We start from the raw sequence: 71,393 nt of genomic DNA on the forward strand, positions 1-71,393 counted from the left end.
TAAAAAGTATATCCTTCTATTTGTGTAGGGATAACATGATATGTCTTCAGAAAAGATGTTGCTTTTGAACAAACTTATTATCAATAAGACTATCACTCTTTCAGCTATTGTACTGTTTACCATTATAATCCAGGCTATTATTTGCAAATAACAATAATAGTTACCTAAACATTACATAAACAGACATAAATTTCATTGATTTATTTCATCTCAAGCTGAAATCTCTCTCTCTTTTTGTTTTAAAGACTTTACTTATTTGTCACAGAGAAATAGGGGGAGAGAGAGAGAGAGAGAGAGCACAAGCAGGGAGAGCAGCAGGCAGAGGGAGAAACAGGATCCCCGCTGAGCAAGGAGTCTGACGACTGGGCTTGATCCCAAGACCCTGGGGTCATGACCTGAGCTGAAGGCAGATGTTTGACCTACTGAGCCATCCAGGCATCCCACAAGCTGAATTCCTGATGATGACTTAAAATTCTAAATGTGGAATCTGCCATTTATCCAGAATGGTTAAGAGGTTCTGGTTAACTGAACATTATCTTATGTAGCAGATCACCACCTTTCAAAGAATCCAAGGACAAAGATGAAGGGCAAGTATTCTCTAAATCAGACAGTAGCATATGTTAGTACAAAAAGCAACTCTCACTGCATGGTGCCATTAAAACAGGAGGTATGAGATAACCTAATTTTTAAAAAAATTATCTTCTACATTAACTTATTTTCTTGTCATTTTCTTCTTTCCTAAAAGTAGCATGGACAAGAAAGAAATTTTAGATTAGATGGACCTTCTGGTGATTGGTATCTCGGATTTTAAAAATGTATTAATATTTCTGTTCAACTGGTTTTTTTTCTTTAGGGTACCAGTAATGAGAGTTTACCAATGGGACAGACAGCAAGCATCTGCATTTGTTCCCACAATCAAGACTCACTGTGAACTCAGTGTCTCAGAGCAGGCAACCAACCCCTCCTGGCTGGTGTTGTTTTATTTTTAAGTCATTTGTGTCCCCAGTGTTTGTCCCTGTGCCTGGTACAAAGTAGGCACAGGATAAATATTTGCTGACTAATCTACTGACCCAGTGACAACCAGACTTCATAGCCAGGGTGAGGGCCCAGCCTGGGCCTTCCTGAATTCCTGGGATTTTTTTTTCCTAATTCCAAAAAACAATACATGCTCATTATAGAAACTTGTAAAATAGAGAAATTCACACACACTCAAAAGAGAAAATAGAGCTCTTCCTTATCTTACCCGCCATAAAGCTGATTATGCCATAAAGATGAGCATTTTCCCATTTATTAAATATTCTTCAAAAACATGTTTTTAATGGCAGTGAAATGATCCATTGTGTGGATGTACCATATTTAATCATTTCCTTGTTGTGGGTCATATAATTTCTTTACAGTTTGCCACCATTGGAGATAACGTGGTCGTGTTAGACAATAAACTCTCCGACTAGTAAAGCTGATTATTAAGTTGCTTTCCAGAAAGGTTATGTCCGCTTAAACCCACTTGCTTGTGCCCCGTAGATTTTAAATGTTGACAGTTGAGAAACAAGGGTTTTGAAACGACTTCTTTCCTTTTAAACAGCTTCCAGTGTGATGAGAATAAGCTAGCTTTTCCCTGCAGACTTAATTCTGGACCCCTGTGAAGGATAGGGTAAATCACAGGGGAGTGGATAATTTGGAAAACATGCCTGGAAACCTCAACCTAAACTGAAGAGAGCATTAGCCCTTAAAAAAAAAAAAAAAAAAAAAAAGCTTTTAGGCTAAAACAAAGGAGCAATAATACCCAAACAGAGTAATTAATAACACAAAACAACTAATATCATTATGCACATTGTTGACACTTAATTTATGCCCCAAATTCGAAACTATTTTCTCTTTACAAAAGGTAAAATCATGCTAGTGAAAAAGAGGAAATATCTGGGCTAGAAACTAGCCAAAAGGAGAGAGTACTTTAAAAAAAAAAAAATTAAAATTCAATAAATAAAATTTAAAAAATTTAAAAAAAATGAACATTCACTTCTGAGGAATAGATATTTCATCCTGAAACAAAAACTTGACTTTCAAAAATAATATATAATAAAAGCTAAAAGATTACATAGGAAAATAACATATAATAAAAGTCAAAAATTATTTGCTATCATCATAAAAAAAGTCCCATTCTGGTGCTTATATTTTTCTTTTTTTTTTTTTTTAAGATTTTATTTATTTATTTGACAGAGATCACAAGTAGGCAGAGAGGCAGGCAGAGAGAGAGGGGGAAGCAGGCTCCCCACTGAGCAGAGAGCCCGATGCAGGGCTCAATCCCAGGACCCTGGGATCATGACCAGAGCCGAAGGCAGAGGCTTTAACCCACTGAGCCACCCAGGCGCCCCTGTGCTTGTGTTTGCTACAACCGCTTAGTCCACCTCAGACACTCAGAGATTGGCTGACCAGACTGGAAGCTTTGCTCAGTTCCTACTACAAGTCCTTTAGCTCCTAACTGTAACATGTATACATCTCTTTATTAAGTCAGCATTTAAAATGACTATGAGCCATTACAAACATGTAAAGTTTTATTATTGCAATAAAAGAGCTTAACTATTTAAAATTTAACCCTTGGAAGGACAATTTTATTTCCAGGCTTCCAGTCAAGCAAAGGCTGCAGTACTTGGAACCCCATGGAAAGCTCTAAAGATAGAGCTCTGGGCTCTGAGCCAGTTACGCAGTGGGAAACCACCGTTTTAGAAAGTGGGATTTTTGGAGTACGGTGGGAGTGGGACTGAAATCAATCTTTATGTGGGACAATTTTGCTGAGAAGCCTGAATAACTGACCCTTTCTTTATTTTGTGTTTTCACTGATTGTCATGAATCCCAGTCCAGCTTGTTTTCCAATCACAAGCCTATTTATTACATTTTACAGCTTCATGGTTCATGAATAAACACTGTAACCGCCACTAGTCAAAAAGAGGATACTCTGTAGAGTTGGGGTAATGTGCTTTTATTACTGTGAGGTAGTTGGGAAAGCAGTATTGACCCCACTTTCTTTGTACATTTCTTAGATAGTCTCATGGTTGCCCTTGTCATCTTAGTACCTGATGGGCTAAAGACAGATATGAAAAGTGGACTAAAGCCACCACAGTTTTGTCTCAAAGCATCCCAGGAAGTCATTGGATACCAAAGCTATTTTGTCAAGAGACAAAGATAAGTCATATTTCTAGGGCGATTATGTTTCCCTTCAACAAGGAAGTGGACTGGAGAGGAAGATGAAAGACACATAACTACTACTAAGCGATGCAAGATCTTTTAAAAAAAATATTTTATTTGAGAGAGAGAGCGAGAGCGAGAGAGCATGAGGATGGTGGATGGGCAGAGGGAGAGGGAGAAGCAGGCTCCCCGCTGAGCAGGGACCCTGACTCGGGGCTTGATCCCAGAACCCCGAGATCATGACCTGAGCCAAAGGCAGGTGCTTAACCGACTGAGCCACCCTGGTGCCCCAAGATATGCTTTTCTATTGACATTTTTCTTTCTCTTGGTGATGGTAGAATTGAAAGTTCTAAGCTGGAGTGAAGGTCTAAGTAGCTGGGATTTGGGACAGAAACTGGTGATCTTTGGTCTGGGGCTCCTAAAGGATGGAGATAAATTGTATTCTAGGATGAAATGAACAGAAGTGGAACATTTCCATTTCCATTTCCATCCTCTGATCCCCACATCTGTATGCCCGCCCCTGTTCATCTAGCTTTCTTAGCCGCCATGCCACACAATACCTCCCTTGGTGGCTGGGGCTGTGGTCAATGGGGAAGGATGGTTTAGAGGATATTGTTGGTGTTCTTCCCATTTCTCCTCTTTACCCAGCTCAATGGACCATGATTTCATTTCAGTTTACATCATCACCCATGTATTCTGAAATGAGATAATCTCAACCTCAACTCTTAGTTGACTTAATCTGATCAGCCCATTTCACTTCCAAGGTAAGCGCACTGGTCTAGGTGTGGGTGTATGGCTTATAGGATCACATCAAGGGAATCTCAGGACTAATGCTTAAAATGCTATGACTGGGGTGCTCTCTTTCTCCTTCTTGTTCCAGGAAGTATGGAATCATTGCAGTCCTTTTGCCACCTGACAGAAATGACCTAAGAATGAAGTCAACAGATGGGAGAGACACACATGAGGGAGTGGCTGAGAAATGGAGTGGGAGCTCCTGGGTTAAAATTACACTGAAGCTTGCCCCACTCTGAACTTCCAGTTACATAAACACATGAATGTCCTCATTGTTCAAATCAGTTAGAGAAGATTTTCTGTGTCTTGGATTCTAGCTCTTTACAGAGGGGTGCAGGTGTCTGGTATGTAGGCATCATAAGGGATATCTCTAGGGACATTGTCTCCCTTCCTTTTTTTTAAAGATTGTATTTTTAAGTAATCTCTGTGAGGCTTGAACTTACAACCCCAAGACCAAGAGTTGCATACTGTACCGACTAAGCCAGACAGGTGTCCCAGTTGTGTCTTTCTTCTGACATGATTATAAATGGTAGTCAATCACTCACATTAACCTAGAATGTAGATTAAACAGTATACATTTGCAGTGAACAATGCTAGAAAGTAATATTGTTCAGGTATATACAATATTGTATAACAAGAGGGAGAAGGACAGTATTTTTTCTTAAAGAATTTATTGATTTGACAGAGAGTGAGAGAAGGAGAGAGAGCACAAGCAGGGGGTGCAGCAGAGGGAGAGGGGGAAGCAGGCCCCCTGCCCAGCAGGGAACCCAATTCGGGACTCGATTCCAGGACCCTGAGATCATTACCTGAGCCGAAGGTAGAGGCTTAACCCACTGAGCCACCCAGGTGCCCCGGAAGTACAGTATTTAGGCTCTAATAATCACTTATCACATTATTTGTATGACAGAATTTGCTCCAAGTCCCAAATAAGTGATTACGAGTGAACTTTTAGGGATCCTCTGGAGATCAGGTTTCTCACCAGGATGTCACAGTAGATAAAGTTTAAGGTAACTTCTAGCTTTAACATTCTATGATTCTTTGTTACCAGTTTATTTTAAGTTAGTAAAAGAGAAACCCGGTAATAGGGCAGCATTCTTGACTAATATGGCATTTGAAGATTGTCAGCAAGCTGTATCTCGTTTGTTTTCACAGCAGTTTAAGATTTGCTATCATTATTTTAGCCATTTTTGAAATTCTAGCATACTGTTCACATCTTGCCCTTAAATATTTATGTGCAGAATACTCATCTTTTGATTTGTCAGTTTTTGGAAACCTGAGAGATCCAAACAGGCTCACATTTCTAAGAGCAAATAGTAATTTCCTCCTTCTCTACTCATGGATTTGTCAAAGCAGGGACTTTTTCTAAGAGTGAGGTATTTGCCATCTTTAGATGGTTTCAATCCAAAATTGCAATGGTTCAAAATACTTTTCCTTCAACACTTAAGTAATAATAGATTAAAAAATAAGTGACTAAGTAAGCCAGAGAGTACCCTGAAATAAACAGATCCAGGCCTGGAATTGTGATTAGATGAAAATGACCTTACCTCTAGGTATGGCAGGTAATGGACTTCCTTGTGGAAAATAAATGTTACTAAGAAACTCCTCCCCCAAATCTTCACAAGACCTCCAAGAATTTGGAAACTCATACAAGCCCACACTAAAACAACAGTATGTGACCTTTGATGAGCTGGTTATTAGTCCACTGACTTCTGGTACCACACCAGCTTAGATCAGCCCCATGGCCACCTGCCTGGGGGTGGGCTGGTGGGAGAGGGACGAAGACACAAAGACTGACTGTGGGGTAGCCTGATGACAGCCCCTATTGGTTACACAGTGCTAGTTAGGAGAGACCAAATATGATTTGACCCATTTCAAACTGTTGTCTTGGGCTTTCCCTAGGTACCTTCATTTTCGGGAAGTCAATAGATCTCATTATCCTTGAGTCTCAGAGGGTGTGGGCTGGAATAGCTCCTTTTCCCCATGTTATTCCCATTCTCCGCCCTTTGGTTCCCATCGTACGATCTCCTACAAACCCCTATTCTGTTGCCGGCAGGTGCTCTGTAGGTAAGAGAATGGCTGCTTTATACGCTGCTTCTCTCCCCTGAATGGTGTACTTAGGTTATGTCCAGAAATAATGCCTCTTCGGTGAGCCCCTGAGTTGGCGCATGGAGGGAGGAAGTGAGAGGTCTTCTTTTGCTTCGTCCTTATCTCTGGCCCACAGTCCCTGTATCAGTGGAGAAATGAAGCAAGTAAGAGAAAATGTGATACTGATGTTTGTTTTTGATGTTGTGGAACAAAAGCAGCACAGTTGAACTAATGTGGGTCTGGGACTGTGCAGGGAAGTAGGATATTTTATCGTGCAATTCCTTAAAAAATTATTCTGGAGGCAAGGACTTTTATCTATAGGATTCTTGTGAGATGCTCCACCTTTTGTGGTGGCATGTGAGAATGTATTGGACCTTAATTTCTTTAGCAGGTCTTGCCCTATTTCCCATGTACTTGGGGGCTTCTGCGAAGGGAGGGCCCTCAGTGTTGATGATGGCTGGTTTTCTTCAAATAGGGCACCGGGGATCATGCTAGGCACATCCCCTCCAATGAAGAGAAATTCTGACTACTCCAAACAGCACAGTGGTAAACATAGATGACAGTATTCTTAAATTGAGTTCAGCAAATATGAAAGGAACTTGACATTGTGAATGAGCCCTTCAGAAGTGACTCTTGTTACTCTTTTCCCCTCTTTGGTGTGAACTTACCCTATTTTATTTTTGGTGTGTGCCAGTCATAGGTCTGTTTCTTTATTTTATACTTAATGGCAAAAGGCATTGCTCTCAAGACTGAAATTTGTTCCTTTAATACTGGCGTGACAGAAACAAAAGATCTCTGCTTCATGTTCATGAAGACACTGGAGACGTTGCTGATATTTAATAAATTCTTCTTGATTGGAACAACTAGCCATGAATTCTTTTAAAGTGCTCATTCCAATTGGCTTAATAAATTAATGGCTAATACAGAATTCTGAGCACAGACAATATTCTCCATCTTTTTAAATATTTTATTTATTTATTTGACAGAGAGAAAGAGACATCTAGAGAGGAGATCAGGCAGAGGGAGTGGGAGGGGGAGAAGCAGGCATCTGGCAGAGCAGGGAGCCCATTTGGGGCTCAATCCCAGGATACTGGGATCGTGACCTGAGCCAAAGGCAGATGCTTAATGACTGAGCCACCAGGCCCCCTACAGACAATATTCTTAAGTGGCTGAATTGGGTGGGGGAAATGTGGAAAGTATTCTGAAGTTGGTTGGTAGTAGAATACTGTGGAATATCCAGTCCACAAAAACTGATGCAAATCTCAGCTTCTTTAAAGAGTAGCAAATTTCCACAAGCTAGTCATGATTTGTGTGTATTAGGATTATTGGATCAGAAAATGACTCATATAGGTATCATTTGATAATCAGCTCTACTCAATATAAAATTGCCTGTAAAAGGTGATGTTCAAACATTCTGGTTGAGGATTCTATTTAGGAGGAGAAGGAAAAAATGGAATTTTAGGAAGTCATATAAAGAGATCACTGTTTTTAGTGTGGGATGATGTGGTGTTGGTATTGCTGGATTTTATGCTTTGAGTTTGGAGCCTTGCACCTGAAATTTTCAGTATGAGCACACTCGTTTATTCAGTGAGTATTTAGCAAGTGCTTTGTGCTAGACTTTGTGTGGGTTAATGGGGAGACAAAAATGAACGAGACGTGATTTGTGCCCTTCCACTCTCACAGACTAGAGGAGCACAGGGATGTAGTAAAGATGAGCCACCTGTGATTTGCTACTGTGTCCCCATGATCACGATACTGCCTGGCCATAAAGGAGGCAGCAGTAATCATGGGAGTGTGACTGGGTGGGCAGCGGAGGACAAAGAGGGCCGGTGTGTGGTACAGACACATTGTGATGGTCTTTGCTTGTTTGGGGATAAGCTTTACAATCATTAGAATCATGCCAGTCAAGACTGCGGACACAGCCTAGGAAGCTCATGAGGACAAAACAGGTGCAGAAACCCGGGGCCAAGTGCTTCCCCAAGTGAGAAAGGCTACTGACTTGCCAGAAAGAAGAATCTTTTTACGTGTTAGACATTAAAATATTTGCACCCTGAAAGAGTTTCATTGTCTCTGCAACCTTCAGTTTTGCCTCTGATGTAAACATGCTATGGTGGGCAAAAGCTTAGGGCTCCAGGGGTGCCTGGGTGGCTCAGCTGGCTGAAGGTCCGACGGTTGATTTTAGCTCAGGTCATGATCTCAGGGTTGTGGGATTGAGCCCCACGTGGGGCTCCACACTCAGTACAGAGTTGGCTCGTCTCTCTCCCTCTGCCCCGATGTTCCTCCTGTGCCCCTGCATGCTCTCTCTCTCAAATATACATACATAAATCTTAAAAAAAAAAAAGAGAGAGAATCCTAGGACTCCATTCATAGAATTGTTGGCACATCTGTCACTGTGAAGACAGCATACTGGAAGGTACTATATACAGAAAGAGTGAGTTTATGATCTTAAATAATCCCCAGTAGGAAATGGCTTTCCCCCATATCTTTCGTTTTTTTATGCCTTTGATCACCTTCCTAACTTTTTGAGCCCTTGGTACCTCTACTCCTCCCCCTCTTCTCCCTTCCCTCTAAGAGGTGGCCTGGACTAGAATGTGCATTTTTACTTATTTATTAAACAACTCAAATCTGCGTGTTGAGCCAGGCACTCTTCTAAGCACTTCATAAAAATCAACTTACTGAGTCAACTCACATTTCTTTGGGGTGGCTACTGTTAGTACCACCCTTTAGAGAAAAATGAGCAGTAGAGATCTTAAAAACTCCCTTAAGAACACAACCTCAGAGAGCAAGCTGAAGAGCTGGGATTTGAACCCGGAGACCTATGCTCTCAATGTCCACCGGGGTGCTTAGTCCAGCCACAGCACTAAAGCGGGGATACGTCCTGCCTCGGGGACCCACCTGCTTAACCACTCCGTAGGCTCTTTGCTCCTTACGGAAGCCTTTTCACTTTGGCCCAGAGCATGGGGAGCTCTTTACAAAAGATGCCTTTGAAATGCAAAGGTTGACAGCTTCATTTGTGGATCCTCACTGTGGCTTTTGGCTGGAGTCTACTGGGCACTGGCTATGTGGTAGGCAGTCTTTAAAAATGGTGTAATATTCACACTGTTTTTGTTGGATAATTGCATGCTTTTAATTTGTGGTATTATAAACAGACCAGTAATCTGGTTTAGGAGTAGCAAGAGAAAGTTTATTTGATATCCGTTAAGTCAAGCTGCTATTTTTATTCACCTCTGTAGAGGTAAGTATTATTATGGCCCAGAAAAAGCAACATTGTAATATAGTCTAATGGATGCCTCCTGACTGGATAGGTTGGGGAACAAACAAACAAACAAACAAAAAAGAGCCTTCTGAAGAAGGTAGGGAACACTTCTGCTTGCTTTCCTAACAGGTAAGCCCAGTTTTCCCTTTAGATATTACAACAGTTTAGCTTTTTTTAGAAAATGAATTTTTAAAAGGGGGGGAAAATCACACCTTCTTTAGTTCATGGATTTGGAACAGTGATTTTTCTTAAAGACCTCCTTCAACCACAACTGCCTAAAATGTTTACCTTACTCAGAAAATTCTGAGAGTTCAAGAAAAGTGAAGTATTAAGTCACGTAAAACCAATTTAGTAAATGCGAAGTCCATATAGGAACCATATTATAAGAAAGAATATTCATCATCAGTGGTTGCTTTTCATCAATGTCCTGTGATTTAAGTTTATTATGTATTTATGGACAAATATAGGTTATTTAGATAGCATCTTCCATCTGAAGACATTTCAGTGGTTTGCAAACTTGAGCCTGAGTTAACTGTTCAGTCTTTGGAGATGAATCATTCCTTTTGTTTAGCCCATTGGTATAGTATTTAGATTAACTTGTAGGTTTGTATTTAACCTGACAAAATCCAAAGAGCCAGATCAGACATATGCTGGCAGACTTTTTCCTGGGGCCCCGACAGAGCTACATGCAGGGAAGAGGGCCTGAGTCATTAGTTTGTGATTAATGTTTGTAGAAAGTAATATTTCTACCATTTTATGGATGGAGCAACTGAGGCACTACGAGGTTAAGTGGCTTCCCCTCAATCACAAAGTTGTTTAGGAGATCCAGGAAAATCAGGCACGAATGCAAGCCAACCATGATTTTGTACTCAACTCTCACCAATTTTAAATCTTACAGTTTTGAAAGTTATAGTTCCTGTACCTGCCCATGGGCAAGTTACAAACCGGAAGTTGAAACTAAAATGAAAGGATGTTGCCAATCATTTTCTAGGGGAAGGGAGGGACCAAGGAAGGTTTGCTTTGGCTAACAGAGCTGCCTTGGGGGCTCTTATCCCCATGGATCCAGCCCTCTCGACCGGCTGGCTCTCTGCTGATCCCCAAAGGCATCTGTCCATGAGGATTCAATCAGGCTCAGGGCTGCTGGCCGGGGTGGGGGGCAGGGGGACTGTAAATCTGGGAAAGCTGCAAGTATTCAGGGTCTTGAACTTTATCAGGTTTGAATGTGTGATTGTGAAAGTAAAGAGCAGAGAAATGACAGCACTCAGTAAATCAAACGTAGAGAAGATCAGGACTGTCAGAGACAAGAGAAAAACAGGCTCTGGGCACAAGCCCCACTGAAAACCTGCAGGCAGGCAGAAGACTTTTATGTTCCCTCCAGACTGTGCCTTCTGAAAAACAAATCTCTTCCCCTGTCATTTTATCTAGAGAATGGTATTCTTTGTTTTGTCCCACAGATTTATGTTTTCATTACTGACGCTGAGATCCTGTTTTAGAAGATGGGGTGCTACACGGAAAAAACAAAAACCAAACAAATCAAACCCCCAACCAACAACCCAGAAAGAAAATCAGTTGAAAAACGGCTGGAATGACGTAGATTTTCCTCTATCAATAATGTGTTCCATAACTTCTAAGTGATCTTTATTTTTCTATTTCTTAACAAAATGGGACTAAAGTTAAAGTTTCCTGCATATACAGCAATACCAAACTGAAAGGTACAAAGCATGGGAAGAGTATAGAAGTATAATCAGATGACCAGGTCCATTTAATTAGCCCCCACCCTCCCTTTTATCTAATGCCAGCCCACAGGTTGCTCTCCTTCATGGTCCCATCTGTTAACTCACTGCTGTTGCCAGAAAGTTGTTCTCAGGGAGGGGTGCTGCTGAGGACTGGGATACTTTTCTCAGGGGATGAGCCTCAAGATTACTATCTTTGTCAAGATTACTATCTATATTGTAATAGACTGGCGTGTACTACAGCAGATTTCAATTTCTTGTGTGACCCAACTGTTCCCCAGAGCTAATTAATTTCCAGGAAAGAGGATGTTAGAGTCTGCTGCTGGCATTTGCAAAGGGGAACGACAAGGAATGTTTCTTCAAAGGAACCAAAAGCCAAGTAAAGGATCTACGTTTGTCTCACCCCACCCCTTTCTACTATAATGCAATAAATAAAATCCTCACTGCTGGTACACAGAGAATGCCTGAGACCTTTAATGAATGGCAGGACTTAAAGTTGAAAGGGTGCTCAAAGTAGTTCTTCCCAGGAAATTAACCAGCTCCGGGGAACAGTTGGGACACACAACAAATTGAAATCTGGTGTAGTACAGGAGTCTAATACAGTATAGATACTAGTAATCTTTTAATCCCCTAACAATATCCTGTAGGGCAGGTATTTTTATCATCCCCATGTTACAGATGGGAAAACTGAGGCACAGAGAAGTTAGGCAATTTGTCCTGGTCATACAGAATGTGGTGGAGTCAGGTTTGAAACCTATCTCAATTGCCTCAGTCTGTGTCAGAGTGACTCCCTTCTTTACACACTCACTGTGAAGCCTACAGAACATGAGGTTGGGTACTTTTTCAGAGAAAGGATCAAGCATCTTCCTCCATCTTTGAGGCTCTACAGAAGTGCCAAACTTCTAGACTGTAAACACTTCAAAACTGGTTGCTAACCCTTCTAGTTCTTCTTTGTGCAGTGTACATGCAGTGCTGTGGGGCAAGTGCAGGAAACTGGAGGGCTGCATATGGGTACATAACTCTTGGTCCTGATTCTCTGCATATTTGTAACATAACTGAGTGCAGAGGTAATAGTTCTGGGGGCAAACACAGTTATTTTTTATTTGGGGGCACTCCCCCTTTTAATTGACTTGAGGAGCATTACCTACTTAGCAAACGTCCAAAAACTTAAACAGGTCTCTGAGCTGAGACAGCTCTGGGGCAGTGGCATCTGGACTCTGGCCCTGGAATTGGCATTGTCCGCACATCTAGTGATACCAGCAAACTCCAAGGAAAGCCTGGGGCCTGTCTAGTGTGTTGGAAATTTCTGTATCTCGTTCCCCTTTTGGGGAGTAGAAATGGTCCTTTTCCTTCCGATGCTCTGAGTTTTCCTATCCCAGGAGTCTGGGGTGGTGGTGGTGGTGGTGGTGCTGCTGCTGCTGGTGGAAGGATTAGGTAAGACGGATGGTTTTGGAGTTCACCTTATTTGGAGCGGGGCAACGAGAAGAGAGAGGCAGATTTCACTTCCGGGGCCCAGAATGAGGTGACAGAAACTGAAGAAGTTGGTTTGCCTTTAGAATTCACACTCCTGTCTCCAGCTTCACCATAGAACACAAGGGGATGGCAGAAGATATGGGGAGAATCTCCTGGGCAGGGAAGTCAGTGCAGTCTCTGATCTACCACCCTGAGGTTCTTACCCACACATACTGCAAGGTGGTAGGAAAGGCTTCCATGTGTCTTTAGAGTATAGGGGAATGCTACCAAAGAGGAAAAGAAATGACTCAGTGCAAAAACTCCCAAAACATAGCCCCTGGCTCCCCAAGACCACTTCCCAATCCTGGGTCAGGAAGGTGGATATTCCCTGCTTCACTTTTAGTGAAAGGGAAGGGATCCCCGCAGGGGCAGGGCCTCAGCCAAGCTGGCAGCCCTTGGCTTTGTGTGGTGATGCCAGTAGTAATTAATAATGATAATAAATACCACACTTCATAACCAAACCCAACCTGGAGATGATTGAATGGCCGGACCTCTGCCTCCCACCTGCGTGCTCTTGCTCTGGGAATCCACACCCTCCCCATTAGCCTCAGTCTAATTTAGCTGCCCAGTTCCACCCACCAGGTTCTGACCGGGGTTCAAAGGGAGTTCTGCTCCCAACGCCCAGTCATGTGGAGTAACTCGGACCCTCGGCAAACCCGCAGGGAGTGAGGGTGGGAAGGCAGGGGTGGATTGCCTACAGTAGTATTCAGCATCAGAAAATAATCAAAAGGGATAGTAATTCAGATCCTAATGAGCAAGGTTTAGTTTTTCTGTCAAGTGCAGGGGGTCTGTTTTCGGAGCCCAGCCGAGTGAGACCTGAATTTCCACGGCTCCCGGGACCATGGGGCCTGGCACCCCCAAGCCCGGCCGCCTGGGGACCTCCGCATTCCCAGGGCGACGGACGCAGGTCTCGCCGGGCCCGTGGAGATCTGGCCAGCGAAGCGGAGATCTCAAGGCGTCAGGACGCAACCAGGCCGCGGGGAGGGAGGCCGGCGCCGTGTGGAATGTCTTTATCGGCATCAGAGAGCCACAAGTTTCTCCTTCGCTGCTTTAAGCGATCACGGATAGACACCTTTCGATCTTTTGTCAGACATCTTGGCCCTTAATAGCTAAATTTATTTGGTTTAAAGCGGCCGTGGGAGAAGCCGGGAGGGAAGATCTTTCGTCGGTCATGGGTGGCCTAGATAACAGGCTTTAAAAGAGGGAGGGAAGAAGAAAGTAAAAAGGTTAATGGATGAGGGGAGGGCTAGGAGGCGCCCAGCGTGGGGCTTTTACAGCGACCCTCCTCCCGCCGCCCCCTTATCGCGGCCCTAACTTACCCGCGGCGTATGAAATACATTAAATCACGTAAACAGCGCGCGGGGAGGAATGCCACCGCGATGACCTCTCGCGCGCCGCCGCAGCGAGCCCACCTCCGCGCCGTGCTAGCGGCCGCTGGCGGGGGGCGGCCCGGGACTGCGGGGCCGGGGGCGGCCGGGCCGGGCCTGCAGCCGCCGAGCGCCGGGACGCGATGCCGACCGCCCGGGCTCGCCGCTGGCCGGGAGAGTTCCTTACCCGAAGTGACCCGCGGCGGGAAAAGGGGGTGGGGAGCTGGGGGGGGGGCGACCCAATTTTCTAGGCTGCGCAGTTTCGTGCCCCCCCACCCCCGCCACCATCTGATTATTTCTAACGTGTATTTTTGGGCTTTCAAGAATTAAAACAAAACAAAACCAAACCACCCGCCCTCCCCCACCCCAAACATCGTCAGGACTCTCCGCAAGCGCCCGCACTGGACTGACAGCGGCTGAGTCCGAGAACAGGCCGCCCGACCCGACTATTGGGCTCCGAAGGATGGCTGGGGTGGGGGGACACCAGGGTGACCCCTGTCCTTCAGCAGAAGCGTCGCAGGGACGGTAAGAAATCCGGTATAGGCAAGAAGGTCCTAGAGATGTGGCTTTGTAAAAACTCAAGTTTAAAACTAAGTAAGTCACAAATTCTCAAGTGTCGCTGGAGCAGCCGGGAGCTTTGGGGAACTGACAGCGTAATGAGCTTAAGTTTGCAGGGGTCAAGGCGTGTCGTTATGCGGGCCCCCGCCCGGGTGTCACAGCTCCTCTGGAAGCAGAGCGTGACTGGGTCCCCAAACATCCCTTCGCATTTAGCAACAAAGCCTCCGCCCCCTGCCCAATTGGCTGCTCTATTCTGGCTGGATTCGAATCGCGAAGAGTAGTGTGGCGGCGCGCCCCAAATAAATCAGCCCTGGGGACAGGTCGCGCCCCAGAGCCAGCAACTCTCCGAGGACGAGGAGGGGGGCTCGAGGACGGAAGGCACACTCCGGAGGGACCACTCCTTGAGTCTAAATAGTCGGGAGAGAAAGAATTTCGTTTAAGATTAGCAATCCCTCCACCCCCAAAGGAGATAGGCAAAAGAAAAAGAAGAAAGGAAAGGAAAGGAAAAGAAAGGAAAGGAAAGGAAAGGAAAGGAAAAAGAAAAAAGAACCACGAAGAAAATAGAACTGTTAAGAGCCTATTTACTGGTGAACTATGGGGGGACTTCTCCAGTTCTTGGGATTCCTCCCTAGTTTAGGGTAAACTTCTTTCCTCCGCGTTCCCTATGATGCCCGCCTTCCCGGACCAACTGGGGTACTCACAGGAAACTCAGAGCGCGGAACCTGGGAACCCCTAGGGGGTGGCTTTGAAAATGTGCCGCTCCTCCCCACCCCGGGAGTGGAAGTTTTCCCCGGGGCTAAATCCAATTCTTGGGGAAAATGGTAAACTGGATGGGTCAGGCTTTACTTGCCTTTCCGCCTGAAGAAACTCTGCGGGTTTAAACAGTTTTGATTTTAAGTTAACTAGAAAGAAAAATATTTTACTATCCATTCCCTCCTTTAGTTGGAAAACCAATCTAAAAAACTGCTACCGTGCAAAGGAGCAAATTACAACCTCCCACCCTTGCTTTAGGCAGTGTTAGATTGGGAATCAGGAAAGTTAAAAAAAAAAAAAAATGCCGGGTCCCTTCTCGAGCCCTTAGAAAGGACAGGCTATAGTCAGCGTTTGCCCCGCTGCTCACCTCTGTCCCAGCGGTCCCAAGGCCAGCGCACCCTCTCACAACCGCTGCGAAGCTGTGGGAAAAGCAGGTCCCTAGGGCTTTAGCTGTTGTCCAAGGAAATTCACACAGACACCTTCATACTTGCTAATATAAAGAAATACAACAGGAACCAAATTCAGGGCTAGGTCTCCTCAGGGCTCAGGCTTGGAGGCCGTTCACAGCTTAAAATCTAAAGAGAATTTTTAAAAAACTCATCTCTATTGGAAATCACCTCACTGAGATAATTAAGAAAAAAACCAACTGCTTTCAAGAGTAAAACCGAAAAACATTTGAAAACAGTTGGACTCAAAGGAAAGTCAAACGTACACAACGTTTCTGTATCTGCTGACAAATGAGCTTCTGAAAAACTCAAAATTTGGTCGGAACTCAGGCAAAAGCCAAAAGAGAAGGCTTTGGAAGCCTTGGTTAAGTGGGAGGTGGACACCGGGTCATCTCTTCTGCTAGTTCCATTCGATCGAACTCAGGTTAAATTTTAAAGTCCTGAATCCTGCTCCGGTGCCAATCTCTGTTCCAGAGTTTTCCACCTTCACTCTTCCAGAATTGTGGCCACATTGAAACTGGGAGCCACCACAGGGATTGGGGAAAGCAAAGAGTAACGTAATAAAAGTGGCTAAACTGGATGAGAACGGTTTATGGACCGCTGTAAGAGCAGTTTAAAATTCAAAGTGTTTAGCAGCAATTTACAACGAAGAATGGAAAAAAAATTCTCGCCAACTTCCTCGATTTCGCTCTCTTCCCCTCACTGCCAGGCCTTGTCCCCTTCTCCCCCTAGAATAGACAGGCTCACAGTTCACATTTATGTTGAGAGAAAACATACGTTTAACGACCAGGTCTCCTAATCTCTCAGAATCATTATTTTACAACGCCCCTACCTACCTACGCCGGTTCAACTCTGCGTAGGCTCCTCTCCCCTCCCCAACTGGAAAGACGCAAAATCAAAACCAACACAGAAACAACAACAACAAAAAACCCCCCAAAGAACCCAAAATCCTTCTAGGGAGACTGACCTTTAGAAAATCATTTAACATCGATTTACCTGGGAGAAAAATGTGAAATCCATCCTCACAAAGCAACTCCTGCTGCCCTAGTTAAAATTCTCTCTCCGCGGCCTTCTGGGGTCGCGTCTGTCGGAAGAAATCTTTTTGTGCGCGAAAGGGAGCGGAGACATATATCACTGCTCCTGCGGCGTACGAACCCGCAGCCGTGCGCCTCGCTGCTGACAGATCCGCGCTGATAACCCCGCGACGTTCATTTCCAGTCCCTTTGCCGGCTCAGCACCGTATCAGTTTGTACACAGTTGTGATAACCATTTGGAGGGAGCGAAGAAGGGGTGTGTATGTGAGGGTGAGGGTGGGGGTGGGGAAGCGGTATTTCCCGCTGGGTCCAGGGAAGGTGAACCCCCTCCCGCCTTTCCAACGACTTATCCGGAGACTTACCTGAAGTTTTCTCCAGGATAAGCTCAGAGCAAACGGGACACGAAAACTTGGAAAGCACCTCGGGACGCTACTGGGGTGGAAGCCCTTTTCATTACGCGCACCTTTGGGGACTAGACTTTACGTATACCACTACCCCGAATTAAAAGTTCCTGAAGGTTAGCTGATGTGTCGACGTAAACGTCCCGAAACCTCCTAGGAATTTTGTCTGTTTCTAGAAAGCAGGGCACAGACAGGGAGCTGAGCACTGGAGTTCCTTCTTTCCCGTATCTTTGGAACCTCGATCCCCGACGGTCACCACGACCCAGGGGCTCGATTAGAGGTCGGTGAAAGTTTAAGGTAGTTCACATACAAAGGCGAGCATAAAGCTCTTTTAACGTGGACTGAGGAGCGGGGAAGGCCCGAGGAGCAAAGCACTTTCCCCCTCATTCTGGGGGCACATTGACCCGAAAGCTGGAGCGTCCCTCCCGCCTCGATGGCTGCGCTGGGCTGTGTACAGCCAACTCCTCTCGTGCCACCCCCCCCCCCCCCCCGCCCCCGTTGAGTGCGTGTGTAACTGGGGGCGGAGGAAAGTGCTGCGCCGGGTGGGTGTGGGTCGCCAGCCAGGTCAAGCGTTCCGCCACCTCTGCCCTTCCCCGGGTGTCCCAGGACTCGGCGCCCCCTCGATGGACTGGCCCCCTCCCAGGAAGGTACTCGCAGCTCGGCCCACACCCGCAGGCTGCGCGGCGCTCATTGTCTGTTGGGGTGGCGCGCTCCCCTCCCCCCGCCGCCCGCGATCCCCTCCCCACCCTCTTTTCTCTCCTCCCCTCGCTCCCTCCTCCTCCTACTCCTCCTCTTCACCTCCAGCGCCCAGCTGCTCGCACAGCGCAGTTCCGACCCACAGCCTGGCACCCTTCGGCGAGCGCTGTTTGTTTAGGGCTCGGTGAATCCAATCAGGAGCGCAGGCTGCAATTTTCCGGCAGAGCAGTAAGAGGCGCCTCCTCTCTCCTTTTTATTCACCAGCAGCGCCGCGCAGACCCCGGACTCGCGCTCGCCTGCCGGCGCCCACAACCTCTCTCCACGCCCGAGAGCAGTCTCCGTCGCGGCCGTTCTCCATGCGCAGCGCGCACTCGAGGTTCGGCTGCTTTCTCGCTTGCTCGGGCTCCCCTCTTCCTTCCCTCTCCCCCCGCACCCGTCGCGGGCCCCTCTGCCCCGGGCTATCCGACTCTCTGCGGGCCGCGGCTGGCTATGCGGTGTCTCCCTTCTGTCGCGGCTGGCTGTAGCGACTCCCAGGTTCCCGGGACACCGTGGACCAACTTCTGTTGTCTCTTCCTCTCCCCGAAGCGCTTATCTGCGCGCAGCCTTATCTCCGAGTTATCTGGCGCAAAGGGGCGGGAGCCGGCAGTCAGGCGGGCAGAAAGATTTCTTCCTTGCTATCTAGCCCCGGTCTGTGTGTGGGCATTAATTTTAGTATGGTTATCTCGGAAGAGTCGAAGCGATTTGGAAAACCAGTTCGGAGGAGGCCCGTCCGGCTGCATTTCGTCTCCCTACCCCACTCCCTCCGAGTCTCCCCCTCTTTTCTCCCTGCTCTCCTCTTTGGGGGTAGCTTCGGCCGCGGGGCGGTCTCACGCCCCCCCCCCCCCTTGCATTTCCCCCTCCTCCTTTTCTCTGCGCTGCGCTCCACCCCGCTACGTCCGATTCCGGAACGGTCTGGCCTTTTCGGCGGCTGGGGATGACCACGGGGTGGGCGGGGGTGGCCCAGCCGGCGTGAGCGCACGCGCTGGTGACTGCAGACGCCAGCCTGGTGTAAGGTGTGCGGCGCCACGGGGAGGAGGGTTGGGCGTGAGACTGCGGCCCCGCGGGCACCCAGCAGTGCCTGGGCCCGGAAGGTCAGAGACTCGTCTCCGCCCCGGCGCCCCACCTTCCCTGGGCTGGATCGTACTTCTCTCCGGAGCTCGCGTTCTGTCTCGTCAAGCTCAGTCAGGGAAGCTCTGGGAAAGCCAGTGTGAGAAAAGGCGGCGGTTTCGTTTTCGGGGACAGGTTGCCTTTTTTAGGCTAATGATTTTTGCGCGGCCAGACTTCACACTGAGGCATTTCAGGCCGGGGGCATCCATAGGGAGGCGGGAGAAGGCAGCGCCCACAAGCACAACTACTTAAAAAATTCTTTTGTGTGTCAGCGGCCGAAAGGGAGTCACTTCGGGGGCGGAAGGAAAACGGCGGCTAGTCTCACCGTCACTCCTGGGATCTGGCGCGCGCAGATGGAGGATGCTGCGGAGCGGGGTGGGCGGGAAGGCGAGGGGACCCAGGCGGTGCAGACGAGGGAGGGCGGATATCCCGGTCCTGGGAGGACCCTGCGGCGGCTGTCCAGGCTCCGATCCCCTTCTCTCCTCATCTCCCGCTCCCGGGGCATCAACGGGATATTTGAGTATACCCATTAGCTAGATAAGGCAGTGGGAATGAGGTTTTATGCGGCCTACGGTTCTGGTAACTTTCTCCCCCTGTTCTTGCCTCTCCTCACTCCGCCTCAGGAGCTAGAAGTTAGCTTGGAGAGGCGCCGGACCGTGGATGGCCTTGACTGACGGCGGCTGGTGCCTGCCGAAGCGCTTCGGGGCCGCGGCCGCGGACGCCAGCGACTCCGGAACCTTTCCAGTGCGGGAGCCTTCCACGCCGCCTTCCCCCATCTCCTCCTCTTCCTCCTGCTGCTCCCGGGGTGGGGAGCGTGGCCCCAGCGGCGCCAGCAACTGCAGGACGCCGCAGCTCGACACGGAGGCGGCGGCGGGACCCCCGGCCCGCTCGCTTCTGCTCAGCCCGTACGCCTCTCATCCCTTCGGGGCTCCCCACGGACCTTCGGCGCCCGGGGTCGCTGGCCCCGGGAGCGCCTTGTCGAGCTGGGAGGACCTACTGCTCTTCACTGACCTCGACCAGGCCGCGACCGCCAGCAAGCTGCTGTGGTCCAGCCGCGGCGCCAAGCTGAGTCCCTTCGCACCCGAGCAACCCGAAGAGATGTACCAGACCCTCGCCGCTCTCTCCAGCCAGGGGCCGGGCGCTTACGACGGCGCGCCCGGCGGCTTCGTACACTCAGCAGCCGCCGCCGCCGCAGCCGCCGCCGCGGCCAGCTCCCCGGTCTACGTGCCCACCACCCGCGTGGGCTCAATGCTGCCGGGCCTGCCGTACCTGCAGGGGGCGGGCAGCGGGCCCGCCAACCACGCGGGCGGCGCAGGCGCGCACCCTGGCTGGCCTCAAGCCTCGGCCGACAGCCCTCCGTACGGCAGTGGAGGCGGTCCGGCGGGCGGCGGGGCGGCGGGGCCCGGGAGCGCCGGCTCCGCCGCGGCGCACGTCTCTGCGCGCTTCCCGTACTCGCCCAGCCCGCCTATGGCCAACGGCGCGGCTAGGGACCCCGGGGGCTACGCTGCAGCTGGTGGCGGGGGAGCCGGAGGCGTGAGCGGCGGCGGCGGCGGCAGCTTGGCGGCCATGGGCGGCCGCGAGCACCAGTACAGCTCGCTGTCGGCCGCGCGGCCGCTGAACGGGACGTACCACCATCACCACCACCACCACCCGAACCCCTACTCGCCCTACGTGGGTGCACCGCTGACCCCCGCATGGCCCGCAGGACCCTTCGAGACCCCAGTGTTGCACAGCCTGCAGAGCCGCGCGGGAGCCCCGCTCCCGGTGCCGCGGGGCCCCAGCGCAGGTAAGGGGGTATCTGCTGCGTGGGAGTGGGGGCCTGAGGCTCTGGAGCGGACGGGGGTGTGGAACACCTATTTGACGTGGGTTTTGTTCAAAGGGCTTTTCTGTTTTTGGTGCCTAGAGGTCGGCCGAGCCCCAGGGAGGATTTGCAGAACTTTGGCAGGTCCACCCCAGAGTCTGGCAGTGTCGATGAGGTGCTTCTGTTTTGTGGATTGTTTCGGTTCCTTTTCACGAAGGAGGTTTAGGGCGCGTGTACGTCTCACTACCTTGGAGAAGCTCAAGGGGCATGAAAAGTGAATGGGGTGGGCAAATTGGAAGAAAAGGGCCTGGGAAGGAACTTGTCACCGTCTCTAGTTTGCCTTAGTGGAAGATTGAGACTTTTGGCGGGGCGGGGGGGGGGGGAGTTTGGGAGGGTGTTGGGCAGTTGCTTCACACTCCCTTCAAATAAATAGTTTTTGCTAGTTCAGTTCTGTAGAGGTGAGGCATTGTGTTTCTGTCAGGGAGGGTATTTAAGAATTCCACTGTGGAAAAGATGCTAAGGAGCTAGCTGGCTTGGTCCTCGGTGAGAGAGAGAGGGAAGAGGGTACCTGGACTGGTCAGCCTTGTGACTATCCCAAGGGAAAGCTGGTGGAGGGGCCCTTTTGCTTGACATGTTTGGAGTTGGTTCTGCTGCTGGCCCCTGCCAGCCCTGGGAATCAGGGATCCTGGAGGTCCCACATCACTCCCAAGTCCAGAGTTCAGCCTGCCACTTTTTAAGGTTTTCCATGCCACCCGTACCTTTTCTTTCAGTGTTTGGGGGCAATGCGGAGTGAACTGGGAAAACACAATTGTCAAAACACCTGGAAACACCCCAGTGTGAAGAGTGGTTTTTTTGCTCAAGCAGAGATTATGAACTGTGGTGTCTGGCCTGACAAGGCGCTCGGGGGATGCAGTATTCTGGGTTCTTCTAGGTGCTTTCAGGGGTGTCTGTCTTTGTATTTAACCTGTTGATAACATGACAGACTTCCAAGTCAAAATCTTGTTGGGGGCGACAGGGGCTAGTTGTTTGTTTGAGGGGAGGTGTGAGAGAGAGGTGGCAAAGAGGCAGGAGACATGTCAGCCTAAATTATCCTACCTGGTGTTTTCACACTCCAGGTCTGGCCTTTTCTTGGGAGCCTCAGTGTTCCTTTTTGGGAAGACAAATCTTTCAGGGGCCCTAACTAGTGGAGTGAAGTGATGAATTGCCAGCCTTGTATTCAGAAGGCCTACTGGAAAATGCCAGGGGCCTGAAAGCGAAGGATGTGACTTGAACCCTCCTCCTAGTAACACTGGGAGGGGGGCAACAGGCTTTTTGGTAGCAGGTTCTTCTCCTTTTCTTTCTGTCTCCCAAGATTCTGGTCTCAGAATTCCCTCCTCTTTCCCTCTGCAAAAGTGGCCCTGGAGACCGTCTTTACCGTCGTGGAGAGTGGGTGTGGAGGGCCCTGTTGGAGTACAGACTTGAGAGCAGAGCATTGTCACCCGTTGGGCAGCATAGGGACCCACGGCTGGTTCCCCTGCTGGAGCTGAGAGACTGGGAGATGAAGATCTTCAAAGAATGACGGGGGTGGGGGGGGGTAGGGTGAGGCTTTCGTCAGGAATCCAGCTGGGAATCCAAAAAGGGCGTGTGAATTGGGTAGGGGGCACCTCCATTTGGAGCCAGATTCTGCAGCAGCACCTGTTTCGGGTGGGGACACACCTTAGTGTGGTCTCCCTACCCCTCTCCCCGTAGTCTTCCGGCATTTCACAGGCCTGAGAAAGAGAAGTTCCCAGAAGACCTAATCAGAGTCTTCTGATGTTTTAAGGCAACTTGTTTTGTATAGAAAATCATTTCATCATTTCAGAAGCAGTATGCTGCAATTGCAGGCGAGTTAACAGATTTCATTTAAAACCAGCTTCTTATACTACCAGTTTTTCACTGAACTTCGATAGGACATTGCAAAATTACAAAAATACTCTAGATCCCAGAGTATGTTAAAACAGCAAGAACCAAAAATTCTGGGGAGGGGCTTGGGAACACCCAGCTTTTGCATAGAGTGTTGAAAGGCAGCAGGACGCTACTGAGAATCAGCTGGTCTGGGGGTGGGGGAGGCGAAAGACCTAATTTTTGTTGCCCTCACCGGCGTTCTACGAAGTAGAGAAACCTTGACCTCCAGCCGTTCTTCTCCCGCTTCCTAGCTAGATTCCTTTTTCCACTTTGAGAACACCATTTTTGAAGGTACTCTTTAATTGAGCCGGGCAAACAGTAGGGCTAAAACCTGAGCCCTCAGCGTTTTCAACCTATACAGTGCAGAGGCTTTCGGGAACCTGCTGGATTTTGGTGGTGGGTGGGTGGGTAGGGGGTTCCTGGGGTGAGTCTTCACAGTGATTCAGTCCCTGAGCTCAGCGGCCTCCTAAACCCCCGCTGAAGTGTGTTCCATTCTTTGGGTCCCGGGATGGCATTCGCTGGTGTGCTCTGCTTCCCAGAGCCTTTTATTTTCTCCCGGGAGCGGGGGGGTGCAAATCAGTCCTGTTGGGAGATGATGCGTAGGGGGAAACTGGTGAACAAAAACGTCAGCACTTTCAAGATTTTCTAATTGTTAGAGTTTTTCTTACGTTAGTCCGTTGTAGATGGTAGCCGCTGGGTAAGGGGTAAGCAGTAGGGAGAAAATGGGAGCTCTAGATGAGATTTAATTAGACATAAGCAAACTTCCTAAATTTTACTTACCAAAATGGAGTTTAAAGTTTTGTCTTTGGGTTTTCAGATGACTAAAGCGATTTGCCTGGATTGTTCAGTCTTCTCCTGGGAGTCTTCATTGTTTCCAGCCTGGGGGAAAGGAGGCCAGGAGTAGGGCTGGGTTCTCCAGGGAATGCCCCCACTCCTCTATCGAGAGGGTCTCTGATAGGTAACATTTTAAAGTCAACAACTAAGACAAATACCTTGTTTAACTTCAGTGTCCTTGAAGTCCTGAGCATTTTACTGATTACCGTAGTCAATAGTGGCTTTTAGGGGGGAGAAGAATAAATCTTTGTGATGTGTTGTAAGTTGCAGTGTCCTGCGACAACTTTGAACTCCAGTTATGTAGGATGCTAGTTTCTTTTAAACTTAATTCTTCAGGAGGCGGGAGACTTGTTTTCTGGGGTAAATAGATTAATGGAGTTAAAAGAGTATTCATGCCAAAGACATTTAAATATCTTTGCAACTAGTAGTTGATGGTAGAAACCAGCTGTAAACTGCTCAGGGATGAGAAGAAAAGGTTTGCTAGCACACATTTTCAAATAAAGCTTTAAAATATAATGTTTATTTACTTTAAAAATTAATTCTGAAACGCTTCATGAAGAAAAGCCAAATTTAGATATTTAAATCCTCTATAAATAACCCTAAAGGCATTTTTACTTTTACGAAGTGTCTTTTTAAAGTACTTAATAAAAAAAAAAGTACTTAATAAGTACCTATCTCATTTTAGATAGTATTTATTCATTCATAGTCAACAAATTTAAGCGGAAGTAATAAATGTTACAACCATTTATTCCTGATTTTTTTTCTCTTACTAACAGGTTTAAGTTAGTTGTAAACACCAAAAATGAACCAAATAGTAACAAAAAGTGACAAAATTTAGGTATCTTGAAAGTTTAGTGTATGAAAATGTGAAAGCTTCATTGAGCGTTTTATGTATGAAAATTTTATTTAGTGATGTTCTGAGTCAATAAAATACCAGCTGTTTGTAGATAGAAGCAGTTAGACCTATGTGGAACTCAAAATATATTAGTAAAGTTTTAGTTAAGTTTTACTTAAGTCTTGTGGCATGAAAAGAAAACTTAACATTTATCCCTGTGCTTGTTAATGTTGGTGCTTTTTTCCTCTGGGGAGACCTGAGTCACTTATAGTCAACTGAGAAAGTGCCCAAGAACAGTATTTCTGATTTTTACGTGTCCTTTTTTTTTTTTTTTTTTTTTTTTTAATTAGAGAAAAGGAAGGGTGACAGACAGTAAATACTTTAAAAATTACTTGGGATAAAAGTAATAAGGTTGCCCGACTGTGTCCCAGGATATTTGTGGGCTCGGTGCAGGGGTCAGTGATAAGTGTTGATACTGTATGGTCGGCTCGGTTTGGCAAGTGGCACACTAATTATGATGGATTTCAGTTTTGAGACGCTTGGGAACAGCCGGAAAGGAGGGGCCAGGGGACCCAAACCGACTTGGCCGCAGCTTCTCTCACCTCCGAGGTCCTTGGGAGACTGAAGGCAGATGACTTGGGCTCGGCCTGCAGCACCATCTCCTGCTCTTTCCTGGGGTTTCACTGGGCGCGCCCAGGGCTGCAGAAGTATTGGACAAACGCTCGATAGCGACCACGGCCGGCTCCTGACTTGGCTGCTGGGCAGAGAGAGCCGTGGGGAAGGGCGCGGGCGGGGAGGCGGGCAGCATGTTGGAGCCCTGGGGCCAGGGGTACCGGGGGTCTTCCGGGGAGGAGGGGAGCGGCGCGGCCTCACCGGGCCTCTTGTCCCCGCTCTCGCCGTAGACCTGTTGGAGGACCTGCCCGAGAGCCGTGAATGCGTGAACTGCGGCTCCATCCAGACGCCGCTATGGCGGCGGGACGGCACCGGCCACTATTTGTGCAACGCCTGCGGCCTCTACAGCAAGATGAACGGCCTCAGCCGGCCCCTCATCAAGCCGCAGAAGCGCGTGGTGAGTGCGAGCGCCGTCTTCGCCTTCGGCTGGGTCCTGAGCGGCGCTCCTGCTGTGGCCCAGGCGCTGCCGGCTTGTCCTGGGGACGTCCCCGCGGGAACAGGTGCGGCGCGGCCCCGGGGGCGCCGCGTCTGCCGGAGCGCGGGGACTCACATGTCCCCTTCACACCCCCGAGCTCCCGAGTGCAGGTTGCCCCGAAACCAGCGTCTGGGGGACGAAAGATAGCCTTTCCCTCACATTTACACCCAGGGCATGAGGTCTATAAACGTGGGAGGAGAAAGGTGTAGGGAGCTCCCATTTTAAAAATAACACACAAGTCTGTAATAGATCTATCTCTAGATGTACTTATAAGTGCACTAGAAAGATTCTGAAGGACACATAGTAATGACAGTAACCTCCGGGGAGGAAAACTGAGTATACCAATCCCGGTCAGAGGAAGCGGGGAGATCTTTTTCCACCGTGTACTGTTAGCTCTGGGTTTGGATTTTATTTTTGAAAAACCGTGCTTGTTTATTCCCCGCCCCCCGAATATGACAGTCACAAACGCACACTGGCTTTCTCCACACAGCTTCATTCAGGGTTCCTTTGATGCTGTTCTTACACCTTTGGGTCCCATCTACCTCTTCTCCTGTGAAGTGAGACAGATTTTAGCCCCCAAATTCCCTCCCCTCTTTTGGATTGCCTTTGAGTTTGTTGAAAATTTCCGCTAACGTTTGTTACTTTTGAAATCTAGCTGTTCAGAACACTACATAGAACTTAAAGGGGGGAAAATGCAGTCGTAGGTGCTTCTCAAGTTGGGATTTTCACAGTCCAAACGCATTTTTTTACTGTTTTAAATTAAGGAATTCTGATTCCTTCAGGGATAAATCTTAGAGTTAGGTGTGGTTTTCGGAGAGGGCATTTACCGCTGTAGTGATCAGAGAAAATAAATGAAAGTGTTCACAGGCCCCACTGTAGGGCTAACATTTGCTTAACCAAGCATTCATACTCTTAATACCTTTTAAAGTAAAATATTTTACAGTGAGATGCCAGACATCTTAAGTATCCAAGTAATTTATTTAATTGTTATACTCTAATTAGCAGGAACAAACGCTACACATGTTGTTTGTGTTAAATAGATTAGGGTGATCTTGCATCACAATGGAAGTCTGACACCTTAAAGAGAAGCAATTAGTTTTATGGTTGTTTTGTTTTTAATGCATTTAAAATAAAGTGGCTGAGGCTAATTTAATGTATGTGCCTTAAACTTGTTACAACCTCCCACAGCTTAAAATAGTCTTCAGAGGGCAATCCTGCATTTCGTTTCAGCATCTGCCTTCCTATGGTTTTCATTTCTTAACGCATCATATTAAGAAAAAGTAGTGGCCAGAAAATATCCTGAGAATTTTGTTGTTTTCGTGTCTGAACAGTGAAACTGATTTTTTTTTTTTTTTTTTTTTCTGGAAAGGTACACTGAACTGAGTTCTAGCTGAGTTCAGCAAGGTCACCTTTTCTTGAGATTGAGGGAAAAACTGGTAGAACTCCCAAGTAGCTGATTAGGTTCTAGTTGGATTCTAAATTTGATCTAGTAACATCCATGTTTAGAAGTGCCATTTGTTTTGTGCACTTAACCAGGAAAGAGTTTTGAACATCTCCTAAATCTGTTGGTCTTCCTTCTGTGTGGCAGGTGTCTTGGCCGTGACCAAGGTCAGCCATTGTGCTTTGTAAATGGATTATAAATGATACCAATTGAAGGGCGTGTTCATCAATTAGTTCTTGTGGGCTTCTTATTTATGGTTTTGATGGATCTAGCTTAGTTCTCAGAAAGTTGAACCCAAGTTTGTTTAGCCAGCAGTCCAGAACCAATCACTGTGAATTTGAACTTGTAATACATTGCAAAATAAGAGATTTATGGTGTAACTTGAATTCCTTGTCAGTGATGAATATAACTGAGATCACTTGTTACAAGGAACTTTATAACCCATTCACCTTCATTTCTCATGTTTATGGAGACTGGCTTCACTTATGATTTGCAATTGACAGTCATAAAGTTCTTTGTTACAATGGCAAATTCTGATAACAAGGTTACTTCACGTTGGCTTCAAATTCCACTGGAAACTGTCATAAATGACCTGTTTATAAAATGAACCTCCTTGTCCCTAGTTCGCTGATTCACATTCATGAAGAGAAAGGCGTGCTCTCCTAGGAAATTATTTTATTGTAACAATAAAAGGAAAAAGAAAGCAACAAATCCCGATGCGTAAGGTTTTATATGTTTTTATCATTTTAGCAAAAACAGTCCCACAAATGGTTTGCCTGTCAGGCAAGCATGTTCATTTCAACCAAAAGTCAATCTGTTTTTTCATAGCATTGAGTTTTAAGCTAAGAAGTTTACCAGTGTCTATGATTTGTGTGTAAAGGATAGTGCTACAGTAATACAATAGGATGTGAATTGCAAAATAGGATGTAAATGCAAAATTCAATATTTTTTAAATATGTAAGCGGAGGATTTGATAAATCTGTCCTTAAACCTGTGGCTATTCAGTACACCCTCAATTCCTGTTTTTATTGTACATCTCGAAAACTATTCTTTTCTGAAATTGGTATAGCTAACTTCTGAATTCTGTCAAAAAAAACATTGACTTACGTTTGTCCTTGGATTTTTCCTCACAGCTTTTTTTCTGAAGTCATTACGGTGTTTTTTAGTTGCCTATCTAGGTAATTTTAAAAACAAATTTAGATTTTGGCATTTGGGGTAGGAACTTACACTACTAGCTTAAACTCTCCTTCTTTATAACTCACACATAATTCAGATGAGATAAATTCCCTCTAAGGATGTTACGGGCATAAAGGGAACATGGAAATCAGAATGACAGTGCCTTTTCTGATAATACCATGTAATTCTTCCTATAAGCAAAAGTTGGGACTCTACTAACAGGGAAAGAAAATACATCCCTATCACTGTAAGACAATGCCAGCATTAAAACAGTGCTGTAACATTTGCTTATCCTTTGTATGCTTATCCTTTGTAAAACGAATACAAGAATGCAGGTGGCAGGCAACTGTGATAATTAAGAGATGTATTAGAATACATTTCTTTCTAAAAATTCTGTACATTTTACAAGATCTATTTCTATCTACCTTCTGTCTGCCTGTCTTTTGTAGTTTTGGGTTACTCCTGTGCATATATATACCTGAGAAATAGACCCTGATTATCTCTAGCTTCCATGTGGAGTAGAGACTGCCCAAAGACACTTGGGACACTGGAGTTGAGGGGAGGTTGTGATTGAGTTTCATGACACATCCCAGACCTCTGACAGCAGTGAGCACAGTTAGGTGGCTGATGTTGTGACTCAGTCCCTGTATGAATATTCCTGGAGCAACCCAAACACACTCGTGGGATAGAGCACCTGACGTGATTCAGGAAGGTCATCTAATTAGTTTATATATTTTTCTCAGGGGACCTTCTATTTTTTTTTAAATATAATAAAAGGTCCATGCTTATGACCACAGGGGAAGGATACATTAATGTATGTAGCAGATGCGTAGTCACTTACATCTGTACACTTACTTTTTTGTGCTACTTTTTAGCCTTCTTCCCGGCGGCTTGGACTGTCCTGTGCCAACTGTCACACCACAACCACCACTTTGTGGCGCAGAAATGCCGAGGGCGAACCTGTGTGCAATGCTTGTGGACTCTACATGAAACTCCATGGGGTGCGCCACCTGTTTGCTCCTGTGTATATGTGTCTAGTCTCTCATTTGTACGTGGTGTCCATTAAAAAAAAGTCAAGGAGAGGGAATGAAAGTGAGGAATCTGATGTTCTCTATGTACGTTATTGAATTGAGGATGTTAATTATAATACAATTACCTTATATACCAGTAAGAAACCAGAAAATGCTGCCAATTAAACTGTCACGCACATCCATGGTAAGACACCCCAATTTTAGAAATAATAAAAAGTACTTCCAAATGAAATGAAAAATCTGCATTTTTAGAATCAAACGTAGTAGTGAGTTTTTTTTTAAAACTGTGTACTTAAAGAAAAAGCATAGAACCAACTAGAAATGCACAGTTAACTTTTTAATATGATCAGGTCCGTTTATGCAAAGGAACAATGATATATTCGGTAGTCCTAGTTAGCAACATCTTTTGAAGGATAGCATGAAATACTATAAACACATCAATCTTAAAAAGGAAATTAACCTTGTATGTGTAGGAGGAAGAGAATACACAATCTCCTTGAAATAAAAGTGCGTGCCCAGCGGTTCTACTCTGCAATTGAAGTTGTTAAAAACGATAAACAGTTAAGTTGAAGGAAAACTTTTCCCTGGCAAATCATCTCATTTTTCTCCAAAGGAATCTGCATTTGATAGGGAAAGTATAGTCTGTACATTTTGGGGGATCTGTTGAGCATGTATAAAAATTAGACTGAAATCGATGCCAACTTCTTTTCAATGAGGGCTTTCAGTACTGATGTTGAGTTCTTCGGTTAAAGTTGGATTTTTCTTCAATATAATATTTATTCAACTTAAAGCCTGTATGAAAATTTTTTTAGGTGCCTCGACCTCTTGCTATGAAAAAAGAGGGAATTCAAACCAGGAAAAGAAAACCTAAGAACATAAATAAGTCAAAGGCTTGCTCTGGTAAATAAAACGCTATTTTATTGAAAGGTATTGGCCAACTGTAAGACTAGAACATGTGTATATTGATGAGGTTAATTTTGACTGTTGCAGGTAGTAGCAATAATTCTGTTCCTATGACTCCAACTTCCACCTCTTCAAACTCCGATGACTGCGGCAAAAATACTTCCCCTACAACACAACCGACAGCCTCAGGGGTAAGTGTGAAAGCAGCGCAGAGTCTTTCAAAGCTAGTGGGTTGCTCCGCTGCATATTATCTCAACTTTTATCTTATCTGGTAGTACAATAATCTAAACCAACAGTTCAGTTTCGTTAGCTGATACCTAAGAATCGTTTTCAGAAGAGATTACATTTGAATGTCAACGAAATGACAGACTTAAGTACTTTACAAACCTCTTAATTAAGATCTATATCATTTTTTTTATGGTTAAATTAACCCAAGGAAAAGCAAGAAGTTTTGGTTTGAAGTGCTTGAAGTTGTTTTATTTCCACGTGACTGTCTGAGCCGCTGTATGTATGTATTTCTGATGGAGATCAGAACAGCTATGAACTCTGAGGTTTTAATGTAGGTCTGTGCCCATGGCCTTTATATGGCTTTTGCTTATCACAGCGACTCCCATCTTTTTTTCCCTTCGTTGTTCTCTTCCTTCCCTTGCTATTCATTTATTTATTTATTTAAAACAAAGCTTAGCATTATGTATTCTCTTGCGACATATTTACTGATCATCCTTTACCGGCTGGCCCCTTGTGGGGGCTCTGGCCTTGTAATGCGCCTTCATGATAACCAGGCTTGCTTCAGCCTTTGCCCAAGCTTGGTTTGTGAGGTTTGTAAGTAATTCATGCTCCTAAGGGTAAGGATGCTGGGGGCTTTGTGAGGATCCCAGTTTCTGTAAAGGTGTGATTCCCACCCTAAATTTGTTTTCCAAATTTACCTGGAATGCTCTTGAAGAACAACCAGGCCTTACTTACCCTAGGCCTCCGTGGGACCTGGGATCCCGGCCCGGTCTGGGCCACAGGACTTAGCAGGCCCTGGTGATTTTTTTTTTTTTTTTTTTTTTTTTAGAATTATGCTAGTTTAAGGCAAAACACCAGCATTAAAACCTGTATTTACTTAGTAATTGTTTTTTTGTTTGTTTGGTTGGTTTTTTTTGTTTTTTTACGTGTAGCTTTGTGTAGCTTTGCCCTGTTCGGGGTACTTTGAAATGCTACAGATTCCTGGGCCCCACCCTGGATTTTCTGAGTCAAAGTCTCTGGGGTGGGGCTTGGAGAATTGTGTTTTTGAACCAGCGCCCCAGGTGAAATTGAAACTTGTTGCCCTCGAGGTGTCTTCTGACCTGGGTTTTGGAACCACAGAGCTGGTTTCTTTTTGTCGTATTTTGAACGGCTTAGACAAGCAAAAATGAAACATTAAAAAAAATTAAATTTGATATTTCTGTTGGTCCTCCATCCCAAATTCTTTTCGGCTTTTGCTTTTGCTTTAATGACCCAAGAAGTCCGTTCAGAATTTTCACAAGGCAAAAAAAAGCCTTTGGGTTGTTTTTCAGATAGATGTTAAAGAACCTTTGTAGCCTTTGTAAAGGTAAACTCTCGTGCAAGATGATGTTGGTTTTTGTTTTTGTTCTGTACAGAGGGTTAGGTGTAATTTTAAGAGTCTCAAGTGGTAAATAGAACAGTTACTTACGTGGAAATGGAAAAATAAAGATTATTTATTCCTTATGTTCTAAGTCCTCAGCAGCACTTCTGTAGCAGCTAAATGAGGCAGAACGAGGTCCTGCTTTTTGAAAGCGCTGGGGGATCAGCCATCGAGGTTTTCGGCTTGGGTGTCAGGCTGTTCAGCCCAACTGCGGATGGCTGCAGGCTTCTGGTCACTTGAGTTTGTCAAGGTCAGCTGAAGCTTGGAAAAAGCCAGATTTGAATGATAAATGGCACAGGAATACAGGTATTTGCCCAACAATGGACTTGGGGACGTGTCGTTCCTTTTGCTTTCCTGGTTTTGTGATGTGAAATTTCAAGAAGAGCCCTTTGTGAGGCTGATCTGTCCTCCTCCGAGGGAGGAACAGTGGGAAGTCAGTGACGGGGTCTGGCTGTGGCCTTGCTTGCAGGAGGGACCTTGGGAGCTGTGCCGGCCGTACCCCAGCGGCTTGACTGGGCATCTCCTCTCCCTTGAGAGCCTGCATGCTGGAGACAGCTTGCTGGCCCTCGCCCTTCGGAGGAATGCTCCATTCTTTGCTAGAGGCCAGGCGGCAGAGCAATAAGGATTTTGGAGGTTGGTGGAGTTGGAGAGCAGTTCCATGCACCGTCTTGTGCTGTAAGCCCCCCCAGCACTTCTTAGCCCTGGCAGCCTCTACCAGAGCCAGCCCTGTGAGCCGCTGACTGCGGGGCAGGGTGTGTGTGTGTGTGTGAGAGAGAGAGAGAGAGAGAGAGAGAGCGAGCGCTTGTGTGAGCCCAAGCCACCTCAAAGGTTTCCTGACACCTTTTCCCAGGGCAGGGGTGCAGATTACCTGCCCTCCTCTCCCTACAGGGACCCCACTCCCCCAGGGTTCTCTCACCCATTAGTCCATCACAGATGGCTCCAGCAACCCCTCTTTGACAGGGCTGTCCTGGAGAACAGGCCCACATGACAGAAAGAAACCAGTGTGCTGCCTGCCTTTGGGAACTGTCCCCCTCCATGAATAATGGTCGTAGACCCAGGCGGTCTCCCCAGGTGACTACCGAGGAGTGCCAGTGTGTGTGCCCCATGGTCCCTGAGGACCTTCAGTGCCTTCTCTGGGTGGGTTGGGTCTTGGCGTGTGTCTGCAGGGGACCTTGCTGGGGGAGTTGTCTGTGAGCTGTTGGTGGAAGCATTTTGGAAAAGGTGGCTGTGCTGACAAGATGGGTCATTTTCCTCCCATTTTGGTCACAGTTTCTATAACATTGGAGGCGGCTGGTGTGGTAACTGGATGATTATAGGATTTGGGGAAGTGCTATAGGTGAGAAAAACAGTTCCATGCACATAGCAAGGATGTGCCTGGTACTCAGCACACAGTGCCCTGGTTGGCTCAACCTTTAAGCCTCCTTTGATGATGGGCCCATCCCATTGATCTCCAGTGGCCCCTGTGGCTGACGTGGTGGAAATTTGTAGTTCAGGGTTATTTCACTTGAATAGGGTCATCAGAGCTACAAAACAAAGGCTAATCTGAGGCATACTCCCAGTGGAAGACAGGAAGGGGAGGGCACATGATGTAAGTGACAACTTAATGATCGGAACAGCAAGGAAGTCAAAGATGGTTGCAGTGGTCCAAGGCAGACCTGCTGTTCTTTTAACTACCCCCGCCCCTCCAGAAAGCAGCATAGGAGATGGTCAGTAGTAGCCTTCCCAGCAGGCTCCTTTAAATCCTGATATTCCTGCCCTGCCCTGCATGTGGGGGCACCAGGTTCCCATGGCCGGTTCCTGAGCTACCCTGGCAGGAGCTGAGTGTTCTGGAGGGAGGGTAGTTGTCTGCTGCTGTGAGCAAAGGCTTGACAAGTGTCTCAGGGTCACATAAACATTTTTGCGGTGCTCTGAAGCCTCATGTCTTCCCTTACTTACATACGATAAAGCTACAATGCTTTAGCTTTCTTTCTGTATACTTACTGCTAATTTGTGTTTCAATTTAGACCTCTTGGAAAAAGAAGACATCCTCCTGATGGTCATCAGGTTGCTGACTTGGCTAACTTATGACACAGTTTTGTGCACTCTTTTTTTTTTAATGACTCAGTTTCTCTCTCTCTGTTTTCTGTGTGGTGTGTGTGTTGGAGATGGAGGGAAGGCAGTGTGGTTTTTTTCTCTTGAGATTGGGAAGGCTGACTGCCATGCAGCCTCGTATTAAAATAGCCTCTGTCTTGTTCTTTAAATTCTTGTGTTTGTTAAGAAACGTGTTAAACTTAAATTTTGGTAGACAGTTGATGAGTTTTGTGCCTTTTGAACTTTATAGATACATTTTCCAAGAAAGGTCTTATGCGGTAAAATTTTCTTACACATAGAGGTTTACTGAAAAATAGGTATTCGGTTGACTTAAATAGAGAACATTTTCTTGGCATTTATATTCTCTGGTGTATTAATTGTAAGAATATTTAAATCGTTCCTTGAATTCCATTTATTGACTAAATTACATTTTATAGGTTTTTTTTTTTTTTTTTTTGGTTGTTACTTTGGAGGCAAATAGGGAACATGTTCTGTTTTCGCAATTCCCAAATTACATTTATTTGTTTTCCAAATAAGATTCAATAATCTATAAATACTCTTACCCCTCCTGTGATTTGTAACTAAAAATTAATAAAACTGGAGAATTAACGCTACATATATGTAAAATATATATATTGTGTATGTGTAATAGATATGTATACTAGGTAGATATCATATAAGTTTATATATATGTTTTGTAGCTCAGTCCCCAAATTTTATAAATAAAAGGTATTTCACAATTTCCTTTGTGACGGGAAGAATGAATTTGGGGACGAAATTAGCAGTAAGACATAATGCTTGCGAATAAGAAATCAGTGAACATACTTGCCTGCCTAAAAGTAGTTCCATAAATAATTACTCTAAAAAAATTAAAAGCTCCTTAAGTTTATTATTAAAACTGCAACTATAATATTGAAGTCACCATGAAACATCCAACATCCAACATTGGAATAAATGGAGATGAACTCTGTCAGATTAATCCTTGCTTTATGGTCCTTGCTGGATTTAAAAAGTAACTGAGCCCTGGAAGGCGGTGCTTACAACGGAGTAAAACAAGGTACCTGATCTCAAGATTGTTGCTAATGTGGTGGGTAGGGGTCGGGGAGCATGTCGTAGAGACTGACTGCCTGTCAGATGTGGAAAGTGCCTTAAATGAGGGTCACCTTAGGGTAGGAATGGAAAGGAGGGAGCGGTTAATGCCTACCGCATAGTGGGAAATGGCTGCTCAGAGTGCATTTGAATGAGTGGAATAGGACTTTCAGGGCAAAGGAAACGCTGGGCTGGAGTGCTCCAAAAAGGAGCTTGGGCATCTGCACTACTTTGAGGACATAGTTGTTAGTGTCCGGTGTTGCTGGAGCATCGGGTGTGGAGCCAAAGGCAGGAGCTGAGATGATGGGGTGAAGAAGTGGAAGGTACACCTTTGAAACAGGCAGAAATCAATAAAGGCAGCCTTAAGTGGGGCTCAGAGTGCCTTCATTTCTAAATGTGGACTTTGTCTAATCCCCGATGTCTGTCTGTCTCTGTGCTAGAGTCCCGCAGTTAAAGCATTCTTCAGAGGATTTTGGCAATTGATGTAAACAAATGCTAGCATGTTCCTGCTTGGACCTTTTACAAGCAGGGTTTCCCCTCATAATTAGTAAGGAAAGGACTCCCTCTAGGAGCTGGTGGCACGCACTGGCCTGAGGGCAGACGCTGTAGGCCCCAGGCACTTAGTTCTCTGTACCCATGGCTTCTGAGGGCGAGATGGTGTGGGCTGGCTGCCTGCTGAATGTTCTCCAGAGCGGACGCATACCAGGCATGCGGACGCATACCAGGCATGGTGCGTTGGTGATAGGAAATGTTTCTGTACCTTTGTGGTGCATTGCTGGTAATAGACAGCTTCCACGAACAGAGGCAGATGTCCTCAGCCTGAGACAAAGACCCCACCTCAGATTGGATGCTGGCTGATCTGCCCCTTCGGGGTGGGGGGAGCCTTAACTGCTGATGGGTCATTTTCTCGATACTAAATAGATAGCTTCCTTCCTGCCTCATTTATTCTCTGGGATGCTGTGTGCCTAGATAGACCTGTGTCCCGACTGCTGTCCCTCCTTGGTGATAACGGTATTCAATGACCTGGTCAGAAGAAACACTGCTTCTGGGCTGTGTAGTGCTAAATAAAGCTCAGGCTATAAGGGGTTTGAAAGAGTTAATGTGCACCCCAATATCTGGGTGTCCTCAGAAGGCCTTGTGAAGAAAGGCTAGATACTTTGTAGGTTAATATTTAAAGTTCTTTTTTTATAGATTTTATGTGTTAATATTTGCATCCTATGCTGAAAATTGGAAAATGGCGCTTCCCAGTCACGTAGCTTGCTTCCGTATTAGCAGATTTAGACAACACTGTCCTCGTCTTCAGGTGATCGGATCATGCTGGGATTTAACTATGGCATTCTGGTTGGTCACAAAATAATAATTCTGGTTATTTTTGGTTGTTCCTACAATAGTTAAGTATCTGAAAGGTACATTCATGAAGGACTCACATGGACCGTATGAGCTGTTTTCACTCAGAGAAACTTGACTCTGCAGAGCAGTTCTGAATGAGGCTTTTGGAGGGGGACAGAAAAAATGACTGCCCATCTCTTCAGTATTTTTTTTTACAGGAGCCTTTAGGTTGCAGGAGAGCAGGGCATTTTATTAGTGTTAGCCCTGCATTTTGTCATTTTACTCTTGCTCTTGAGAAGCTCTCTCCCTTGTCCATACTTAATCATTTACATAATACTGGACATAGGAAAGCAGGTTTTAGGAAAGCAGAAACCTTCTCCAAGTACTTCTGTGTGTCAGGTGTTCGGTGTACATTCTCTCTTTTATTCATAATTATCATTTGACCTATGGTGGTCCATTTCCGTTTTGATTTGGGACTCCGGAAAAAGTAACAGGCTCAAGGTTATATACGTACTAAGAGGCAGGATTTGGACCCAGGTCTGGCAGTTGGTGTTAATCACTGGCATACTAGATTTTTTTTTTTTTTACTACTTAATTTAATTAATTTAAGTTCAGTTCATTAACATGTATGTTACTAGTTTTAGTGTGGCATACTCGAGTAAGACGTGATAGGTGATAGTGAAATCTTCAGAGAGAAGACATACTTTCTTAAACAAATCTAATTTTCATTAGTAATTTGAGCATCAAAAAATCATCCTGCAGGTGGGAAACAGGTGGGAAAATTTCACCAGAGAAGTGATTTGCTTGTAACCAAACATAAGGCATATGGTACAGATTTTCATGTATTTCTAAATAAGTTGTCTTACAGTACTAAGACCGTGTTAATGGATAACAGGTAGTGAAACTTACTGTGGTTGATGAGCCTAATGTGATTATTGGAAAGACTCTCTTACAATATCAAATACAAGGTCGTAGTACTAAGATCCTTCTAATGGTGTGATTTCCATCTAATAATCGTGAGTGTCACGTTAGTTGGAATTGTTCGCGATCTTCAATTTGCATTCAGTTTGTTTTTATGAAATCATTGAAAAAGCATTTAGTAGGCAAGTGTCCATTTCCCCGCAGAATTTATGGTCCGCGATACTCTATTCTAAATGAATAAAAGGAGTTAAAAAGTCATTAATCTCCCACCAGAGTCTGAGAGAGTGCTGCAGTTAGGTTTTATTATTGCCTCATTTATAAGCCAGGATCCAGAGTGACTCCATAAGGTCACAGAACCAGCTGGTGTTGAAGCCGGGGCTGGAACCGATGTCTCCTGCCTCCCCGTCCCGGGGCCGTTACCACTCCCAGGGAGTTGACCAATCATCACAGTTATTAATATCCCACTTGCCACTCGCTACAAGCCATGAACGTAAATATTTTGTTGGCATTTTATCTTCACCCTCCCTACGTGCCAGGCTCCCTTTCTTCTTTCAGTTCCTTCTAATAACTCACGTTCCTGTCTGACCACATTGGCCTTTGCTGAGAAAGTCACACGCCAACCTGGCAGGGAACATGGAAGCATGTGGAGTTCACATACTTTCATTTTGATCTCAAGGCCTTTTCTGGACTTCCCCCTTTTTGTCTTGTCTGCTTGGCGCCTATGTGTATGTGCATGCCTGTGTGTTATGGGGAGGAGAGTGAGGAGGAAGAGTTCGAGATGCATTTAATATCCAGTCCTTTTATATATTAGGAGTCCGCCCAACTGTATCGTCCTTTAAATAGTTTCTAATACATTTATTATCCACGCAATTTATCACAGGACTGTGGTTTATTTAATAAGTGACTCATTATCACGGTCTGAAAGCCCGAATGCTAGGTGAGGAAGAAGTGTGGGCAGGCTGTCCTGCACCTTCTCATGGCCTCAGGTTAGTTAGAAGGCATCATCTTAGAACACACACTTCTCTGCAGATTACAGATTTCCTTGTTTTTTTTTCCCCCGCCCTGCCTCTATAAGAATATACAAATTGTCACAAAACATGAAATAATGTTACGGGAAAACGTGGCCAAATTGAAGAAATCCTGGCTTCGAATGCTCTGAAATGTTCTGCTAAATGAATCTTTGAAGAAAATGAATTCCTTTACTGGAACGAAAGTAATTTATTATGCCTTTCATGGGTGTCTGCCAAAAGAGTTACTAGCAATATGAAGATCTAATGGATATGAATTAAATACAGTCTGCTAGCTTTGTTCCTGTTGAGATCTACCTGTTAATTTTTTCTGAAATTTTAATAATTTTAAAAAAGCATCTCCAAAGACAGGTGTTGGTATATGCGATAATTATAATTCAGCTCGGGTTGCACCAGAGCCAGCACTCGGACATTGTGGGACTGAGCACACACAGATGATTCTGTTGACCTCAGATTTTAAGAAACACTTGAAAAATAAATGACAGGTATTGATCTCTGTGTCCTGTTGGAGTCTTGTGAGTCAATAGTCCCAAGTCAGTATCTGAGGATGTTTAAATTTGCTTGCTATGCTGCTCTCTTTATTGTGAACATGGCCTGGTTTCACTGGAGCTGGGGCACACACCTGGGAATCCTATTTTATCTTCCTAAGGACACACACTTTTAATTTAAAGCTCTGATTAAGCTTATTTGCTGGATTCTTGGTGAAGCCTCCGTAGGGTCTGAAGTTTATTCTGGGGGTTCACAGATTAGCAGCTGGAAGGAAACAAATTCCGGCATCCAGGCGCTAGCTCCAGCTGTACGGGTGACTATAGTAAGCTGCCAAGGTTTTGTAAAGCCTCTGTTTTCCTCCTCCTCAAGGGAAAAGTAATTCCTACCATCTGGTCCTCAAGAGCATTGTGTAGCGTAAGTGGGAGATGCCCACAGACCTCTTTGAAGCCCAGGAAGACCAGCACTTACTTACTTACTTACTTATTTGCTTATAAAAGATTTTATTTATTTATTTGACAGACCGAAATCACAAGCGGGCAGAGGCAGGCAGAGAGGAGGAAGCAGGCTCCCTGCTGAGCAGAGAGCCCGATAAGGGGCTCGATCCCAAGACCCTGGGATCATGACCTGAGCCGAAGGCAGAGGCCTTAACCCACTGAGCCACCCAGGTGCCCCGAGCAGCACTATTTAAACATAATTTGGAGTTCATGGCATTGTTTTTTTTTTTTCCACCCCAAGACATGAGAAATAACTCCTTACGTTTCTAACGGGGGAAATTAAGAGGTGTAGACTCACGGTATTAACAAAGTAAGCATGGGTGTTTTGTTTTGTTTTGTTTTGTTTTTTAAGATTTTATTTGAGGGGCGCCTGGGTGGCTCAGTGGGTTAAAAAACCTCTGCCTTTGGCTCAGGTCATGATACCAGGGTCCTGGGATCGAGCCCTGCATGGGGCTCTCTGCTCAGCGGGAAGCCTGCTTCTCCCTCCCTCCCTCTCTGCCTGCTTCTCTGCCTACTTGTGATCTCTGTTAAATAAATAAAAATCTCAAAAAAAGATTTTATTCATTTGAGAGAGCCTGCAGGAGTGTGTGTTGAGGGGATGGGGAGGGGCAGAGGGAGAAGCAGACTCCCCATTGAGGTGGGAGACTGACATGGGGCTCAATCCCAGGACCCCAACATCATGAGATCGCAACCTTAGCTGAAAAGGCTTAACCAACTGAGCCACCCAGGCGTCCCTAAAGTAACCATGTGTTAAATACTTTTGTTTTTCTGATAGCCACAGTTTTTCATTCCTTGTGACACTTAATACTTTCCCTTCATAATGCTGTGTTGCAAATGCTGCCTGCTTCTCCCACCATGGTCTGCTTTCTCCGATTAAAGTGGTGAGATTAAGATACTCATCCAATTTGAGAAGCCAGTTCTGTTAAAAAAGATCATAATTCACCAGGTTTAAATCTTTCCTCAGGATCCTTTACGACTTTGACTAGAATAGAGTCATCCGTTTTGATTCATTTTAGAAGATAAACTTTTCCTTTAGAATGCCAGTGACTTCCAAGTCATGGGACAAACTCCCCCCCCACCATTTACGTTTGTAATCAGCTTTAAAAAAAAAAGATTTTATTATTTATTAGCGAACAGAGAGAGAGAGAGAGCAGGAGCAAGGCGGAAGGAGCAGAGGGAAAGGGAGAAGCAAGTTCCTTCGTCACTGAGCCAGGAGCCCAGCGCAGGGCTCCATTCCCAGGACCGTGAGAACCATGACCTAAACCAAAGATAAGACATTGAACCGACTGAGCTACCCAGGCGCCCCTGTAATCAGCATTTTACTATTAGTCCAAGGTCATTTCAACTTTGGGCTATGCCTGCCTTCACCGTTACAAACTTGCTATTTGAATGTGTACCGGTATATAAAAGAGTCTCCTTTTCCCAGGGTAGGTAGTGTGCATAGAATTGCTCTTCCCTCCTTAAAAAGGGCATCATCCTGGGGTATGGATGGAAACTGGCCTACTGAGGCCCAGAAGCTCTCCATTGAAGAATTTGCTTGTTAAATCACACAAAAAAATAACTAAAATATTCTGCTAAAAACTGAATTAGGTCAGTGGCTGCAGGCACAATAACTCTCTTTGGGAGAGAAGGTGCTTAATGTTTTTTTGAGTTATTTGAGTTGTTAATGGGAGACATAAAGGGTTTTGTTGTGACTGACAATTTTTAGGATTTTTAAGGGTCCTGATGGAGATGGAACCCTAGTGTGTGTATCTTCTTGTGCCACTTCACCTAAACTCTAATTGATGAGCCGCTTCTGTGTCTCCCTCCAAACTGAAATAAGTACAGTTTTTAGAGTTAAAGTTCACTTACCTGAAAGTGTTTCTCCTTCGTTGGAATTTGCACATGGTTATTTTTTTATTTTTTATTTTTATTTATTTATTTATTTATTTTGAGGCAGGCTGCTGTAAAGCACTGTGAGAGTCTAACCTAGAGGTTAACAAAAGCAGAGAAGAGAGCGTTGGCAGTGAGGGATGGCTGGTTTTCCCTCACACAAGAAAAAGCTGTAACCACAAGCTTACTTAGATGTGTAGGAAGGACAGATCAGAGGTCATGGAAACCGACAGTCTGAGTTCTAGCTAAGGAGGCAGTGTGATGATCATCAAAAGTCTCAGCTCTGGGAATGATCAGACACTCACCTCAGCCTGCCTGGGGCTCTGTGTTTTTGTTTCTTCTGCTCAGGACTCGGTTAAGAGAGATCGTAACACAGAGGACCGAACACATTCCAGTAGACTCTCTCTGGTTTCCTTCCTTTCCGAGATGAAATTGATGTTTGTAATTCACAAGCTAGAGAAGCCGTGTTCTGGAATGGCTGTGTCCTGTAAGGTTTCCGTTGTTCTGATGAGTCGCTTCTCCAGAGCTGCTTTAGGAGCTCTCTCTGGGCCTGCCTATAAGGGAAATGTGCAGTAGTGGAAAAGATAAGAGAATGGACAGGGTTGGTGAGAGCCCCCTGTGAGTCAGACACTGCTGGGCACTGACTTCAGGAGTTCATCATACGAGAAATCCTTGACTCTTCAGGGGATGCCCAGGGGGCTCAGTCGGTTAAGCATCTGCCTTCGGCTGTCATGATCCCAGGGTCCTGGGATTGAGCCCCATGCTGGGCTTCCTGCTCAATGGAGAGGCTGCTTCACTCTCTGCCTCTGCCTGCCTCTCTGCCTCCTTGTGCACTCATTCTCAAGTAAACAAACTATAAAAATAAATAAATAAAACCTTGACTTTCCCAGATCATACCCAAAAGTTGTCCACACAGGGAAAAAAAAACCCGTGTGATCTAAAGATGAGCTGTGCCTACTTCACAGGCTAGTGGACATTTTCCATGTGGCTGCCTGGCAGAAGCCTGGGTTGTTAGTCCCTGAAATCATTTATTCCTTGAAGAGGGAGATGGCCAGCCCAGCCACTCAGCCGGGTCTCCTACCTAACCTGGCCTGAGTTCACTGTTAAGGTCTGGCCAAGTCTGGAGCTGATAACGCATTCTTTCAACAGGAAGTGCCTCCATTTTCAGTTGTCTGTGGGAGGGTGGAGGGCAGATAAGCCGAGAATGGAAACACAGAACAGATTTCTGCCCCACCCTCATAATGCACTTTGATCAGAAAGCCAGGACCTCCGCCTGCGTGAGCTGCCCACCCAGAGGAGGAAGGATGGTTTAGCTGTGGGCATTGTGGAAACGCTCATCCTCAGAGCTCCTGCAGGAACGCTGCGGATTAAGTGGGTTTCAGTTAGTGAAGTGTCGGCTTTTTTCTATGTTCAGATAACTGCCATCTGAACTAGGGTTCTTTCAAGGGTCTAACTAGATGTGGGAAAACATACTCACCAATCAGAATTTACGCTTAAAATTTTCTGGTGTGTTCCGGGTCCAGGGTTCTAAGTTTTCTCTTCATTTTTCCTCCCAAGTTGTATTGATTCTGGATCAGGTAGCTCTGGAACCTCATCAAAGAGGGAAAGACACTTCAGACAAACAATTAGGACAAGCCAGGTTTCATAAGGAGAGTTGTGCTGATTCTGGATTTTTCACACAGAATACTGGTCTCAAGAGCTCAGATTCCCCCATTGTAGTGTGTTCAGCGTTTCAGCGTACCTGGAACCACGTTGCACCCATCAGCCAGGGTCCAGCCGGTGGCAAGTGGCATGGATGGAGATGCATTCAGGGGGTGCATGGGGGCCCCTTCTGGTCCCACTTAGTGCCCCCACTCAGATTCCTCCCTATTTTTTCATGCTACTTTATGACTCTTTCCAGTCTGGCTCATCCCTCAAGTGCTTGTATTTCTGGTGCTAATGTTTTCAAAATCCTTCCCCAAAGTTAGACGCCTTGTGCCATTCAGTTAAAATATTCAAAGGAAGGTACTGATGGCTAATAGATGGTCTTCTGTCTACACATGCTACTGGGTTTCCTTGAAATACTTTTCATATGTGCATAAATCGTAATGATGACAGAATTTATATCCTGCTGTTTTTCAGTTAACACTGCATTACAGGATTTTTTCCGCTTCGCTCTGTGATCTTACTATTTTTGATAGTTGCATAATAATTCATTGAGCGGATGTACCTTGCTTTTCCAAACCATCCCTTATTATTAGGCATTAGATTATTTCCATGGTTTCCACTATTACAAGTTAACCTGCAATGGATGTCTTCCCTTGTGGAGCCTTTCCCTTCCTTTGAATTCTCTCTTACACATTACCAGAAGTGAAATTACAGAGCTAAGTGGGGTATAAGGTTCTTGGTAGCTTTGCTAACTGCCTTCCAAGGCATATACCAGAATATAGCCCTACTGGTCATGGATGAGGGGACTGGGGTTATCAACAGTCTCATTTCATCACTATGATCTCATTATGTATCATTATATAAACATTTTTAATTAAGGTATGATTGATACACAAAAGCTGTATGTTGCAGTATTTCATGTTTAAATAGTTACAAATAAGGTTCTCCAGTGTTGGCACAAGCACTTATTCCATTTTGTCCTGAGAAAGTCAGGTGTTGCTTTTGATTTCAGATGAGCTGATAGGGGTCACTCATGTAATTTGGGGTTTGCCTGTCCTTTGATGCAGGAGTCCTGGTCTGCCATATAGCTTAACATTTTTTGACTGAACAACGAAGACAATAGGTACTTGAGTTGGTAGCTTTTGGAATTAATGCTCAAGTGTTAAGAATAATGTTCAAGATACTAGGATTCTTTAATGTAGTTTATTTGAAGAAGGCCCATGAGCCTTTTGAAAGGCTAAGGGGGCAACTTTTTTTTTTCTCCCCTGAAGAGTTGTCAGTAACAATTAGAAGAAAGTCATTGCTGAAGTAGATGGTTTTCACTTAGCTCTGAATGAATTCCCCTTCTGCTCCTGCTAAGTGATGGTGGTAACTCACCTGGTGAAGGGCAGACTTGGGGAGATTAAATTAGGTCTATGCTCCTTAGCAAGAATAATAAAATACTAACAGTATTGTATACTTGTGTCATCCTTCTGTTGTCAGATAAACTGTTGGCAATGCTTTATGTATGTTAATGAATTTAATTCTTGCAATAACCTTAGGACATAGGTGCCTCTTCATTTTCTAGGGGTGCCTGGATGGCTCAGTTGATTAAGTGTCCGTCTGGCTCTTGATTTCGGCTCAGGTCATGATGTCCGGGTACTGGGATCAAGCCCCACATTGGTCTCTGTGCTCAGCGCAGAGTCAGCTTGTCCTTCTCCCTCTGCTGCTCCCCCTGCTTATTCTCTCTTTTTCCGTAAAATAAAATACTTTAAAAAAATTTCCGTTTTCTAGGTAAGAAGCTGAGGCATAGAGAGTTCTAAGTCTGGCCTTCTGGTTTACCTCCCATATTGTCTCCTTGCCTCCTTTGCCTATCCTCCTGATTCAGAAGGCCTCTGGTGTGTCCTACGTGCACTGTAAGGCATCACCACGCTGATCTTTTAGAAGCACTGAATCCTCACAGCCCTGCCTGATGGGTGATGTGAAGGCAAGTTCACCCAGGGAGGAGGCTTGGAGAAGCGGTGACCTTACTCAGTAGATGGCCGAACCAGGGCTGCATGCGGTCCGTCCCCAGGAATCCTGCCCCTCTGATTCCTTTTTTGACCTATTGCCCCACCTCCATATCTTAGCCACTCATTTGTCATTCATGATAGGTAGTTGATGATTGTTACTATCCAGTGTGTATGTGGCCGGGGAGCTTGTCCAGGGATTGACTGTCTCTTTGGGGCTCATGGTGTCCCAGTGCCTGGCTCTCAGAAGCACCTTGCTAATGTTTCCTGTTGCTGCCTGACCTCTCTGCCATCTCCGCATGTCTGGCGAGGCGAGGTAGCCTGCTTCCTGGGCCAGTCCAGGTTCCCTTTTTGTTTCAGAAAATAAACTTGGCTGTCAGATTTAGTGCTTTTTCTGGGATTAGGTAGATCAGTATGAGGTTGGATGGATGTGACGAATCATTTATAATTGCACTCTTTTTATTATCTAGTAGCTCCCTTCTCAAATAAGTCCTTTCATAGTAGAATGTCACTCTTTTGTTTATTATTTCTTCAGGGGGTGAATCTGGGTCCATGTTGGGTTTGCTCACAGTGGAGTTTCCAAAGCCCTCAGTTTAAGTCTCATGTTAAAAAGAAGTTGGAGTGTGGTGGTACTGTTGTGGCTGGATTTTTACAAACCCTTATTTTCGCCAGGAAAGGGAAGGATTGGTTGGTTACCTGTGAGGGGTGGGATGGGGAAGTTGGGATGGGCAGTTAGGAATTCCCATGGCCAGATCTCCTAGAGCCCTCCTTCCCAGCCTCATGGAGTTATCGTGAGGATGAGAGAAAACGAGGTGTTTAGTTCTTTGAAGAGCAGAACCACATTGACTTCCAGGCCCTGAGTGGAGCCAAAGGGGCTCAGAGAACCTTCTGTTCAGTGCAGCCCGTGTCTGGTGCCTCAAACGTTTGTCTGAAGTAGATGTCACATCAGCTCAGCCAGACAAAGGGATGTTTTTGATTCTGCCTATGTCAAAAAGCAAATACTCAGTAATTTATGGGATAAAGCCCTGAAAGCTAGGAAGAAATAACAGACTTCTGAGTTTTTTAGGAGGAAAAGCTCTCATTGAAGTATGGAATCATGGCTAGATTTTTTTTTTTAATCTTCAGCTTTCACTTATTTTAAAAGAAATGAGAGGGAACACAAGCAGGGGGAGAGGCAGGCAGAGGGAGAAGCAGGCTCCCACTGAGCAGGGTACCCGATGCAGGACACTGCCCAGGACCCTGGGATCACTATCTGAGGCAAAGGCCGAAGCTTTAACTGACTGAGCCACCCACCCAGGCATCTTTGTTTAAGATTTTATTTATTTGACAGGGATCACAAGTGGGCAGAGAGACCAGCAGAGAGAGGGGTTGGGAAGCAGGCACCCTGCTGAGCAGAAAGCCTGATGCGGGGCTCCATCCCAGGACCCTGAGATCATGACCTGAGCAGAAGGTAGAGGCTTAACCCACTGAGCCACCCAGGTGCTCCTATTTTTAAATTTTTTAATAAACTTTATTTTGGAGTGATCTTAGGATTATAGAGAAGTTGCAAAGGTGATGCAGAGGGCTCCTGTACCCCTCACTCAGTTTCCCTAGGTGCTAGCTTCTCAGGTTTCAGGATGCTTTTGTCTAAATCATGGAAGGGACATTGGTCTGTTGACAGACTGAAGATGCTGTACCCCCCAACCCCCCGCCCCCTAGGGGCGTCCGTCTCAGACTTGACCTAGCAAGGCTCCTCCTCTTCATGCCGTGCAGGTCTTCTGAGCCTGCTCTGGACTGCAATTCTCTGTGAGCTCATTTAGTCTGTCTGACTTACAGCGAGGTTCTGGGCTTTCAGGACGAAAGGAGAGGGCCAAGCAGACACCTTGCTGAGCAGGGAGCCTGATGCAGGACTGGATCCCAGGACCCCACCTGGTGCCCCTAGATCCTTAACTTCTTAACCAGGCACAGCATGCATATAAATGCTGAGGGAAACATCATGTGTTTCCTGCACCTGGCTGTCAGCACTGCGTGTCGCTGGAGGGAACCGTGGAATGTTCTGCAGGTGGGTGTTGTGGCTGATGCATGTGTACGGGCTGAGTTCTTACACTGGAGGTGGTGTGTGTGCCTGAGCTCAGATTGGTAAGGATGCTCCAGGGAGACATGTTGTTGTTGTTGACATACTGGAGCTTTTTCAACCTCCAGGGGCGCTGTGTGTGGACGGGGCACTGTCTTTCTGGGTGTTGTTCATGACACTGACCCTGTCCTCAGAGCCACATGGACCTGCCTGGGTGTCATGCTAGTCATGGCTAGATATTTTTTTTTTTCTTTTTAAGTCAAAGGCAACTTTTCTCAACTTGTAGTCTAAACATGATTTTAGTTCTTTTGGTTTGATTCTACTGAGTTACATCATGTTTTCTATTTGACTTTTCTCATTTGGATGGAGGGAAGGAATGAAACAAGAGAACAGTGACCTTTAGCTTCAACAAATCATGGCCACAATCATGACAGGTACTGGGTGTTAGTATTTTCTTTATATTGTGCTCTGCTTTCAAAACGGCCCGTTCTCCTTGCAAGAATTAAAGATAAATGCGGTAGATACTAAAACCTGTGTACGCACGAGTTAATTTTCCATGAAGTTGGTGCTCAAAAATTTCATTTATTAGGCCTTGCTGAGGTACATAGCTTTTCTATCTTAGACTTTCCAGCATAAGCACTAAGCGGTGGCTCTGCTGCGTGTGTGTGTGGTGGTGGGGGGTGCAGTGTACTCTGTTTTCTCTGTAAATGCGTAGATTGTGTGGGCATCATGGAGACTGTTCCCCCAGGTGATGTGGTTTGTCTCACTCTCAGAGTTCAGAGTTCGGTGCTTTCTTACAAATAGGCCTCCCGCCTGTGTCCAGCCATGCATTTTGCTGGGTGATTGCTGCCATGAGCTCCAAAGTTCACAGGAAAGTGTTTTAGGAGTTTACACGGCCAGGCTGAGGCCAACGGCACTATGTTCCGGCTGGCCCCACTGCCCATTTCCTTTGTCCCCAGGTTTTTCCTTGCAGGAGAGTGCCGCCTGACAGACTTAACGGATAACTGACTCTCCCCTTCTCTTTTCACTCTCTGTTCCTCTCTTCCGCCAGGCGGGCGCCTCGGTGATGTCTGGCACAGGAGAGAGCACTAATCCCGAGAACAGCGAGCTCAAGTACTCAGGTCAAGATGGGTTGTACATAGGCGTCAGCCTGGCCTCGCCGGCCGAAGTCACATCTTCGGTGAGACAGGATTCCTGGTGTGCCCTCGCCCTGGCCTGAGCCCACTGCCCAGGAGCAGGAGGCCGCATGGCCTGTGGGCATTGGGTCAAGCCGGCCACACCAGGGGGAGCATGCTGATGGAACATTCCTCTGATGTGTGATTTCCGTGCCTTTACTTTGAAAGAGATGTATTTTCCTTTCCCTCGAGGCCTGCTCTGCCTTACCACCCTACCCCCGTCTCTGAAGAGCCCGAGAAAAGACGGAGAGCTTCCAGGGAAGGGCTGGTGCAGCCCACAGCCTGTTGCCTCCTCCCTGCCCACGGCCCCTTCCAGCCAGCCTGCCTCTGGGCCTGCCAGGGGCACCTCATGTCTGCCGCGCCACTTCCTGAAACTGGGACTAGGACTGGGGCCTTGCCTGCGAAGGAATATTGAGAGAAAAATTTTTTTTTGAAAAGGTTTTATGTGTATTGCCCCAAATCACGTGCTTCTTCTGATTGGTTTTGGTTGTTCAGAATTTCTTCGTACCTTTTCCACACCTGAATTTCACCTGCTTTCATGGAGAAGACCATTTGAGGCCATTTGGTACACACACCTCTGGAGGCTGAGTCAGAACCATGACTCAGTTCGCAAGACTGCGTTATGACTAATGTACACTGTGACTGACGTTCTCTCAAAGTGCATATTGTGTGACTGATCTGCAGTCAGTCGGGATTTGTAAACAGGGTAGCAAACAAGATATTTTTCTTCCATGTAAACAATAATTTTTTAAAAAGTGCAATTTGCGTTGCAGCAATCAGTGTTAAATCATTTGCATAAGATTTAACAACATTTTTTTATAATGAATGTAAACATTTTAACTTAATGGTACTTAAATAATTTAAAAGAAAAAAATGTTAACGTAGACATTCTTAGCCTTCTTCTACAACTGCATCCCATTTCTATATTTCCATTTGTGAAAGAAAAAATATTTCAAGAACAAATCTTCTCTCAGGAAAATTGCCTTTAACCATCTGTTAAGAATTTTTATACAAGAACACCAGGATCCCCTCTTCATTCTTACTGTGGAATACGTGCTGGAAAAATTGCAACAAAACTTGACTACCTAACAGATAACATTTGTAAATATTCTAGGCATCTGTACACACTACGATGAAGTCTATAGCGTGACTGACCCACAGGCAGGTTGGTTTACATTAATTTTTTAAAAAAAAATGGGATGGCGTATGGAAACATTTCTCCAAAGTTTCAAAAATAAAAAGGGTATTGTTTTGTCTTCTGTACAGTGAGTTCCTTCCCTTTTAGTTTCATTTGGATATTGTATGTGGCTAGAGATACATAAAACAAGTGCACATGGTGTTTGCAAATTGCCTTTTCAACTTCCAATGAATTGTCCTTTTGGAGCTGCTTTCTTCCTTGGTTTATTTGAAGTTGGCACATGGAGTTAGCACCTTCAGTTAGCATTGGGGATGACTTTTACAAGTGAAAAGGACCCATGTCCATGACAGTATCTGAGATTATAAGCATTGTTTGTAGGGACTCATCCTTGAAAACATTTACAGAGTCCAGAGTCTTTCTCTCTGAAGGAAAGACACTCTTAGACCCAGAAACAATTGTTTTCCCTTCTAGTTCTCCTCTTGCCACCAAAGTCTCCCAGCTCATCTGAGGTTGAAGTCCTTAACACTCTCCAGAAGGTAGGAGGTGATCTGGACAGTCTCTGGATTTCAGAAAACCAGGAGACTGTTTCACAACAGAAAACCAGGATTCTGGCATTTTATTTTGGCTCCTGAAATGTGGGACATGTTTTATTTCTTTCTTGTGCACTGACAGTCATTCTATGTTGAGTCTTCCAAGGGGGTGTAATCTTGCTTTGTGGTGGGTAGTAATGCAAGTGAGACTCCGAACTGAGGGGTATATGTGTCCAGGGAAGCCACAGAGTCCCACGTGCACCCTGATACCTCTAGAGTGGGCTAGAAGAATGATCTGGTAGAGTCAGACTGCCAGGCTTCAGGTAGGTCCTTCCTCTGCCTGCACTGGCTCTCTGACCTTGGGTGAGTTACCCCATTCTCCTTTTCCTCCTTGTTAAAATCAGTCCAGTTAGCATATTAACTCTCAGGATTAAATGAGATAACCCGTGTGAATTGCCCAGAGCAGTGTGGGCACAGAGTAAGCATTAAGTGCTGACTTGGAGGGAGGGTGGCAAGTGCTTTAACCACATGGGGGTTTGGAATACCTTACTCCCCGTGGGGTATTCAGAAGTTTATGGTCTGTGAGGGTATGGTGTCCCTTGACTCAGCTTGCACTTTCTGAACAAGTGTGGGGTGAGTGAAATGAGGGATTTCCTCAGCCCAGGGGCGTGGCAGAGTTGGAGGGATGGAGGGAGGAGGCATAGGAGAGACAGTCTGCTGAGTTTGGCTGACTATTTAAAAGAATAGGGTTAGTCTGAGCAGAAGAAAATTGTTACTCGACTATTTTCTTCCTCTTCTTTCTCTTCTGATTCTCATTACTTTGAGTGCTTCAGGTGGGTTGGGAGTTCGTTAAAGAGTTAATAAGTTGAGAGTAAGAGTTGAGTTAAATGAGTTAATAAGAGTTAAGAGTTGGTTGGAAAATGAATTATTCGTTTTGGGGCTTTCAAATAATCTTTTTTCCTGTGGATGTCTTAGAGGTTGCTGCTTCCAAACCCAGCACACCATTGGGTTGCTAAAGCTCGCTTTTTTTTTTTTTTTAAAAGAACACAAAAGGGAAGGAATTCAAGCTTTTCATAAAGTACAGGCAGCAAGAATGAGGGGAGTGGGGCTGCCTGTATGTGTATGTATGTAGCCTGTCCTAACACCATGAACTCTCCTAAAGTAGGCCTTTAAACAATAACTTTCTCACCTGTGATTGTATAAAGAACTTGGATAATTTGTTTCAAATATGTGATGTCAGCACTACTCCGGTAGAGTGTGACCTACAAAAAACAAGTCCTGTCTCTAAAGGGAGTGCATTTAAATAGATGGTGCATCTCAGCCTCAGGACCCATTACCACGGGTTGCAGAATTACTGTCGCCTGTCAGTTTCAGGCCACCTTACATAACTGAAGGATCTGTCTGGGGTCTCTCTCTGGGGTCACTGTGGTGTTTCCCGGTGCCGGTGGGAGGGTCAGGAAAGCAAAGGGAGCCATTCATTTCCCCCTGCAAATAAATTAACTTCTTGCTCATGGGAAATGTTTTCCCCAGTACTTGGAAACTTGATGCAATTTCAGCTCATAGCTAGATTAGCTGCTGGGAGGGCAATGCAGTACGTCTCTGGTGGTTGGGCCAGGTTCCAGGCTGCTGGGAGTTCGGGGCAGTGTGGCAGCTGTGGTGTGTTCAGTTCGACGTCCTGGCATTTTCCATGGGGTCTTCGAATCTGTGGCTCTGAGGAGGAAATAACTGTGTAGGCGAGGCCATGTCGGCAGCGGGATCAAACATTCATTCAGGGTAAGGCAGCTCTTGCTGATGAAAATGCATTTTGTTTCTGGGTTGAAATAAACAAGTCTGCTTGGCAACAATCGTTACCTATCCCCTGTTCAGAAGCTCTGATGGGCAGTCAGATACGAATTTAATTATTTTAAATCAGAAATATCAATACATTTGTTAGACCAGATTTTTCAAAAACAGGGTTTGTTGTAAAAATTTGGTACCTACAGCTCTGGCTACTGGAGGCTTTGAGATGAATTTTGTGTGGCCGAACCTGCTGCTGCAGCGGGGGTGCTGGGGTGTCCGGGACCAGGTGGGATCCATCTGTAGGACCTGCAGAGGAATCCTATGGTGTCTCCGACTGGTTCAGATGTCAACTGAGGGCTGAAAGCCTCAGTAAGTTTGTAGGGGCTCTGGATAAAATTTATGGTTGATACTTAACGCAGAGGTTCTCAAGGAAAGTTAGGAAGGGGCAGGTGCACGTTGAACCTCCGAGGTAGACATTAGAGCAAGTGACCACGCTCCCATCAGGTACTCGCATCTCCCAACACTGCACCCAAGAACCAGTAGGACGGCTGGTCTGCGCTGTGCTTTCCTGCTTGGGAGCTAGCCCAGAGAGGCTGCTGTTAATTAACACTGTCCTAGTTAAAAGAGAAACTCACTTGGAACCTTTTTTTGTTTTGTTTTTAAAGAGTGGACATTTAAAAAATAGCCTAAATACAATTAAAGATGAAATAATAGTACTTTAATTAGTGGAAGGGCTTTTATTTCAGTTGTCAGTGGTTCCCTGTGGTAAGGTAATGATGTGGTATCTCTTCATTTTGGGGCAAGTCATTTCCTCGCTCTGGACCTCTGTCTGAGCAACCATAAAATGTGGAAATCAGGCAGCATGGCTGCTCGGAGGTCCCTCCCATCAGCATTTGCTGCCCACAGGCCCAGGTGCAGGTTCTGTGCCGAGGCGATGGTGTGCCTGTGGGAAACTGATGGAGTTGGACTCCTTGTAGCAGTGTTCCAGTCCTCTCACCACCACCGGTTCTGGTCTGCAGAGCGCACGTGCTGTCTGCCTGCGGCCTTAAGCCACAGAGGGTGAGAAGCCTGGTCATACTCGTGAACATAGGGGCTCTGTAAGAGGTACTGCCCTAACCCCTCATGCCGAACCTGCTTGGTCTGGGGCCCCGATACAAAACTTAATACAGCGATACAGGCCCAGACCGGAAAATGGAAATGTCTGGCAGCTGAGCCGTCCACAGAACAAGGAAAAAACAGCTTTGCTTTGCTTGGCCCATTGCTTCAATATCTTGCAGTTGGTTTTTTATTTCTTGGAAACAACCAGATTTTCATTGTTTGCCTTCTGTGTCTTCTCTTTAGCCATTGAGCGTTTTCCTCCGTGTCTTTCCACCCCTTCCTTGGGGTTTTACCTCTCTTTTTGTGAATTCTGTTCCTTTAACACTCCAAGACTGGTCTGAAATAGCAAATATTTATCTAGCTCAGACATAGAGTTTCTGTACAAAGTGTTGCACATATGTCCATACATGTAATCCTCATCCCAAGGGAATGAAGTGGTGCTATCCCCATTTTACAGATGTGTCTGCAGAGGCACAGAGAAGAAACTTGCCCAAGGTTACACAGTTGCACAGCTAGGATTTGAGCCCCAGCAGTCCAGCTCCAAAGCTCGTGCTCTTACTCTCTCCATCATACTATTTCTCATCTCGATTTAAAGGGGAAGAAACTGAAGAACGTGGAAGGGAAGCCAGAATTGCCTGAGACATGAGGCTAGGTGGTGGTCCTTTCCCCCAGCATCTCAGAAATCTGTTACTGTGATTTGCAATATAGGTCTACCTGGATTGAAGACACCTAGTTAATTAATGTATTTCTTCCCACAACACGTTTCTTTAGAACACGGAAGGTAGGGTGTAGTTAGCCGGGAAAGTAAGGGAAAGAGTTTGAAGGAATTTTGAGCAATTTACTTATGGAACTCCAAGTAAGGCTTGTTAATGCCGTTACCTGGCACAAAAGATGAGGGTAAAGCATTTTGCAAAGTGTAAAAAGTCGGCAAAGTTATTAGTAGTGGTTAAAACCGAACACGAGAGAACAAGGAATGCTTCATTGTGGTGCCAAGTCTTTCTATGCCTGGTTGTGCCAAGGAATTTTTTTTTTTTTTTCAGAAAAACTTGTGCAAGATGTTGGCAGTGGTGTCTTGGGCTTTATCTTTTTAAATAAGTGTTCATTAGTACTTACATCATTGTTGCTATTATTACTTTGCTAAGTGAACATTACTAATGATGCTCTCTGTCAGGGGTACTCAGATTTCTGTTTGCATGAGAATCATGCATTGTGTGTGTTAAAATTGCACAGCCCCTGACTCCTTCCCCAGAGAATCTGATTCTGCAGATCCTGTGTTAGGCTGAAGATTGTGCATTTTTTGACCTTGCATTAATTATAAAATTGCTTGAATAGTATAAAATTCAAAAGTTAAAAATTGGTATACAGTGAAAAACAACTGCCCTTCTTATCCTTTATTCCCTGAGCCACTCTGTTCTTCTCCCAAATGTAACTTATTTCTTGTATTGATTATATGCACTATCAGTGCATACATAAGCATATACAAGTATATATACTCATTTTTTTTTAACATACCTGGTAGTGTACTATAAACACTAATTGCTTTTTTCACTACTGTGTCTGGGTAGTTCATTATTTAATCAGTGCCTTACTGAAGAATATTTGTTTCCAGTCTTTTGCTATTTGAGCAGTGCTGCAATTATCCCTTATCTGTGTGATTTCACTCAGATGCAGATACACCTATAAGGTGAGTTTCTATAAGTAGCATTACTGAGTCAAGGGGTATCTCTACTTTTAATTGGTCCTATAGAGGTTGGTTCAGTTTGCACTTGCACAGGCAACGTACAAGACTGCATGTTTTCCTTTAGCCAAACACGTTTGTTAGCAAGCATTCTGATTTTTGTCATTTTTGCCTCTCTTGAGTTTTGTTTTGCATTTATCTTATTGTGAATACGGTTGAACATTTTTTCCTATGATTAAGAGCCATGTGTGTAGTCTTTTATGTGAATTCTTTGCCCAATTTTGTTCATATTCTTTACCCATTTTTTCTACTGGGTTACTGGTTTCATTGATTTGAGAAGCTCTTTGAATATGAAGGACATTAGCTTTTTGTCTGAAATACACTTTAAAGATATTTATTCCTGGTTTTTTGTTTGACTTTGTGTATACTTTTAAAAGAAACCATGATGATCTTTTCTTTTTTTTAAAAGTATTTCAGTTTATCAATCTTGTTTTTTATGGCTTTGGAGTTTTGTGTAATATTTAGGAAAGCCTTCTCTGCTGTTAAGATTTTTTTTTTTAATCTTGTGTTTTCTTCTAGTACTTTTATGGTTTTACTTTTGAGGTTTACATTTTGTTCCATCTGGAATTTTTGTTTTTGGTGGTTGTAATATGTAGAGTATATATTTAACCTTATGTTTTTCCAAATGGCAACCGAATTGTCCCAGCATCATTTCTTGAATAATCCATTTACCTCCCACTGATTCAAAATGGGAATTTAAAAAATATGTAGATTCTCATATGTATATGTATTCTTGTATAAATTCTTATGTGGATATATATATAATATAAATTTTTATATATATTTGGCTCTATTTCTGGATTTTTCTATTCTGTATCAATGATCTGTTTATTCATGCTTTGATCCCATGCTTTACTATTCGATATATCTAGAGGGCTAACTCCTTTTCATTAATCTTTTTTAAAAAATGAGAACTTGATCACTATTTTCACTTTATTTACCACACAAACTTTAAATTCGACTTGTTCAGTTAAAAAAAAAAAAACCTACTGGTATTTTTATGGGGATAATACTAAAGTTTTGAATTAGGGAGAATTAATATCTTCTTCCTGTCCAAGCTAAAGTATATAATTTCATTTGTTTAGATATTTTTTTTTGCATCCCCCATTAGCATTTTAAACTTCCATTTAGTCCTGTACACGTTTCTAGTGAAGTTTATCCCTAGTTGTTTCATACTTTCTGATATTAAGAGTCTCACTTTTCTAATTAGTTGTTACATATGCTAAGTGTATATTGAGCTTGTTTCCCAGAATCATTCTGAATTTTCCTATCTTCTTTCAGTTTATTCTCTGGTGTTTACTGAGGGGACATGCAGTTTTGTTTGCGCTGCTGGAGGCCTGGGTATTGGTGGGAAGCCCTGATCTTGGTGGCGTTCCAATGAGGAAATACATACCTTCTAATGTACTTGTTCACTTAGAGATCATGGATTCATTTAACTTTAGAAATGGAAGGGACCTTCCTGAGGTTCAGCAGTGGAAACTGAGTCTTGAGAGGTTAAGTCGTGCTGGCCTGTGGACCCCGGGTTTCCAGGCTTCTGACTCCATGGCCTTGGCTCTGGGCTAGGCTGAGAGGTCACTAAATGAAACTAGAGAACCAAACACTGTGAACAAAAATTTGGCCTTTGGCAGAGGCTAGTAACTTCTACTACTCTGAGTATGGCTTCGTTAATCAGTTTATAAATTAACAAGCTGCCGAGACTTGGGCCAATAGAGTTGTTCAGAGATTGCGTATGTCCCCAAACACCAGCTCAGAGTTAACCTCCAGGGAGTAGCACAAATGACCATCGGTCTCCAGTGAATCATCAGGCTGCATTTGCTGGAATAAATGAAAACATTGTGAGAGCAGGAAATTGGGACAAACACCTAAACTTGCTAACCCAAACAGCTTCCCTTTCTGAGCCCCTGGAGATCATTTATCACCAAATGGACAGATACACTCTGCAAAGTTTTTGTAGGCCTCACAGCTTGTAAATAAGAGACTGCATTCTTTATGCTCCCTTGTTGAATCTGGCAGAGGGAAGATCTCTGGCTCCAATCTGCTGGGCAATGACCAGTAGCTAAGCTGGCTGAGAGTGATGACTCCAGTCGAATGAACTTTGTAAACCCTGCGTATTTAATTCAGAGAACCATACACTTTGAGAACACAGTCCATCTTTCTTGTGGTAAATCGTATTGGGAGCACCTGTTGTGTATTACCTGTCATTTATAAAGACCTACTGAATACCAGTTGGTCTGTGGGGAACGCACTGGCATAGATTATGTAATATTTAATGTTTCTGTAACTCTTAATCATCCCTATGCTCTTTCTTACACACTTCTTATTCCTTACCTACTTTTGGCCAGGACTTTGTTTTTATTTTTTTTTCCCATTTACATTTTGTTGAATACTTGTTATTTCTCATACTTTGATACCACTAGATTCATTGCTGAGATTTCTAGTTGAATCCTTCCAGGAGACATTCCTAGAAGGTGCCTCCTTTCCTTTCCAAATGAGTGAGAGGTTCTTTTACTTTGGAACTGACCAGAGAAACCCTTTGGTTGGTGGCTGTATCTTCGACGGGGGCCATGCAGGAGGCTGCTTGGTTCAGCTGTCCTTCCTTGACCAACTCTTTAAAGCAGTTGACATTGTGGCCTGTTCCATTTTCCCTGAGATATCCACATTTGACTTTTCATGATGTTATAAGTAAATCAGAAGTGCGATGAGGTGGGAAAGACTGTGGCCTTCAGAGTCATGCAGTCAACGTGTTTGAATCCTGGCTCCACACATCTGGTCTGTGGCTTGACCAAGTTGCTTAAACTCTCCAGGCTGCAGTGTTCAGTGTTCAAAAAAAAGAAGAGAGATATTACCATGTCAACCTGGCTTTGTGAAGCTTTGTGAAGGGAGGAACAGCATTTATAACTCTGAGCATGGTTCTACTATAGTGCATTTATGAAATAAACACTCACTGATTTAGTTGCTTTTTATTTCCCATATGCAACCTAGAAGAACCACATTCATTCATTCATCCTCTGTTAGGGTTCTCCAGAGAAACACAACCATGTATGTATATGTACATGTACATGTACATGTGTGTGTACTTTTATATGTGTATTTGCATGTGCATGTATATATTATCTCTGTGTGTATATTCTCTTCTCTCTTCCCCTCCCTCTAAGGAATTGGCTCATGCAGTGATTGGGGGGATAGCAAGTCTGAAATCCATAGGGCAGCCCAGCAAGCTGATAACTGTGAAGAGTTGATGTTGGATCAACATCCATTTATGATAAAAACTCTCAACTAAGTGGGTATAGAAGGAATGTACCTCGACAAGATAAAGGCCATGTATGACAAGCCCTCAGCTAACAGCACAGTCAGCAGTGGAAAGCTGGAAGCTACTCCTCTAAGGTCAGGAACTAGACAAGGATGTCCACTCTCACCACTTTTATTCACCATAGTGTTAGAAGTCCTATCCAGAGCAATTATAAGAAAAAGAAAAGCCATCCAGGTTGTAAAGGAAGAAGTAAAACTGTCACTGTTTGCAGATGACATGATATATATAGAACACCCTAATGAAAGCCCTAATGACTCCGTCGAAAAACCAATAAACGAATTCAGTAAAGTTGCAGGATACAGAAGCAATACACAAAAATCTGTTGTGTTTCTGTACACTAATAAAAAAACTACCAGGAAGAGAAATTAGGGAAGCAATCCCATTTATAATTGCATCAAAAAATAAAATGCCTAGGAGTAAATTGAATCAAGAGGTGGAAGACCTGTGAACTGAAAACTACAAGACATGAATGAAATTGAAGAAGACAAATGAAAGACATTTCGTACTCGCGGAGTGGAAGAGTCAGTGTTGTTAAAATAAAGGCGGTCAACATACTTGGTGCAATCTCCATCAAAATTCCAAGGGCATTTTTTTTTAAAGATTTTATTTATTTATTTGACAGAGATCACAAGTAGGCACAGAGGCAGGCAGAGAGAGAGGAGGAAGCAGGCTCCCTGCTGAGCAGAGAGCCTGATGCGGGGCTCGATCCCAGAACCCTGAGATCATGACCTGAGCTGAAGGCAGAGGCTTAATCCACTGAGCCACACCCAGGTGCCCCCCAAGGGCATTTTTCACAGAAAAAAAGAGCAAACAATCCTGAAATTTGAATAGAACCATGAAATACCCAACCAGCCAAAGCAATCTTGAGAAAGAAGAAATCTGGAGGCATTATGCTCCCTGATTTTAAACTATATATTACAAAAACATAGTAATTAAAACAGTGTGGTATTGGCAGAAAAGCACGTAGATCAGTCGAACAGAATAGATAGCCTAGTAATAAACCCGCACACATATGGTCAGTTAATTTACAACAGAGAGGCCAAAAACATGGGAAAAAGTCAATCTCTTCAGTAAACGATGTTGGGAAAACTGGGCAGCCACATGCAAAAGAACAAAACTGGTCCACTGTGACACCATACGCAAAAACTAACTCAAAGACTTGAATAGAAGAACTGAAACCATAAAACAAAAAAATTAATATAGGTGGTAAGCTCCTTGATGTAGGTCCTCGTGATGGTTTTTTGAATCAAACCCCAAAATCAAAGACAAAAGTGAAGATGAAACTAAGAAGCCGCTGCATGGCAATGGAAGCCATCAGACAAAATGAAAGAGCAATCTAATGAATGGGAGACGATATTTGCTAATTACATATCTGACAGACAAAATGAAAGAGCAATCTAATGAATGGGAGACGATATTTGCTAATTACATATCTGATAAGGGCTCATATCCAAAATACACAAATAAGCCATACAGTTCAGTGGCAATAAAACAAAAAATCCAATTAAAAATCGCACAGATCTGAATAGACATTTTTCCAAAGAAGACACATACATGGCCAACAGATGCATGTGCAGTTGCTCCATGGCCCCCCTAGTCAGGAGGGAAGTGCAAATCCAAACTGCAGGAGAGATCCCCTCCCACCTCGGAAGGGCTAGCATCAGAAAGAGGATAAGTGTTGGTGAGGCTGTGGAGGAAAGCGGACCCTTGTGCACTCTCGGTGGGAATGCAACCTGGTTCAGCCAGTAGGAAAAATAGGACGGAGCTTCCTCAGAAAACTAAAAATAGGACTGCGATATGATCCAGCAATTCCGTTCTGGGTATTTATCTGGAGAAAGATACATGCACTCCCTGTTCACTGCCGCGTTATTTACAATAGCCAAGATACAGAAGTCACGTAGGTGTCCATCAGTGGATGGACGGATGGAGACGATAAGAGAGAGACATCTATGAGTATTACTCAGCCATAAAAAAGGAAATCTTGCCATTTGTGAGAACATGGATGTACCTTGAGGGCATTATTCTAAGTGAAATGCCATCTGATCTTTCTTACATATGGAATCTAAAACAAAAACAAAGCCCGCCCCCAAAACCCAACCTCATAGATACAGACAAGAGATGGGTGGTTGCCGGAGGCAGGGAGTGGGAGGTAGGAGAAATGAGTTGAAGATGAAAAAAGTAAGAGTTGATGTTGGAGTCTTGAGTCTCCTTTGTAGGGTAGTAGTCTGGAAACTCTGGCCCCATTTCTATGCTGCATTCCTGAGGAGGCGTTTCTTCTTTGGAAAGTCTTAAGGCCTTCCATTGACTGGATGAGGCCCACCCTTCTTATGCAGGGTAATTGTTTAACTCAGCTTACTGTTCATATGTTAATTACATCTAAAAATTATTTTCAGAGCATCCTGTGGACTAATACTGGGGACTTCCGTAGGCTTGTCACTGGGTGGGGACCGTTCTGTACGAGGGTGTTCTCCTGAAGGGTGGGAGCTGTTGACTTCCATCTGCCCAGTCCTGAGCCTGGCTTGTCATGGTCTAGCTGTGTGACTCTGGGCAAGTCACTGGGTTCTTCTGGGCTTCCGCTTGGATGTTTAGACTTCACGCACCTTAACGTTTTCTTCTCCCTTTTAAGACCGCATTTCTCTGCTCCTCTAGTGTGGGTACGAGATTCGCAGAGACTTGTTAGGAATTCACAGCTTGTGATTGCTTCACTTTTTTGGATATGACTGTGTTTTCAGATGGTATTAAAAATTGACATCACATGTTTATGAACCAGAAAAGGGGTGTCTTCTTATCATGGTGATGTGATGATGTCGTTCATCTAGTCAGTGTTTGAGAGGTGTTTTTAAGGTTAAAAAATACTTTTTAAAAAAGTATGCCTCATTAAAAAGACATGTTCCCAGCACAAGCTCCAGGTAATGACAGGTAGACTCACCTTCTGTATTAGCTTTCTTGAAACTTAGGGAACTATAGAGGATCCTGGGAAGAACCAAGACATTGGAAGAAGACAGATCTCGACTTAAACCCTGCATTTCCACTTACCAGCTGTGCAAACGTGGTCGTAATATTTGACTTTCCTGACTCTCTCCGTGTATGCTCATCTGCAGAGTGAGAGTAATGGGATGTCTTCTGGGGTTGTTGTGAAATTAAATGAAATGCTGTATGTGAACTGACAAGCATTATACTTGACACCAAGTAAACTTGAAATAAAGATGAGCTCCTTTCTCTTCCCCTCAGTTGTTTCTGAAGTTCTGGAGACCAACAGTGCCACTTAACTGTGAGGCAAGAGGCTTACTTTAAGGGGTGTGGAAGAATTCTATCTGCTTAAAAAAACACAAAAAGCCCCCAGATCCGACCTAGGGTGTGGTTACCATCTGAGTCTATCAACTGAGAAAGGGGAGGGTTAGGCAGTGGAGTGCCTTTTTTTTTTTTTTTTTTTTTAACAGATAAGCTGTACTCTAAGAATCAGCCATTCTTCCATTCTAGGAAGAAGTGATTAATCATTACAGGAAATAGTTTTGTATTTTGTTTTTTTTCCTCGAGTACCTTACCAATGAAAGTAATTAAGACTAGAAACTTCGGTTGAGAACAGTTTTGGGAGAGGTAAGAATGGAGGTGGGCATCCCTGGTTTGGAGTTGACCTCTTGGAGTTATTTAATCCTGTTACAGTTTTAATCCCTGTCATGAGGTCTCCAAGGCCACAATGGGCTTGTATATTGAAAAATAAATCTGTTTAATGCTACTTCCTAACAAAAGATTTAGAATACTATTGACAGTAGGAATAATGACAGATAATGATGAGTAAGTAAAAATAGGCCTCCATGGGTTGCTAGGAAAAAGCTCTTTTCCAGTTGTGGAAGATGGGGAAGGTCTGGTGCTTCTGGAACCCAAGGCCGGCTCATGCTGCCCTCCAGCAGGGGTGAGCACAAGGGCCTGACCATTTTCTTTATAACAGATTTGTCCCCAACCAAGACGTCCTCACCCTCTAGTTCACTGGTTTCATTCAATCTCCAATTTGATGTTAATTGCCATTGACCGGTTTCTTTCAGCTGTTCTGTTCTTAAGTTAATCACATGATTTTTTTTTTTCCCCCTGAATGTGATTTTCATTGACCCTAAGTGGCTGCAGTTGGCAGTTGGTGTCCCTGTACCATTAGACTCATGGCTTCTTGGGATTGGTTACTACAAACCAGTCAGGTCAACAGACGGACAGGTCAACTTGCTTCAATTCCACTTCCATGTGGAGCACACAAAGCTGTTTCTGGCAGGGCTGATTTTAACCAGGATCCAAGGATCTGGGGTTCCTTGCTCTTCTTTTACAAAGTAGAAAGGCACTCTCGCTTTTGCCTGCAGTGGATACTTCCCGAGGCCTGGAGCCCAAGCAGCTCTATCCAAGCTGATGGCCGCCATTTATATGGTGAGAGAAAGAATGAGAAAAGAGCAAGAATAGCACTAAAGATACCTGTTTCTCTAGAGCCTGCGCCCTTTGGCATCCCTTCTGGTGCTGGGCTAGGTTCCAAGAGGCTGCAGTTTGTGGCCCGTCCAACAGCTTGCCTCTCACCTGAGATAGGTGGGCCCTCAAGAGGGAGTCCTCTGTTCCACTGGCCTGATCTCTCTCTCCCTTCAGGCAGTGAAGGACAGGGGATCTGTGGCTCAGCCTTACCCCTGAACACACAAAGACAGAGTCTGCCCTGAGTCCTGTTCACAAATTCCCTTCTTAAAGATTTGCTGCTCACATTCCAGCAGGGTCAGGAAACAGGAAGCCACATAGAGGAAAGAAGTACAGAGGAAGAGACCTTGCAGAGAAAAGATAAACTCTGAAATCTGATCCACTAATCGACTCATTCTGTTAACTTCAGGTAAGGTAGGCAATGGGAAGAGAGACGACTTTAGTTAAATACCTTTATTTCAATGAAATATATAACCCCAAGAGCATATGTATCTGCATATATTCCAGTTCAAAGAATAATCATGAGATACTCAGGTACCCACCACACAGCTTAAGAAGTAAAACATTACCAGTATTCGTTAATCCCTTGGGGGGCTCCAGGAACAGATTTCGGTGGTCAGGTAGGTATTGTGAATCCACCATACATTTACACTTAAATATGCCAAATTATCACCTCTTTTGGCATTCTCCAGATAGGAATGGGTTTTATTTTATTTTTTATTTTATTTTATTTTCGAGTAAGCTTTATGCCCAAAGTGGGATTTGAGCTTACAACCCCGAGATCACAAGTAACATGTTCTACCATTGAGCCAGCCAGGCAGCCCAGATACAACCTGGTTTTAATGATTCAAGGGATTCCTGACTTTCCCCACACCTTTTTCGTTAGCCTCTGCCCCACCCTAGCCACCATTAGAGATTTTCCCTAACCTTTGTTGGCAAAAACCAGGTTGATAATCCATCTAGAGAGACCTGTTTCTATGAATAACATCCACTAGCTACCTGACTCTTCAACTAAAGTCTGCAGAAGTTTGAGCCAGGAGTTTACAAACTTAAGGAAGAAGCCGTTACCCTTCTTTCAGGGGAAGGGGATGGGAGGGGAGGTTGCAAGTAGATTTTCCTCTCTTTAATAAACAGTCACCAAGACTTGCAACAAAGATCACTTTTCTTTGGCCTTTCCCAGAGGGATACTGTAGAATGATATCGTATGTTCTGTATGGGCAACCTCAGGAACTGAAGACTGGGTGGATGGATGGTGCAGGAAGGTTTGATCATATTAAGACAGACATAGCTGAGAAGCCCTTCTGAGCGATCTGCCCGCCTCTGAAGGTCCAGAAGCTTCTCCCATTGCTTATCACTCAAAAATAGGTTGTGATGGTTTTGTCACCCACATCATTTTCTGGGTGTCACCGGATACTGTTTCTGGGATTTTTAGTGCCCTCCACCCCATTCCTATAGCACGGACTGCTGGACAGAACCTGGACCAGTTTTGGTTGTCTTAGCTTCGGCTGCCTCCTCCACAGGGCTTTGAGAATGATCTGGATGTGAGACCCAGATAGATCAAAATCTGTATTCCTTGGTCTTGTTTCAGAGTGACTTTTCCTTTATTTTGAGTCTCCTTCCCAGAATTCCATGACCTTACACCACCAGGTGGAGCTTTTTGGTTCTGGACCCAGAGGAACTTTTGGTCTTGGGGCTTTTTGTGGGTGGGGGGGAGTGGAGGATCTTTTGGATTTGGCATTATCACTGATGGGCAGGATCCAGGCAAAAGAAGAAACTCCTCCTTATTCCTCTTAGGAAAATTCAGGCCATGGTGCAGAAGGTTACTCCTGAGCTTTGGAGGCTGAGGGTGGGACCTTATTCTGAGTATCCTATAGTTTGTAGAGGACCTCAGATCCATTAATGATGGCCAGAGGCTGAGGTCACTAGTGAGTCAGGTGGAGACTGAATTACCAGCTAAGAGCAGGTGATCATGACCTAGGGCCTGCAAATATTTGGACTTACTTGAAAAATATATGTAGGTAGGTATGTACATTTTTGGGGGGGAAGGTCCGTTATTTTCACCGTATTCTCAGAGGCACTTGTGATTCAAAGTAGATGAAGCATCAGTGATCGCTTCTGATTGCTCATTCGCAATCAAATGAGAAAAATAGGAGCTACAATTGAATTTTTCATAAACCTAAAATTTGTAAGAATGCCTTTATTTTGGGGTTATGTCCATTCTATTTCTTTTTTGGGGGAGCATTGAAATATTTTGGTCCTTTTATGGGATAATGGTGCTAGCGAATGGTAATAACCACAGGAAGAAGTTCTTTCTTGACAAAGTCAGAAGTTAATAATACCCCCAATTATAATTTCTTTTCCTTTTTCTGGCCTGTGAAATCCTGCATTTTGGGAACCACTAATCTAGAGCCTTGCTGTTACATTTGTCTATGGTTTCAGAGTGTGCTGTTGTCCATCACTCTCTACCCCTTCTCCCCTGAACATGAGTTGCCTTTTATTATGTGTGCACAGCTGTCTTAAAAAAAAGTATTAAAAGACCCTTTAGTTGAGCAAAAAATCAATTGGAACAGGCCCCAACAAACAGGAAGTGGCTAGGAGTGCTTGTAAAGTCTTAGGACAAGAATCTTATAGGGAAGGGCTCCTGGGTGGCTCAGTGGGTTAAAGCCTCTGCCTTCTGCTCAGGTTGTGATCCCAGTATCCTGGGATGGAGCCCCACATCAGGCTCTCTGCTCAGCATGGAGCCTGTTTCCCCTCTCTCTCTGCCTGCCTCTCTGCCTACTTGTGATCTCTGTCTGTCAAATGACTAATAAAATCTTTAAGAAAAAAGAAAATTTTATAGGGAAGATGCAGAAGCAAAGCAAGGAAATTATTTGATTGGCTAAAAGCTTAAGTGGTTGCCTAGTGTGGAAAGCCTAGTTGGCCATTTGTGATTGGTTGTCGGGGTTTGGATTTCTTAACCTTGAGGCATTTCCAGGCTTTGGGTTTGGTTTGCTTATGTAGGCTGTTACGGTGTTGGAATCACCTCAGTCTGATGGCCTCCTCCTTTAATTAATTTAACCTAGTCAAACCCAGTTACTTATGGTTCTAAGAAAATGTAACTATCACTTTGGGAGGATAACCTAATCTTCCTGGGCCTTAATTTTCTTTCTTTTCTCCCCCCCCCCCCTTTTTTTTTTAAGATTTTATTTATTTATTTGACAGAGACACAGTGAGAGAGGGAACATAAGCAGGGTGGCAGGGGGCGGAGAATGAAAGAGGGAGAAGCAGGCTTCCCTCCCGAGTAGGTAGCCCAGCTCGGGGCTCCATCCCAGGACCCTGAGGCGGGGCTCGATCCCAGGACCCTGGGATCATGACCTGAGCCACCCAGGCAGCCCTGGGCCTTAATTTTCTTACTGAAATCAGAGAGTTGGGCTGGAACTTCTTAAAATTTGGTCTAAGTCTAACGTCATATAGTTCACATGAATACAGACCAGAGCCTTGAGGGGAAAAGGGTAAAGAGAAAACTCTATTTTTTGATTTTTCACAAAAACCACAGTGGGAGGGACGATGCCTGGGTGGCTCAGTGGATTAAGCCACTGCCTTAGGCTCAGGTCATGATCCCAGGGTCCTGGGATGGAGTCTCACATCAGGCTCCTTGCTTGGCAGGGAGCCTGCTTCTCTCTCTGCCTTTGCCTGCCTCTCTGCCTACTTGTGATCTCTCTCTCTCTCTCTCTCCAACAAATAAATAAATAAGTAAAATCTTGAAAAAAAAAAAAACCCACAGTGGGAGAAAAAACTGGGGGGATCTGTTTAAACTCCTGGGTTACATGATTCTATTAACACATGCTAATCTGGTTTTATGAGGTGTTCTTAATGAGATTGCATAGCTTTTGTCTAAAAGGGGTTAATACGCTTTTTAAACGAAGGTAGGTATAAGCAGAACTGATCAAAAGCAGATATAACAGGGGCACCTGGGTGGCTCAGTTGGTTGAGCATCCGACTCTTGATTTCAGTTCAGGTCATGATCTCAGGGTTGTGAGATCAAGCCACGGATTGGGCTCTGCACTCAGGCTCAGGTCTGCTTGAGATTTTCTCTCCCTCTGTCCCTCCCCCTGCTCATGCATGCTTTCTCTCTAAATAAATAAACAAAATCTTGAAGAATAAAAGCAAATGGAACACGTATAAAAGCAATGAAAATAAGTAATGGTGATTCCTGCTCAGTTCACAGAGTATCAGCTCTAACTGAACTTCGCAGTCATGACCTCATGAAATCCTGCAAGGTAAATTTGATCATCTCATTTTTATAGATCTAGTCATTGGCTGGCTAGCCAGGCAACGGCAGAGCTGTGATCTGAACCCAGATACACTTAACTTGAAAGCTCCCAACCCATCGAATACACCTCAAATTCAGTTTTTCTTCTCAGGGTGGGGTCCAGTGTCCAGGGGCATGGATATCTCCTAGGAGCCTGTTGGAGCATCTTGGGTGCTGTTCCCCCACCCCCCAGACCCATTCAAGCAAAAATCTGGATTTAACAAAACTCTTAGGGTTATATATATATATACATATATTTTTTAAAGATTTTATTTATTTATTTGACAGAGATCACAAGTAGGCGGAGAGGCAGGCAGAGAGAGAGGAGGAAGCAGGCTCCCCGCTGAGCAGAGAGCCCGATGTGGGGCTCGATCCCAGGACCCCGGGATCACGACCCGAGCCGAAGGCAGAGGCTTTAACCCACCGAGCCACCCAGGCGCCCCTAGGGTTATATATTTATGGGAAAGTTTGAGAAGCAACTGGTTTAGGCAACTTGATTTTTTAAAAAACTTGTCCTACACGTTAATACACATCAGGTGTTCCTTTGCTCGGTGGTTGAAGAAAAACCTTCTACTGAGGTTGAGAAAGGGAAGTTCTGTTTTTGGAGCCTGGAGTCCTTGCTTGCTGACCGGTTTGTGAATTTCTGATCTCCTCTTGCCTATTTCCTTCCTTGAAAACTGAATATATCATAGAATATACAACACCAAGAGTGAATCCTATTATAAGCGATGGATTCTAGGTGATGAGGAAGCTCATGGACTCCAAGAGATGTGTCAGGCTATCGTGGCTATCCATCGTGGGGGCAACTGTGCATGTGTGGGGAGAGGGAGTATACGGGAACTCTCTGTACTTTCTACTCAATTTTGCCGTGGACCCAAAACTGCTCTAAAGATATATATTAAAAAAAAAAAAAAAAAAAACTGACCCAACACAATTGAGTATGTGAGCTGGTAGGCTTTGCCAAAGATGGGAGAGCCAGAAAGATAAAGCCTGTTAAATTCTTTTTTTATCCATTTGGATAAAAGGTGCTTTTGAAAGAGAGGGTTTTGTCAAGTGCCATGATCTCATCATCTGGCAACACCGGTAGGAGAGGAGCCAAGGGAAACCCAGGGCGTTGACGTGTGGGTGACTCAGGGGCCCACACGGCTGACAATCAGCAGCCCCTGGTTTGGAGTTGGTGGGAGGGGGCAGGGGACGTGCTGTTCCCTTTCGGGTTGTGCTGATCAGTCATGAGAGCCTGGAGGCTCCCACCTTGGGCTTCTGCCTGCCCAGAAGTGCCAGGCGCTGGCTTTTGCTTCTCTTTGTTGTTTTGGGCTGTGTTTCCCCCTTTGTTCTTCCATAGATGGTTGCGATCTGTGGTGGTGGCTCTTTCAAGGGCTTTGCTGACACCGGGCAGCCCTGGATCTCCGTGTACGGACATTCCAGCCCACTCCCCAAGCTGTGCCCTCACCGGCAGCATCTAGGGGCAAAGAATATGCCCGAAACACACCCTTTTATGTGTTTTGCTTGTGGTTTTGTGTTTTTTTGTTTGGTTTATTTAATAATGTTACTAGCCTATGTATAAAGCTTTATAAAACTTTTCATTCCTGTATCTCATTTAGTTCTTATGACGGTATCTGGTAAGCGGATGGGTGAGTGATGGTATTAGAGAGGCCGTGTGCTCGTCTTCTGGACTGAAGAAAGAGAAACTCAGTGAGCGAAGTGACCTCCCTCAGCTCGGAGCCACAGGGCGACGTGGGTAACATGGACCATGGTTCCGGGACTTTTCCCCGTCCTGAGGTTTCTGGCTGCCTTAGGCCCTGGGTTCTCACTTGTGCTGCTTAAGTACCAACAAGGTCAGCTAAAATAGGGGATACTTTTATTGGTAGCCATTGAGGGAGAAGATTTACCCTGTGTATTTGTATTTGTGGGATTTTCCCCCAAGTTAGCACTTTCTCAGGAGATTTAAGATCCTGGGTAGGAAACAATAGGCAAAATGATTCTTTAAGAGGACTCCCCCCCCCCCCCCCACCATTTGTCTGTGCTGTTGTGGCCAAGCACTTACCCAAACCTTTCTTAATTTTATCCATAGTGCTACATTTTAAGAAACAAACTCCGCAGGAAAACAAAGCTGAGCGAAGTGGCTGGGCTCCGCTGAGGGACGCCCAGCCCAGGTCACATCTGAGTGGTCACATGAGGAGCCATGACACCCTCAGGAAGCTGGGCTGCTGCTGACAGGACGGGGTATCAGAATTGCAGGCAAATGATCCAAGTGGCTGTTCAGTATCTTTGGCTTTCACAGCTTCCCTTCCAAGCCAGTAATTCCCTTGCGTCCCCCGAGTGACCTGTGTTCCATGCCTCAGGTGGTCCCCTGACACCACCCCCCTCAGCTGGCTCTTCCCCAGCAGATGTGAGAGATGGCTGATTAGCGCCCCTCAGCCTGCTGCAGCCGAGTAGGCTATAGGTGGATGTTTAATCTTTTTTTTTTTTTTAAGATTTTATCTATTTATTTGACAGACAGAGATCACAAGTAGGCAGAGAGGCAGGCAGAGAGAGAGGAGGAAGCAGCAGAGAGCCTGATGCGGGGCTCAATCCCAGGACTCTGAGATCATGACCAGAGTTGAAGGCAGAGGCTTCAACCCACTGAGCCACCCAAGCACCCCTGTAGGTGGATGTTTAAAAAGAACAACTCTCCTCCCACTCTGCTCCCCACAAGCTACTTGGATTAACACTGGAAGGATGTTTCCATTAATGAAACGACCATAGCATTGAAGAGTTTTAAACTGGAAAGGTGCACTTAGAAGGAATGCCGGAGAAAGTCTGAAAAAAAGGTAAAAACCTATATACCGCTACCATCCGAATGTGACTGCAGTCCTTTTTTTTTATATTTGCATTTTTCCTAGTCTTGGTCCCCGTTATTTGTGTGTGGCACCGTGGCAAGTTCGTTGTAACATAGCCATTTAGTATTATGCTTCTTGTGTTCACCACACACACATTCTCCATGTTTATATACTGTCTTAACGATGATCTTTTCCACAGTGTGTCTGCATAGCACTTACCACACTGACACCCTCCGTGTACTAACCAGTCTCTTTTGATGGACATTTTGATTGTTTCTAGTTTTTCTGTTATTGAAATGACCAGGAACATTCTGGTGTATAGGTGTAGAAACTTTGTCCTTTTTTGAATTTGTCTCCTCTAGGAAATACCAGTAGGGACCATTGAAAGAAGGTTGCTGGAAGGATGGTTCCAGTCTTCTGCTTCTGTCCTCACTGAAGGGGACGTTCAGTGCTTTTAAGCCATCTCACAGGGGCTGCTTTCTGAAATACTTTCTCAGTCCCTTTAAATTGTCTCTCCTCAGGGTGTGTGTGTGTCGGGGGGAGGGCTTGCTCCTGGTTGGCACAGGGGGTTAAGTGTTAGACTGTTGATTTCAGCTCAGCCTGTGATCTCAGGGTTGTGAGAACAATCCCCACGTCAGGCTCCAGGCTTAGCGAGGAGTCTGCTTAAGACTCTTTCTCCCTTTCCCTTGACTCCTCCCCCTGCCAAATAAATAAATAAATCTTAAAAAAGAAAATGATCCCTCCTCAGTTCCTGCTTATGCTTCTGCCTTCTTTTCCTCCTCTTCCTTTTCCCAACCATCATTCTTCAGCTCCCGTCCACCCCTTGGACTCTCGGTGAATATCTATCACTCCATCCCCAGAAGGCTCTTCCTGGAGTGATCGATCCTTCTCTCCTATCCCAGCTCCTTTTTGAAGAACTGCCCTCTGGGGGATGGAGAGGGGAGGAGAACAGCTCACATTTGAATCTTATCAGCCTCTGCATCTGATGTCTTGTCTAAATATTGTTTCTTGTCCTGCTTATGTCACAAGCCCTCAAGGCAAGGGCCATGCCTCTGCATGCCCGCCTAGAGAACAGAAAGCATTGCCGGGGCTCTTACTGTTGTCACTATGAGGTATTAGTGATTGGAAGATGGGAGTAGATGTTCTTGGGGGTAGAAACTGTGCTAGAAACGAATGGGGCTTCCTGGGAAGACCACTAAGGAAAAGGTCTTCACAAGAAGGGGGTGATTCCGAGCTTTCACCAATGTGTTCAGAGAAGAGTCTGGGGTTTCTGCTACTGGGAGATCCTGACATCCAAGTAGGCACCTGGATGGGGTGCTGTGCACTTGGACAACACTTGATGGTATATTTTGTGTCCCAAGTTAAGTACAGGGCCTTGGACAAGGGAGTGACACAAAAACACGGCTGAGTTTTCCTTCAGTGACATTGAGCAATGGGACTGGAACTTGTTGACAGTTTTGATGTTTTAATATTTGAAGTTTCTGAATGGAGAGTAAACTTTACAGAGGATGTTTCAGGTCTAAAAATCTCTTGTTGGGACCATCCATTCCCTGTGACATCAACAGAAGGTAAATGGTTATCCTTTTTGACTTTATTTTAAGATATTAGCGATACATACCTAACCTCCCTTGATAATTTCAGTTAAGGTCTTTCATTAGTTATGTAGGAATTACAAATAGGATAGAAATCAAAATCCTGTGTGGTCAGGACCTTTCACATCAGGTATTCAAACAACACAGATGAGCAGGCTGTTTCTCCAAATGGGTGGTTTTTTAATGCAGAATATGTCTTTGGATTTGAAATGTGTTGATGATTATGAATTTGTGAATTTTTAAATACAAATTGCATAGGAAAGATGCCTATAACTCTGTTTACATAATATTAGATAAGTCGGCAAGCACTTCAATACACATCCTCTCAAGTCTCGTAACAACTTGTGAAGTAGATGTGGGACTACTTCTATTTTATAGACGTGGACATGGAGGCAAAAGACAGTAAGGGATTCAAGGTGATAAGTTGTCGGATCAGAATTTAAGCTCAACATTATTTGTCAAGGTTCACGCTGTCTCTCAGATAGGGAAAATAATAATTTCTGGTGCAATTGCATCCTTTTTCTGTCTTTATGAGTATTCAGTGATTTGCCCTCATCGTCCTTTCTTATTGCCTGCCTCGTGGGTATCATTCTTGTGTTGTTGAAATTCCAGAGAATTCCTTGGACTTTGTATTGGTGAAATAGCCAATACCTGCAGCCCAGAAATGGCAGCCTCGCGGATTTTCAGGAGACAGAACTGGAAGAGGGAAGGAAAGGGAGCCAAGTCAGCTAAAAGCATCCATTAGACACCACGTGAAGCCCACAGGATGCATTTAAACAGAAATGTTCTGACGGGTGAGTTGAAGGAGACTTGACACTAC

At 44.9% G+C, this 71,393-nt stretch overlaps 1 protein-coding gene across 2 annotated transcripts; it reads left to right on the top strand.

Annotated features, from left to right (window-relative positions):
- The first annotated feature begins 18,102 nt into the window (after positions 1-18,102).
- On the top strand, positions 18,103-49,097 carry LOC111142563 (GATA binding protein 6). Of its 2 annotated transcripts, XM_022495833.1 has the most exons (7): positions 18,103-18,192; positions 19,586-20,748; positions 25,258-25,424; positions 28,995-29,120; positions 29,963-30,050; positions 30,141-30,244; positions 47,712-49,097. In XM_022495833.1, the coding sequence occupies exons 2-7, from the start codon at positions 19,623-19,625 to the stop codon at positions 47,877-47,879; spliced, it is 1,779 nt and encodes a 592-aa protein (XP_022351541.1). In that variant the 5' UTR covers positions 18,103-18,192; positions 19,586-19,622; the 3' UTR covers positions 47,880-49,097. The 2 variants fall into 2 exon arrangements, with proteins under 2 accessions (XP_022351541.1, XP_022351542.1); XM_022495834.1 differs by lacking the exon at positions 18,103-18,192 and having other exon boundaries at positions 19,553-20,748.
- The last annotated feature ends 22,296 nt before the right edge of the window (positions 49,098-71,393 follow it).

This window comes from Enhydra lutris, unplaced genomic scaffold, assembly GCF_002288905.1.
Source record: "Enhydra lutris kenyoni isolate GAN:26980312 unplaced genomic scaffold, ASM228890v2 scaffoldscaffold8, whole genome shotgun sequence".
In the NCBI taxonomy this organism is placed as follows: domain Eukaryota; kingdom Metazoa; phylum Chordata; class Mammalia; order Carnivora; family Mustelidae; genus Enhydra; species Enhydra lutris.

Coding starts and splice junctions, on each gene's coding strand:
- LOC111142563 (XM_022495833.1), top strand. CDS start 19,623: ATGGCCTTGACTGACGGCGGCTGGTGCCTGCCGAAGCGCTTCGGGGCC. Junction 29,121..29,962: donor TCTACATGAAACTCCATGGG/GTGCGCCACCTG, acceptor AAATTTTTTTAG/GTGCCTCGACCTCTTGCTAT. Junction 30,245..47,711: donor CACAACCGACAGCCTCAGGG/GTAAGTGTGAAA, acceptor CTCTTCCGCCAG/GCGGGCGCCTCGGTGATGTC.